At 47.3% G+C, this 72,089-nt stretch overlaps 1 protein-coding gene and 1 pseudogene across 2 annotated transcripts; both read left to right on the forward strand.

Moving 5' to 3' along the window:
* Nucleotides 1-4,642: 4,642 nt before the first annotated feature.
* Nucleotides 4,643-32,845, forward strand: LOC149359341 (aurora kinase C-like; annotated as a pseudogene). Its single transcript, XR_016288193.1, has 8 exons — nucleotides 4,643-4,741; nucleotides 6,603-6,698; nucleotides 8,505-8,631; nucleotides 16,791-16,870; nucleotides 22,741-22,879; nucleotides 25,851-25,999; nucleotides 31,706-32,000; nucleotides 32,741-32,845. The product of XR_016288193.1 is annotated as an aurora kinase C-like (transcript).
* A 17,814-nt stretch (nucleotides 32,846-50,659) lies between these two features.
* Nucleotides 50,660-52,280, forward strand: LOC149359342 (uncharacterized). Its single transcript, XM_089571597.1, has 3 exons — nucleotides 50,660-50,726; nucleotides 50,835-51,453; nucleotides 52,163-52,280. The coding sequence occupies exon 2, from the start codon at nucleotides 50,843-50,845 to the stop codon at nucleotides 51,437-51,439; it is 597 nt and encodes a 198-aa protein (XP_089427723.1). The 5' UTR covers nucleotides 50,660-50,726; nucleotides 50,835-50,842; the 3' UTR covers nucleotides 51,440-51,453; nucleotides 52,163-52,280.
* Nucleotides 52,281-72,089: the final 19,809 nt, after the last annotated feature.

Below are 72,089 nucleotides of genomic sequence, written 5' to 3' on the forward strand. Positions count from 1 at the left end.
TCGATCCAGTTTTTGGGACACTGATTGTGGAGAAGTTTCTTCCAAGCAGCCTTTCAGCGCCTATAATCTCGAGCGCACTCTGCGTTCCACCAAAGGCACGGAGATGTTCCCTTATGTGCCTGAACCAAGAACTCCGATTTTTTACGAGCTCCATCCAAAATTGAACAAATGCGGATGGCATTATCTCCACTGTTGGAATGAGATAATTCCTGAAGGTCTTTTTTGGGGGCATTTTTAAAACTTCCGTAATTTATGAATGTGCGCCGTGTGCTGTTAGGAGAGGTCAACCGGCACATAACTTGGAAGCTGATCGGAAGGTGATCACTATTGGAGGCACAGTCAACTGGCGCCCCAGAGGACACAGTTATTCCGGGGGAAGAAAATGACAAGTCGAACGCTGAGCGAGACTGACCACGGACAAATGTGGGGAGACCCGAATTAAAACAGATGAGGTTATTTACACAAGCCCAGTCCCATAAGAGCGTACCGCAGCGATCTGTTCGAAACTCCCACGAAACATGATGCGAGTTGAAGTCTCCAACAATTAAAACCTGTTTCCTGCAACTAGATAAAAACGAGTCAAGAGGCCGAATGTCATGCACACCTGTTGGAAAATATACATTAGCCAGAGTGAGTCGCTGATATCCAGGAATATTGAGATCAAGAGTCTGAATTTCGCACTTCCTGTCCATATAATCAAATGACACAGTTGCCCAGTGGCAAAATTTTGTGGATACGAACAATAGCAACCCACCACCTCTTGAGGGCCGGTCAAGCCTGAAAGAACGATAATTTTGTAAATTGTACCTAGAATCTTTAGCGATCCACGTTTCCTGAAGAGATTTAATCTGGACTTAATTTACTGATTAAACAAATTAAATCTGTTGAAGAAGAAAGAATAGACCGGCAGTTCCACTGCAACACCTTCAACGACCCTATGTCGCCGAAAGGGCCGCAGCGGAGACCGCCTGATCCAAAATGCTGCCTTTGGGTGTAGATCTAGGTTGATTCTTTTTGTCTTCGACTGAGAGCAAGACCTTGTGCTTTGTTCTTTGTCTTCGTCAAATACAGCCCTCTCGTGATTTCGCCTCGTGCACGCGCGCCAGTGCTCGCGCCGAACGACGCGGTGCTCGCGGTGAACCGAACCTCGCTCGACGGCTCGGTCCAGGCGCACTGGCGGCAACTGGCTGGAAGTGACACGTAAGTCGGCGGCAGTGCGCAATGGCTGGCAGTAGCGGCAGCCCGTAGCTTAGATGCCCGTAAGGCTAAAGCTGCAGGCACGCTTTTGCCTCTTTCGTGGTGCAGGACTCGTTCCTCAGCCTTTGGTTTTGGGGTTTACGAGGGGTTTTCAGCAGCCTGAACTGTGCTGCGTCATGTCGTAACGCCAGGGGCTGGGCTCGAGGCTCTGAGGAATATAAGATCTGATGACACGGTCAAGGCAACCGCGTAGGTTAGCCGGGAATCTTTTAGAGCGCTACTTCTTCCCGACTTGAGCTGCGTCGGCGTAAGCGGCAGCGCGTACGAGTAGCACAGCAGCGGATGAAAGTACGGCGGTAGCGAAGAGAGCGCGAGGAGGAAAGAGGAGGAGGATCGAGTTACGGCGAGAGCGCTGGTTGAGGCACACACACGCAGGCCTCCCGGGAAACGAGGTGGTCCACTCCCTCGCCCGAGGTCTCCCTTTGCGGGCCGGAGTTGGATGCCGTCCGCCATCCCAGGAGCGTCGGCTTACCTTCAGAGATATCTTTAGCCACTCTCGAGATACCCTGCGCGTTTACGCACCGCAGGGATCCCTCCGTAACCCTAACCCAGGCCTCCCATTGGTGCCGACTCTATACCCGTTCTGCTCCCTACCCTATTCTCCCTCATTCCCGCTGTCCCGATCAGTTCCTTTCCTCCTGTAGCTTCTGCGGGAAACCGGGAGACTTTCTTCACAACGTGCATTACGTTCCCACACCTTTCATACCCAACCACGGCGGAATCATACTGAGAGACCCTCCTGGCCAACTACGTTGCTGCTGATCAGCGCCAGCGGAGAGAGGCCGGGGTTTTCCCCTTCTGCATTGTCAATTTTTTCCGAGGCCAAACGCCGCCGGCACCGCTTGGCATTTCATGTTCCTTATGCTATCGCGTATCGTTCAAATACCTCGACAAATGCACTCACATTTCGCAGTAACTTTTATCGCAATCATTCAGCGATTTTCCACTTTTGACTGCAGCTCTTTTCCTTAAATCCGCCCTTGGGGCCTTGTGCATTACATCGCGTGCATTACATCGTTTCATTATTTTCTCTCCTTATTCCTCACCCTACAACGTTACATTTCGCAGCGCTCTTGGCACGAAGGAACCCGTGAGCGCGACTCGCAGCAACATGGACAAGCAGCAGGCTTCCACGAGCAGGTCGGAAGGAGTCGTCGAAGAATCGTAAGCGCTCGGGCTACATTTAACCTGTGTTCTCGTTGCTTGCGTGTTGTGTGTGCCGATGGAGGCGAAATTCTAGAGGCTCGTGTACTGTGCGATGTCAGTACAAAGAAGTGGCTATGTTGCCAGTAGCTGGCATAATAGCCGAAGAGGATGCCGGCCACGTCGTCTTATTGGATTGCTGGTGTCACGAGACGTGCGCAGCAAAGGTAAGGAGATGAACACAGTGCTACGTTCCATCGGTTCTGTGACAGTGGATCAGCACGGCTTTTGGGGACGCAGAAGACAGAAATTCGCAGCCGCTGTCAAGAGGAAATTTTTCGCTAAACCACGCTTAACCGAGGTAAACCACAACCATTCTTCAGGAAAGGGAAATGCGTACTGCCCCACTTCTTGGCGGATACATCAACCGCGCCGTGAGGGGAAGGGTGAGAAGAAGGTGAACGAACAAAGGAGATGGTGCCTTCGTTAAGGGCTCCATGCACATTGACGATCTAAAGTGCGCGAGGCGGAAGCCTTTCCACGCAACTTTGGCTGCTACTGTTTATGCATCTGATGACTAAATAGTCATGCCCGGTTAATGACTAACTAATAATGACTGGTTAATGACTAGTTAGTCATGACTAATTAGTCGATGACTGGTTAATGACTAGATAGTCATGACTTGGACTAGTAACGACTAGCTATGACTTTCACTTCAATATGTAACGGACGGACGGACAGTCATGGCCGCGAGTATGAGCTGTTAAAGTCTTTGGCCTTAAGGAACGTAACACTGTATTCGTGCTCCTTACATTTGCTGCGCAACCAGCGAGCCCATAAGACGACGCGGCCGGCATCCTCTTTTTCGGGTATTCTGCCGGCTGCTGGCAACATAGCCACTTCAAGGATATTTATACCATGCGTATCAACTACTGGGCTGGATTGGCACACAGACCGATTCACTGGACAGGATGTCAATTTCTGATCGCCGATGACAGCCTGCGCAGGATCTTTATAGCGTTAAGGGAATTAATAAAAAGGCGATAGCCCGACGTTAATTCGGTTTAAATTAGAGAAATCGGCCGCCAGGGCAATAATTCGAAGTTTCCAAGAACGCTCGGAACGTGTAGATCCAGTTCCAGCGGCAGAAATACGAGTTCAGATTCCTCTTCTGTGCACGTCTAATTTGTACCTATAGTTTCGATCCGTTATATATGTGCCAGTATAGCGACCAATTGCATAAAGTTTGGGGGCCGCGCGTTTGAAGCAGAATGTTTCAAGCGGTGGCAAATGACTTGGCGCGTTCCTGAGGATAATATCAGTAATTGAGATGAAGCTCGAAATATGTGCGGGATTGGCAACTACAACCTTTCCCGCACCCAAGCTTTTCATTCCGAGGACCTTCAGACGGCCGTTACGGCTGAATCAGTTGTCACAGGGGGTTCCGGATGGTGTCAAACGATTTGTCGTGTTGTGATGCACATGTCTTTGAAATTAATTATCTGATATTACAAGGAAATATACCGGACATAATGAAGGCGGCTGCAAATCGCAATAAAAAATCCATGAGGAAGATGGCATTGCTTGTGTCTTAGAAGAGATGTTTCCGGAAAGGAAACATCCGCGGACGTTTCGTTTTGGTGTTCTTCTGGCTGAGCACACCGATGTAAACACTTGAAGCTCCCGTAACTAACGCTTTTAAGTCGAACACTGAGGCAGTGTCGGCGCAGTATTTTTTCTTCTTTCACTCCCACCTTCCTCCCTTCCTTATGGCGCTGTTGAGGTGCCCACAGAGAAGTGAGATAGCTACTACGCCATTTACTTTTCTTGAAGATGAATTTTCATTTGTGGGCAACTCTTGGGGGGGGGGGGGGGGGGGGGGGGGGGGGGGGGGGGGGGGGGGGCGTTTATTGGCACATTTCATCACTTGACTTATCTTCGAAGAAAAGAAAATTGGGGGGGGGGGGGGGGCATGCGTATTAACGCAGTGTGCATCGTGGACTCCGCCAAAGATAAATAGCGAAGAAAAGTCCTCCCTGAGAGATGCCCCCCCCCCCCCCCCCCCTACCCCTATGGCCGCCAGTGGGCCAATGGTTAAACTAAATTACTTGTTTGAGAGTGGAAAGGGAGGACTGCGCCTCTTTTCCTTAATTCCGCCCGTGATGCCTTGTGCGATAGCGCGTGCATTACATCTTTTCATTATTTTGTCTCCTTATTCCTCACCCTGCAACGTTACGATTCGCAGCGCTCTTGGCTCGAAGGAACCCGTGAGCGCAGCTGGCAACTGCATGGACGAGCAGCAAGCTTCCATGAGCAGCTTGGAAGAATCCTTCGAAGAATCGTAAGCGCTCGGGCTACTTTTAGCCAGTGTTTCTGTTGCTTTTATGTTGTGTGCGCCGTTGGAGGCGAAACTGGAGGCCCTACTGTGCGGTGTCAGTGCAGTGGCCGCATTTTTATGGAGACAGAGTGCAAAAGTCTCATGTTCTGTGTACGATGTCACTGCATATCAGTTACCGGACGTTAGGTTGTTGATGTTAATCCGGAGTCATATTCTACGGCACCCCTTTCTCTCTTTCCTCGTTTACTACGTACGTTCCCCGACTGCGTGGTTGAGCGGTCCGACGAGAGGGAGCCAGTTGCTGCATCTTTTCTTTCCATTCTTTTCCTAATACTTGTTTTCTGTATTCTACGGCTTAAAATGAGCATTTTCGCCCTTTACTGCTCCTGACACCACACCGAATGCATTCATGCGCTGAAATCACGGTGACTGAAACCTTTGGGATCGTAGCACGAACATTGGAATTGGTTTTTGAGGAAAGCAAATGGCTCAGTAACTGTCTCACGTATCTCGGTGGACACCGGAACCGCGCCCGTAAGGGAAGGGATAACGGAGGGAGTGAAAGAAGAAAGAAAGAGGTGCCGTAGTGGAGGGCTCCGGATAATTTCGACCACCAGGGGATCTTTAACGTGCACTGACATCGCACAGCACACGGGCGCCTTTTGCGTTTCGCCCCCATTCAAATGTTGCCGCCGTGGTCGGGATTGAACCCGGGCACTCCGGCTCAGTAACCGAGCGCCCTAACTACTAAGCCACCGTGGCAGGTATCGGAGCATTAAAGTCCTTGCATGGTTTCAAGCAGGTCACACAGTTTGGTAAACAGGTTTCCGAGGAAAGGAAATGGCGCAGTATCTGTCTCACATATCTCGGTGAACACCTGAACCATCACGCAGGTTGCTTTCCAACGTATGAAATAGAACCTCGTTGGTTATTTCGGATATGTATTGTCCTTGGCGGGAAACATTATTCTAACGCATCCACTCCGGCGAACAGCAAATAAAATAGGCGGGGTTTCGTCCTTCCCACAGTCCTCGTTGTCGAATGCTTAGCCCCCTTCCGCATCTGTGCTGCGATGAAACCGCCGCGGCCTCCTATTGCCACTGCACTTTGCGCTTGGCGTCGCCTGCCTCGAGGCCCTCAGGCTCCGCATGGTTCATCGGGGAAGAAAAGCTTGGGAGCGGCCCTTGCCAGGGGAAGGAAAGCGCGAGCAACTTCCTTCCCGGCTATTTGGAAAAACCTCCTCTGAAGCCGCAACTGCTCCGCCATTCGCTATGAACGTAACTGAACAAAGAAATGGCGCTAGCGTTTGTAATAAAGAGCGAGATCTAACCGCAAGAAGTTTCTGAAGAGACTACGGCACCTCTTTCTTTCTTTCTTTGTTTCTTTCTTCTTTCACTCCCACCTTCCTCCCTTCCATTACGGCGTTGTTCAGGTGTTCAGGGGTGGTTTAGATGGTTCGTGGGGGGGGGGGGGGGGGGGGAGGGCTGCCTATTAAAGCGGTGTACTTCGTAGACTTCGCCAAGGAAAATAGATTTTTTCTTAAACACTCCACAGAAAAGTCCTTGCTGAGAGATGCGCCCTCCCCCCCGCCCCCTCCGCCTTAAGTCCTAACTTTCTTCCTTGAGGGTGGAAATGGGTGACTGCAGCTCTTTTCCTTAAATTCGCTTATGGTACATAGTGCGATAGCGCGTGCATGTTGTAGTTGTTGTTAGTGGCTAGCCGCGGCATCTACCATCGAAACCTGAAGCACCTGAGCTGCGGCTAGCGGGAATAACAGGGCAGGAAGGCTAGAAGAAGGGCGGCAATACGCATTTGACAGCTTTTCATTTATGCCAGCTTATTCCTGCAACGTTACAATTCGCAGCGGTCTTGACATCAAGGAACCTGTGAGCACGACTAGCAGTGCCATCGACGAGCAGCAGGCTTCCACTAGCAGCTCGCAAGAATCCATGGAAGAATCGTAAGCGCTCGGGCTACTTTTAGCCAGTGTTTTCTTGCTTTCGTGTTGTGTGCGCCATTGCCTTTTTGATTCTGAGACGCTCCTGATATGTTAAAAATAATGATCACTCAGAGCACACAGCGTGTTAAGACATTAGCAGAGTCGCGTCTGTTCCCGTTTCATAGAACTGCTTATACAGCATGCGCCTTTGCCTGGAGAGCCGCGGTCAACAAAACAACAACAAAACAAAAAACAACCTTCAACCGAATATCGACGGCCAGGGACTTGTCTATACGTCCAGCGATTACAGTTGTTCGGCTGATGACCTGAAAGACGCGGGTTCGATCCGGCCACGGCGGTCGAATTACGATGGCGGCGAAATTCTAGAGGCCCGTGTACTGCGCGATATCAGTGCACGTTAAAAAAACCCCAGGTGGTCGAAATTTCCGGAGCCCTCCACAACGGCGTCTCTCATAGCCTGAGTAGGTTTGCGACGTTAAACCCCTATAAATCAAACCAAACCAAACTTTTCATGCTCGTGAGGACAGACTTTCTAATTGAGATGAAGCCTAAATTATTTCTGGGATTCGCAAGGACGACCTTTCCGCCCCAAACCGCGCATTCCGAGGACTTTCAGAGGGCCATTACGGCTGAACTGTTTGTCGCAGGGGGTTCCGAATGGTGTCAAACAAATCGTCTGGTTGTGATGCACATTTTAAATTTATTAACTGATATAACGAGAAAATATACCGGATGTAGCGAAGGTGGCTGTATATCGCAAAAGTATATAGTGCAAAATATGAGGTAGATGGCGCAGCTTGTATCTTAGAAGGGATATTTCCGGAAAGGAAGCATACGCGGCTGTTTGGATTTCGTCTTTTCCACGTTTGCCGAGCACATCGATGTAAACATTTGAAGCTCCCGTAGTTAACGCTCAGAAATCGAACACTGAAACAGTGCTGGCGGAGAAATTTTTTTTATTGTTTCCGCACGTGCATTACTGCATTGGGGAGAATCCACCTTGGCTGCTGACTGCCTCTGCCTTTCTGCTCTTCGCATACCCTACCTCCAAGCACTTAGGCTCCGCGTGCTTGTAGACAAACATTGCCATGTTTTCATGGCTCCCCACGTGCACTTATGCATTGCGGAGAACGCACCCTAACAGCTGACAGCCTCACCTCTCCTGCTCTTCTCGTCCCCTCCGCCGCTAGTCTCTGAGGCTTCGCGTGCAGCGATAAAAGCAGTGACATTACTTATGCCCCTCTGCCTCTGGGTCCTGGAGGCTGCGCGTGCAGCGATAAGAGCAGTGACATCATCTATGCTTGCCCAGTTGCACTTATGCATTGCGGAGAACTTCCTCTGCGCTTGTGGCCATGCTCGACCCGCTTGTACACTAGCGCGCCTTTTATCAGTGCCTAAACTAACCGCACGATAAAAATTTGGCAGAGTTACGGATGCATTTACCTGGAAGCCGTATTGTGGAACGTATAGAAATGTATCCATATAATGCAACTTTAAGGAACATAGCGTAGGATTTTGGCGCCTATTATCTGGGAGCCAACGAAGCTTCCCTGTAATGCCGTTTTTTTCTTTTACTGGGGAATCTTTTAAAAAACAGGTCAGAACGACACATGTGCATTAAGCCATCAGCCAGGATGGCGTCATTTTTTTCCTGGCCATGTGGTTCATTTTAAGCAAACCTGAGAGGAGACGTAGCACTCATGCTGTCATAGTGCTTGAGACTATGTGGCCTTCCACTCGTTCATTAGGTGAAATTACTACTTGCGCTGCGTCGTCCATGTTATAAAAATTTGTATTTGATTGCAGCCCCGAGGAAGGAGTCAAAATCTGGTGCCTCAGCGACTTCGAGATCGGCCGGCCGCTGGGGAAGGGCAGGTTCGGCAAAGTCTTCCTTGCCCGAGAAAAAACGAGGCAGTATCTTGTTGCTCTCAAGGTGGGTAGCCAGTACGCATTGAGATCATTTAATGCAATGCAGAGTTGGTGTCACAGCACTGCATTCGTTGAGCGAGAAATCGTTTCTTACAGCACGTGATTGCTCCCGCATGACCTCCATTTTGCTGTCCGATAGCAGTTTACATGTGCTATCAGCGGCGGCTCGATTTCCTCCTTTATACACCGGGTGATGCGCATAAGGTGTTCTGTAATTAAAAAAAAATAGGCTTTTTGAGTTAGGACATGTAACACGGTTTGTGGTATAGCGCATCAGAGTACACCTAAGGCGTTTTAACTAGTGGACTGTTTGACTAATACGGAATATAACTTTTTAACTATTACTTTTTGTCTCCTTACTTCGAGGGGTGTAGCTTCGCCTTAAGTAATATCCATATCAGTAATTAGAACTTCGAAAACGAAGTTGTCCTCGGCGCTGTGGCCTAACACTAGCAGCTTAATACAGCAAGGCGTGGGTTTTTTAAAACACACGCCTAATGGCGCACCAGTAAGCCCAAAACGGAGGCTGTGCCACCCGCCTGTCCTCTTTTCCACGCAAATGCTTAATGCATGGCGCAGTTTAAACACGAACGTTTTTTTAGCCACCGTTACGGCACACGTGTGAGATCGCAGAGGCCTATCATATCATCGAAGCTTCGCCAATGTGTGTGAGTCAGTTACAGTCACCTTGTCCGATAAAGAAATCTTAATTGCACAGTTAGATATCAGTTATCTGTCTGTATAAAGCGCACCGAACTCAGCGCTAATCCTAACCCAGTCCACAGACACACACACACACACAAAAAAAAGGCCGAACCATGCCAGAAATGCGATATTCTGCTGTTTTGTCGTAACCACAGATTTTTATTTTGTTTTGTAGCTTTTTTCTGTACTACTGTAGTCTTTTTTTATAGTGCTGATCTCTAGTCTGTGGTTCTGCAGTACTTTACTGCCGTAATGATATAAAATTCTGTCGTTGCTGCAAAAAATTCTGTTCTTACAACAAGATAATGAGCAGGAACATTGCAGAAAATCTCGGCGAAGACAGAAAATTTTATATTGTATTTCTAGATAGGGATTTGTTGCTTTCCTTCGTATTTCTTTTTCGTTGCATTCTTGGCCAGGTGTTAATCTGTAATAATGCACCAAACTGTACGACGTCTCTGAAATTTGATTTTCGGCAACTGTCTAGCCTTGCTGCTCCGCTATTCTGAAGCGTTTTATATAAAACGGCAACATTGTGATTGTGTGCATACTTCATTCATGCACAGACGCCCACGGCTTATCAAAATTTAACAAAGCTAAGCACCTATTCCGACACCTGCTGTTGCTTTGTGCCAAGACATCTTTTAAGAGCTCTGAAAACTATTTTTGTGTGCATAAACAAACTCCTTGAAGTGAAAACTGAGAAAATGCAAAGAACTATTGCGTCTACAGGCTTAAGGCGCTGCGGTATCATCGCGAAACTTTGTAATGTTTGTGAATGCTCGAATGCAACGGGATGTGGTCGTACCACTGTGACGCAAGAGGCGACCCGATATTTATGGAAGTATTGTAGCCGTTCGCAATGGCTTCTACGATGTTGGAGGCTGTAGTAGTTGCATTTCGTGCCTTATCTCTAAACTTCCTCGTCACCATTAAACTGAGCGCTGTGTGAGGGCGACGGTGATCCTGTTCTTCGTCGACCAGCTGGTACACCTGCTGATATGGCCGTCGCTGAGTTGTACTCATTTCCGGGAACAATATCGCGCAATAAACAGCGTTCAAGTTTCAGGCAGTTCTGCCAGTCTTCCTTGTCGACCGCCTGCCGATACCATATACTTGACTGCCTCCGGATGCCATACGTGACCATACTTTGACAGCTTAGGCTGATTGGAAGATTCTCATATCGTTGCGCTATATTGTTTGTAAATTCATTGTAAGGCTGCACATACGGCAGCCAGCGATAAAAGTTCTGGGGGCACTTTGCTCATACTAAAGTGCGATGAGGCGAAAGCCACTTCCGCCTCTGTTGCTGCGCAGTTACTGTGGTGATGGCGCCATAGGTGACGTCACCCGTATGCGCTGGCAGCTGCCGCGGAGGAGTCGGATTGGCGGTCGGCGCTTCACCTATAGAAAGTGGGGATGACGTCATAGGTGACATCACGCGTATGCGCAGTGCATTTCCGGTTACGACATACTGCGCTATTTTGATGACGTTATTTGTATTAATTTTGTCGTGATATTTTGTTTTATTTGGTTATTTTTTTATTATTTTTCATTTTAGGTTTAATTTTGTTTCTCTTTTATTTGTATTATTTTTATTTTTATAAAAAGAAAAATAATAATTGTAATTATTACAATTGCTACAAATATAATTACAATAAAGTAATAATTTCAGATTTATTTCTAACTCGCTTTACTTACACGTTTATTTATTACTCCTTTTGTTATTCTTCTTACTTTAATTTTAGTTACCTCATTTTGTTAATTTTATTTTACGATGATTTCAATGATTTTTGTTTATGGCATATTACACCACTGATGACGTCATCAGGATGACTGATAGCTGTAATGTGAAAGTTTTCGGGGACGGACGGACAACAATGAGCCATTGAAGGCTTTCGCCTTAATGTTTCTGTATTCACAACCAAAGTGTCACAACTATCGCCCGCCAACCGGCTGCCTGGTGCAAGCCGCTGAGGCACAGGGGCCGCTTTACGCTCTCCTGTGGCCAAAAACCGAGCGTTGTACAACATTTATTTTTTTGAGGTCGGTCAGCCCGTGCGTGGTGCACGTGTGTCGGTGCGTCAGTACTCCAAAGGAACTCAAGGGGTTGCGGGTTTAAAACAAATATTTAATCGCATGCAGGAAAACACAAAAACAGGTAAAAACAAACAGAGGAGTAGCCGAAAAACTATACAAAACACGAAACGCGACAAGTAAGAAGAGAGACAATACAAAGAACACACAAATCCAATTACAGAGAACAAGAAAGCGTACAGGGCATGAAAAGAAGTAATATACAAAAAGTTAAAATAGGAAAAAGAACAGAAAGTCCGACGGACAATTCACATACGGGGGCTGCGGCGATGACTCTGGTTCGGGTGGTTGTGGATGCGACGATGGCTCGACGGCGGCGGGCCTTGTGCGATGGAACGCGTGCCTCGGCGCGGTAACTCGGCCCTCCACGCCCGCAAACACACCACCCAACCTCTTCAACTGCCTATTTCCTCCCGACTGTCCCAACCGCTCTCTGCAACCTGGACGGGCCGGCAGCTAGCATACCTCTTCCCTCTCCCTCATCATTGTGGCGCTTTTGTCAACGCGGTGACGACGGGGCAGAGGGGACGCATGAACCCGCTCAGCTCCCTCAGAGCGCCGCGCGGGAGAGCAGGAGGGAACGCAAAAGGTCAGTCTTCCGTGACAGGCGTCGTCGAGTCGGCTATGCCTGCATTCTCCACTTAAAAAAAAAAAAACAGCGCACCCGTACCACCGCTCTAGAACATACCACTCCTGGAATTCCAGTGTCGGCTTCGTTCGCCGATGGCTGAGCCCCGAGAGAATTTCTGACCAGAAACATTCCACTGGTCTGTGACACAGCCCCCCACTAAAGAATATTATACCATAATATTTTGCTAGGCACAGACCAACGCCAAATCGCTATCAACAACGAGAACACGGAAAAAAGGTTTTAACCGTTCCGCGTCACAAGCACACACAAAAAGCAATGAGCACTCAAAAGTGGCGTACATGTTACAACCTACAGCCATACAAGCGGCTATTCAATCATTTGACTACCGCACAGTCATGACAGTCTCTTCACACACGCAAGAGTATCTGCACTCGATCTCGCGGACGCTTGTCAGTTCACGCGCACCGCACTGCACTCACTGTCGACGTCCTCATGAAGTCCAATTCGGGCATCACATGACACGTGTCGCATCGTAACAGCATACAGCTTACATTTATATTTAGACACCACAGTGGACACAGTCAAGGGTATACAAAAGATCACTGCATGTAATCAAGACAGCGGACACACACACACACACACACACACACACACACACACACACACACACACACACACACACACACACACACACACACACACACACACACACACACACACACACACACACACACACACACACACACACACACACACACACACAAAACTGACACTAGAAAGATGTGACAGCAATATAAACAACCCGCCTGGGCCAATTAGCCTACCTGACTCATGTAGTCTGCCCCGACGTTATCACTCTCTGAAAGGGGCGTCTCAATGACTGGAACATTCGCACGGGGTGCCTTTCATGTGTGGCCTCTGGGAGTAGTCCGCTGGCAAAAGCCGCAGGACATGACAAAACGTTTCGCGTCGGCCTGCAGTACCGGCCAGAAAAATTCACTTCGAACTTTGCGCACTGTTTTTCTGGGGCCCTGATGTTCTCCCATTACACCGCCGTGAGCGTGTTCGAGCACTGATGTCCGAAATTTCTTGGGAATGACCACTTGAATGTTTTCCCCTCCAAATTTAGACGTGAATTTGCGTTGGAGAACTCCGCCTTGGAGGAAGAACTGGTAGCTATCCCCCTTTCTGCTGTGTACCATCCGATCCATTCGGTCAAAGCATGCCCGCAGCGTGGGGTCACGCTTCTGCTCTTGGCATAGGACTTCGCTGCTTACGTTTTCAGAGTTGACCGACACTCTCAGTCCTCGTAGTTTTCCATTCTCCCGGGCCTGCCCCCTCGTCAGCACGGCGTTTGCCCGGTCATCATCTCTGTCTGCGGAAGCTGCTTTCCCATTTTCCCCGGTGGCGTCCACCTCCGCAGCGCTACCACTCCCTGGTGGCTCTGACCCTTTTGACAACGGCATCTTCGCAGCCATCGTTTCTAATTTCCAACTGGGATCTGGGTCGGTGGCATGTCTGGCTCCTTCAACGTTGCCTAATACGAGGTCGTAAAGGGGATCTTCCACACACTTCGCACGGAGCCGTCCCTTGATGTATGGGGTGTCAACGTCGACCCAAGCCTCCGGAAGCATGAGAACCGACCGATCGAGGAGGTAAACGGGAGATTTGAATCCTGTGAGATCGGCATCTTTGACCAGGCTCCTCCTCACTATCACCGTGTTGCACCCGGTGTCTCTAAGTACGCGAACTCTTTGGTTGCCAACCAAACCGGTGACTACAGGAAGCTTCTCACTCATAGTTAAAGCCTTATCAGTCAAAGCGGCGCCAACAACGGGAACCTTTGTCCCATTTTTCAATTCAATGTATCCATCCTCGATACATACTGATGATGATTCTTCAGCGCCGTCTTTTGGCTTCGTCGAGCCCTTCTGCCAACACTTCCAGCTAGTGTGGCCTGTTCGCCCGCACTTGAAGCATTTTGGAGGTGGTCTGTTGCCCTCCATTCTGCCAACGCGGCAATTTTCGGGTCGGTGGCCGAGGCGTGAGCAAATGAAACATTTCTGGATTTTCAAATCATTCGGCTTCGCAGCCGACTTGCTCTCGTATTTCATTTCGCCCCTTTTATCAGAGCTGGCTCTAACTGACGGCTCTTTCTTTGGCGCTTCAAGTTTTGAAAAATTTTCCCATGCGTGAGCGTCCACGTACTGCTCCGCTCTTTCCACCAGTTCGTCGAGGGGGTCCTTTTTCTCTTTAAGAAAGAGCTCCAGCGGTGTCGCACAGCTTGAAAGGAACTGGTCCTTCACCATCAGCTCAAACAAAGCCGTATACTCCTTCTTGGTGCTGGAAAGCTCTACCCACCGCTCGAGGAAGTTCCTCAGCCGAGTCACAAACTGGGAGCACGTTTCTCCATTCATGGGCGATGCCCCCTTAAACTTCTCTCGGAATCCTTCCTCCGTCAGCCGAAATCGCAGCATCAGAGCTTGCTTCAGCTTGTCGTAGCTCGTACAATCGGGCGCGGACATTCGGCTAAAAACGTTTAGAGCCTCGCCGCTCAAACACAGGCTCAAATAAGTGGCCCATTGATCCGGTGGCCAACCTTGGCTCTCTGCCACGCGCTCAAAACGCCTCAAATAGGCATCGAGGTCATCGCGCTGCTCATCGAAAACAGGCATAACTTTGTGCGGGTTCACTTTGTTCCCCTGCATCGTCCCTCTCTCTTCCGAGCCGGACCTGGAGTCCGTTTCAGAGGCACTTGCGGGTTCCCGCCTCAACAGTAACACCTCCTTTTCCTTTTCTAGCAAAGCCATTCTTATATTGGATTCTTCTCGTTGCCTCTCCAACTCCTCATCTCTCATACGTGCTTCGCGTTCGGTTTCCTCCTTGCGCCAAGTGCGTTCTGCATTTCTCTCCTCTCGGCGCCTAGCACGCTCCTGTTCAATCCACGAGAACAGTTCTTTCCCGTCGAAGCCGAAGCTTCTTCCCTGCTCGACCAATTTGTCAAACTCGACCTCTGCCATCGTGCTCAGGAAACAGTGGATATCTAACCACTAGCACGACCCTCTCCTTAGTCCCTCCGGAGCCTCAGCCCCGACACGCGGCTGACCGGTCCTGTGTCGCGGACGCCAATTATTGTCACAACTATCGCCCGCCACCGGCTGCCTGGTGCAAGCCGCTGAGGCACAGGGGCCGCTTTACGCTCTCCTGTGGCCAAAAACCGAGCGTTGTACAACATTTATTTTTTTGAGGTCGGTCAGCCCGTGCGTGGTGCACGTGTGTCGGTGCGTCAGTACTCCAAAGGAACTCAAGGGGTTGCGGGTTTAAAACAAATATTTAATCGCATGCAGGAAAACGCAAAAACATGTAAAAAACAGAGGAGTAGCCGAAAAACTATACAAAACACGAAACGCGACAAGTAAGAACAGAGACAATACAAAGAACACACAAATCCAATTACAGAGAACAAGAAAGCGTACAGGGCATGAAAAGAAGTAATATACAAAAAGTTAAAATAGGAAAAAGAACAGAAAGTCCGACGGACAATTCACATACGGGGGCTGCGGCGATGACTCTGGTTCGGGTGGTTGTGGATGCGACGATGGCTCGACGGCGGCGGGCCTTGTGCGATGGAACGCGTGCCTCGGCGCGGTAACTCGGCCCTCCACGCCCGCAAACACACCACCCAACCTCTTCAACTGCCTATTTCCTCCCGACTGTCCCAACCGCTCTCTGCAACCTGGACGGGCCGGCAGCTAGCATACCTCTTCCCTCTCCCTCATCATTGTGGCGCTTTTGTCAACGCGGTGACGACGGGGCAGAGGGGACGCATGAACCCGCTCAGCTCCCTCAGAGCGCCGCGCGGGAGAGCAGGAGGGAACGCAAAAAGTCAGTCTTCCGTGACAGGCGTCGTCGAGTCGGCTATGCCTGCATTCTCCACTTTAAAAAAAAAAACAGCGCACCCGTACCACCGCTCTAGAACATACCACTCCTGGAATTCCAGTGTCGGCTTCGTTCGCCGATGGCTGAGCCCCGAGAGAATTTCTGACCAGAAACATTCCACTGGTCTGTGACACAAAGGGAGCAGTGCTCGAGGGCTGTAATAACACTGCCAACCGAAATACTTGAAATTTATTGAGCCCAGTCAGAACTCGCGGTTCGATCCCGGCCGCGGCGGTCGAATTTCGATAGAGGCGAAATTCTAGAGGCCCGTGTATTGTGCGATGTCAGTGCACGTTAAAAGAACCCTAGGTGGTGGAAATTTCCGGAGCCCTTCACTACGGCGTCTCTCATAGCCTCAGTCGCTTTAAGACGTTAAACCCCATAAACCAAACCAAACCAAACTGTCAGAACTGCTCATCATCTAAGTTGGGAGGTTTCTGGCATTTTTTGCTACTATGGTATTCTCGCGCCTTCTGTTAAAAAGACCTTCAAATAAGGTGTTTAGCAAGACACGCCCTAATCACACAAAGAAATGGTGTGTAAACGTTGTGCGTGATACAGCAGCAGTGGCCTAGCGGTGTGGGCATCCGCCCCGTAAGGGGGACGTGCGGTATTCAGTCCCTAGTGCCGACAGGTAGGTATCACCATCAGTTTCCAGTTGGTGCAAGCTTCCCCTTTCCTGGTGTCGACTTCTCTGGGATGAAATTCTTGGAAAACGGGTCTTTGACCCCACCTTGAGCAGATGAGAATAGCGTTTACCATGGCGCTTTTTGGCCAAAGCTTCCCGTAAAAGCTGCCAACAAACTTCATCGTCAACGTTGTGCGTGCAGGTTCTGTTCAAGTCCGAGCTGCAGCGCTGAAATATGGAGCGTCAGTTGCAAAGAGAAATTGAGATCCAGTCGCACCTAAGGTGAGCTTGCTTGCTTTGAGATCTGCGTTGTCACGGGTCCACCTTGGAGAACACTGCGTTGTGCTACATTCTTGCTTGAAGGTTATCCCGCTTTGTTTTTTTTGTGTAGATGTAGTTATGGCCTGAGCGCGCTCATTAACTGCAGTTGTGTACTCATCTTTTAAAGTTTTTTCACTGCGAGAGCTTTATATGGCTCTGTCGCGGCAGCAAAAAGTGTCCGCAATTTTGCCCGCACGATTGCGTCGTCCTCTGAAGATAAATGTGTGAAAGTGGGATTTATTTATTTATTTATTTATTTATTTAAATACCCTAAAGGCCCAAGTGGGCATTACATAGGGGGGGGGGGGGGGAGGGCATGAAAACAACACAACACAGATTATTGGCACACAGTAGTTAACAAATACAAAGAATAACTATATACAAATTGCAAGTACACATCACTGCAGTCGCTGAAAGATACATAGGTTGAGCGTATAAGACTTAATGCTTCGAAAATACTGAAAATATCACGGTGAATTTTTTAGGCCAAGGTGCGATGAAAGTTTTGTTTGGAAATGTGATAACTCAGTTTCAGAAACTATGTCAGCCGGTAACGAGTTCCACTCTGCCATGGATAATAGTAAGGGTGATGTTTGATATTTCAGTGTTCGTGCGAAGATGGGTTGCACTTTGTGGGAATGATCAGACCGGGATGAAACATGATGGGCAGGGGCGATGCGATCAGCTGTGAACGGGGAGCCATCGTAGTACAAGGAATGAAAAAACGATAAACGAGAGAACTTGCGTCGAGTGATAAGGTCGGGAATACTGATAGTTTGCTTCAATAATGACACACTTTCATACGGTGAGTATGAAGAAAGGATGAACCTTACAGCTTTATTTTGCACAGACTCAAGACGGTTAATTAATGAAACGCTACTTGGACTCCATATTAAAGATACGTATTCTAAAGCTGACCTTATGAGTGTAGTATACGCGCGAAGCTTTGTCTCGGGGTTGGCAAGATATAGACGACGTTTGATGAGTCCCAGTTTCTTAAATGCTTTGTTTGTGATGTGATTTATGTGGGTGTTCCAGCTTAAATCAGCACTGAGATAAACACCTAGGTACTTAAAACAATCCGTTCTTTCAACTGTATTCTCATTAATTGTGTACACATTAGAAGGTATATTAGTGCGCGTGGAAAAGGTCATCAACTTTGTTTTTTTGATATTAATTTCCATCTGCCATAGCTGGCACCATTCATTTAGGCGCACTAAGTCGGTCTGTAGAATAACTGCATCAAGGGGGGTGACTATCCTTCTATAGATCACGCAGTCGTCAGCGAACAGTCGCACGTTAGATGATAAGTTAGATGCTATATCATTAATGTAAATTAAAAATAGTAATGGCCCTAGAACGGATCCCTGTGGGACTCCCGATATGATTCGTGAACTGCTAGATGAATGCTCTTTAATTTTGACGCTTTGGGAGCGATTACTTAGGAATTCTCCGATCCAACGGATGATATCGCGATGCAGTTGTAGGTTGTTTATTTTCTTCATTAGTCTTATGTGGGGAACGCGATCGAAAGCTTTTGAAAAATCTATAAATATGGCATCAGTATATATTAATTCGTGTACCGAATCATGAAGATCTGTTAAGAGCTCAAATAGCTGTGTTTGACAGGACTTTTTTTGCCTAAAGCCATGCTGGTTAGCAATAAGCAAGTTATTAGCGTTTAGGTGGGTCATTATGTTTGAATAGAGGATATGTTCAAGCAACTTGCAACAAATCGATGTTAGTGATATGGGGCGATAATTTTCCGGTGACGTGCTATCACCGGATTTAAAAACTGGGCTGACGTTTGCGGTTTTCCAGTCATCGGGAATGCATCCTGTATCTAAAGACTGCTGAAATATTAAAGTTAGTAAGGCAGCCGACACGTGCGCGGTAAGTTTAAGAAGTTTGGTATTGATACCGTCTGGACCAGGGCTACAATTAAGTGGAAGTCGCTCAATAGCTCGGGCAACACCAGCTGCGCTAATGATGATTGGTTCTGATGGATGAAGCACTAACGGTTGTTGAGGTTCACGGTAATTAAAAGGCACTGATTCGGTTGTAAAGGTGTCTGTAAAATGCTTGTTGAATAGGTCAGGCATTGCCTCTGGAGGTGCCACACGTCCGTCCGCATCTTTCAATACTGGTATCTCATGGCTGCCCTTAGGGTTTATCACTTGCCAGAATTTTGCAGGGTTGGTTTTTAACAAGTCGGGTAAAGTGTAGTTAAAAAATTTGTTTATAGCCTTCTTTATGGCGATTTCGGTCGTAGCAGATACGTCTTTGTACTGTTGCCAGGCGCTGTCAGAGTTAACTTCCTTAGCTCTGCGGTACACTCTTTTCTTTTTGTTTAGACACTTCTTAACATCTTTTGTGAACCAGGGGGAGTCAGTTCTTGTTTTGACGTGTAATTTTGGGATGCAGGCATGCTCGATTTCCTTCAACGTATCGCGAAATAACAACCAATTTTCGTTTGCCGTGCGAGTTACAAAGGTGGTTTGAAAAATATGTGCAAAGTCTCTTAGCATGCGGTTCATTTTTTCATGATCGCATTTCGGGTAGTTTAGGATGCATTTGGTCGTAATATGCTTGGCAGGAACGTACATGGGTACTAAACTGTGGACGAATCTGTGATCGCTTATCTCTTCGAGTACGTAGGTGCGGGAATGAGTAGGAAGGTTTGTAAATAACAGATCTAGAACGTGATCACCTCGGGTGGGCTCCTGTACCAGCTGAGTTAAATGAAACGCTGTCATTGTATCAAGCAGGCGGGAACATTCATGGCGATTCGATCCGGAACTGACAGATGACGTTTTCCAGTTAATAGCGGAATAATTGAAGTCGCCTCCTAACAGTACAATGCTTTGGGGGTATGTAGCGAAAATGTATTCTAAGTGCATCGTGCAGGTGATCGACAAAATCGGGAAGACTGTTTGGAGGCCGGTAGCATGCACCTATGACATATGTGACACCTTTGAGCCGAACCATGACCCACAGCAGCTCAAGACACGTTTCAAAGGCGACGGGACATGGCTGATAATCGCTCCGTATGGCGATCATTACGCCTCCTCCCCTACCCTCTTTCCTGTCTTTTCGAAAAACAGTTAGGTCCACAGGAAGTGATAGTTCGCTGTTGGAAACGTCGGGCGTTAGCCATGTCTCGTTGCCAAGAATGATGTCTGGAGAGCACGTAAAAATTATGCCTTTCACGGTGTCAAGTTTGGGAACAATACTGCGGAAGTTTGCAAGAAGCACGGAAATTTCTCCAAGCTTGCCGGATGACCACTTGCTTTGAGTTTCCGGTCATTTAGGACTGCGCGCTTCTTGTTCGAATACCTTCACAACTTGTTCCAAAGCGGGGTCATATTTGTAGGTTGCACCACGCAACTGCAGCTTATTAAACCGAATAGTGAATCGCTCATTTTCCTCCCGAATACTTTTTGCATAATCCCTCAGTTTTTTTCGTTGTAGTTGGATTTTGGGTGAATAGTCTTCTTCCAACCACATTTTGGGCACGACATCTTTTAGGTTGAATGCATTCCGTAGGACTTCTTCCTTTACCTTGAAATTTAGGAACTTGATGATGATTGGACGCTTGTAATCATCGCGACGCCGGCCGATGCGGTGGGCTCGTTCAATGTCGTTTGCATCCAGTTTAACTTTTAGGTGGGTGGAAATGAAATCCAGTATTTTGCTTTCAGTATTTTCATACTCTTCGCCTTCTGTTTCAGGCATGCCCTTTACTAACAGGTTGTTTCGCCTCATTCTATTGTTAAGATCGTCAACTACATTACCAAGGTCATTGCTTATGCTTGCAACCACAGATTTGACTTCAGTAATCGCCCCATGAACAGAACAGACATTTTCCTTAATGCCGGACACGCCACACATATTCTGCTCAATGACATCAATCCGTGATTTAAGGTCAATAACATCGCGCTTGATTTCTTCCAACGTGGCTGTCGTAGCCTTGAAATTTTGGTCGTTTTCAGCAATGAAGTCTTTCAGCAAGTTAAGAACGTCCTCTACCTTTCCAGGTCCAGGATTGGATTCTGACACATTGTGAGTGATAAAATGTTGCCGTGGGAATAATTTGGTTGATGAGGTGTAATTAGTTATTTATACGTGAAAAACCGCAAAAAATACACTTAAACATCAAAACAGCCATGGACGTCGACATAGTGCATGGACGTCATAGTGATGTGATGTGTACGCCAGAGTGGTGGGTCACGTCAACTTCTGATGGGCTGTGGGCTGCTTTAATTCTGCATTTGTGACAACGGGCGTGATCTACTGTAGGTTTCCTAGCGATAAGAACCTTCTCGACAACTGGGTGAGAGCTGTCCGCGGTGTCAACTGGTCTCGGAGGAATCATTCCCGATTGTGCTCGGAACATTTCGCGCCAGATTACTATGAAGACAGCGTGTACCTCAGAGGGAGCTTTGGACTCGCTAAGGCTTCGTTCAACCGGCGCTTGAAGGCAGATTCTGTGCCAACGTTATTAAAGTACAACCGCCCATCGCAGCGGCCAGCTGAACGAAGCGCGGCCGTCAAGAGGCCACAGTGAGCGTGCTCAAAGTATGTTGGACTGTATAACTGTAGCTGGCGTGAATTCACTTCCAAAAGCTTGCCATAGCGACAAAGCTTCGCAAAGAGAGGACTGTTGGTGATGTATTCCCCTGTAAGGACGTTGTGCAGCGCGGCAACGTTCCGGCAGCAGATTCTTTCATCAGGCTGGGTCGGCCGGCACTCGCCACACGAGCATCACATTAACTTTTGTTCTGACGACTGTGTCACAAATGCATGTACGAGAAATGACTCAAATACTTACTTCTTCGAGTTCAGACCGTCTCTATGCTGCAGGTGACGCGGCTTGAGGTGTGACTCGGCTAGCTAGCGCGGTGATGGATCATACCTGAAAGGCGACTCGTTCAGTCCGAAATCGTCGAATGAGTCGTCTTCAAAAGACTCGCCGGTCTCGGAAAAGCTGTTCTCCGTGCTTCAGTCACGTCGACAGCGCGGCTCCGAATTTCGCAGCGCGGCGAACACGCTAGTGACGTCACAGTCAATACCGCACGGAGGCACCTCCCCGGTTTCGGTTTCGCGGTTTCGGTTTCGAGTTTTGCGTTCTTTGCTGTTTAAAATTATTTTAGGGTTGCTTTTGAAAACCTTGTATCGTACACATTACAGGAGATTCTTAGGAACACAAAACAGCCATCAACTTAAAATGGCTGAAAAATCGCCGGAGTTGCCCTTTAAGGTAACCACGGTATGGTGCTGTTGTTCACACGGCAGTTACGCTAACTGTTAACCTTGGTTAAGGTCGCCACACTTAACGAAAAAAGTGGTTATCTTAACTGAGCTTAAGTGTGCCCTTGTGACAAGGATATTATTAGGCGGGCAAAATAAGTGCATTGGAGTTCCTTTTTTTTGCGTGTGAAAGTAGAGGATATGCATGCATAAAACAATCTTGAAATTTATCAAGGCCTTTTCATGCGTAATGGTTTTTAAGCCACCATCTGTTCTTCGTTTTCTGTGTCTGCTCTGTTGGGAGTGGTAGTTTGTTGATATTTAACTCGGACGCCCTTCAACATTACTCGAAATTGTTGAACAGGTTGATAATAGTGTAAACATGAAACGGGGCTGTTCAAACCTATGTTCAGAATACTTCCCTTTTCTTTCCTTCCTTTCCCTTCCCTTCCCTTCACTTGCGTTTGCCTTGCCTTACTTTATCTTTCAGTGCGCGCTAAACACAGCATTTGCTTTGCGAGTCACCACCGTTGCCAGACTGGTTCATTTCCCCAACGGCCACTTTGGGCCTTCCCTCGCAGGCACCCGAACATCCTGTGCCTGTACAACTGGTTCCATGATGATACCCGTGTCTACCTCATCCTGGAGTATGCTCCTCAGGGGGAGCTCTTTCGCCGTCTTCGTGACGCAGAGCGATTCACCGACCAGCGAGCAGCCACGGTGAGGGCTCTCTCCTCTTCTTACCCGTGTCTCTCTTCCCTGACTGCCGTCACCAGAGCTTTCAGTCATGCCACAGGCCCTGCTCTGATGCTGTGACAAAAGCGCTGTGCCTCTGGGCACAAGCCAGTAGTATGATCTCCAGGGCTGGTTTCTGATGGCGGATGATTAATGATGGCCGATGATTCCAATGGAGAAATTAGTTGTACGTTGAAGAAGAGGTGAAGGAAGTGGTATTGAAGAATGAATATGAAAACTGTTTTTTTATTAAAGGAAATAACGCTGAAACTGTCTCAGTTATCTCGGTGGACATTCGAACAGCGCTGTAAGGGAAGGGATAAAGGGGGGAGTGAAAGAAAAAAGGGAGAAAGAGATGGCATAGTGAAGGTCTCCGGAATAAGTTCGACCACCTGGGGATCTTTATCGTGCACTGGCATCGCACAGCACGCGGGCGCCTTTGCGCCTTGCCACCATCGAAACGCGGCCGCCGCGGTCGGGTTCGAACCGGGATACTCTGGCTCGGTAGACGAGAGTCTTAACCACTTAGCCACCGCGGCGGGTAGGGTATTGAACAATGCGGGTTTTCGGGAGCCACAATGTTAAAGGTTATGAAATGTTTAAAGGTTGACCAGGACGAGCGCGTAAATAGGCCAAGTTAAACGGTCAGGATAAGGAAGGGTGAGGACATTCAGCTTCCCGTTTAAGCAGCTAATTCTTACAACCCCTTTGTTCTGGAGTGGAGCGGACCTTCAGAGAAAGTAATGATTACAGGGGTGCGCCTTTGGTATTTTCTCACGCCCTAACCGAATTCGAATCGAAAAACAATTATTACTAATATTCTGTGCTGATGTCAACATCCTTACAGGACCGATAACCCTGCGAAACAGCGAACAGCTAGCGGCGGTGCTGCGAAACGTCGCTACAAATAGAGTTTCAGCTGTAGCTGTCAAGAGACGCAAGGTTGATCTCCAAAAGGAGGACGCAGCACGAAGTCAGTGTAATAACTCTATGACCACCATGTTATACTTACAGGAAAATTGCTGCCTCTGTGGCGGTCATGTTATAGTTATAAGAAAGTTACTGTTCTGCTGATGAAGAAAGCGATTAAATTATCGCCGCATCTCAATAGAGGAGAGAGGTGAAAGCTATATGAGACAGGGCCTTCTGGATCGGGCATCAAGGCATGGTCTGCTAAAACTGCCTGTGTCCTGCCGCATTTTCCAGTCTTGTTGGCCATGTATGAGGAATGTGATGCAGCTGTTGTACGCTTTTCTCTTGAGGGATATTGGCAAACACAACAGCTGTTTCTTACCGGTACTCACCTATGGGGGAGAAACGCGGAGGCTAACGAATAGGGTTCAGCTTTAGTTGAGGAGAACGCAGTGTGCTATGGAAAGAGAAAGGACAGGTATACCGTTAACAGACTGGAAGCGCGCAAAGTGGGTGAGGGAACAAACGCGGGTTAATGATATCCGAGTTGAAATCAAGAGGGAGAAATGGGCTTAGGCAGGGCATGTAATGCGAAGGCAAGATAACCGCGAGTTCTTAATGGTAACGGAATGGTTTCCAAGAGAAGGCAAGAGTAGCAGGAGGCGGCAGAAAGTTAGGTGGGCGGATGAGATTAAGAAGTCTAGGGGGGTACGATGACCTGAGCGGGCAAAGGTCATGATTAATTGGGGGGACGTGGGAGGGTCCTTTGCACTGTAGTGGACGCAGTCAGGCTAATGATGATGTTGACGAGCAATATGAACGCAGCCACACGTACTGACCACGTCGCGGCTCTGAAGCCTCCATCCCGCGCTGTCCATCAGCGACAGCATGCTGCAGGGGGGGGGGGGGGGGGTTCACAGCAACAGTCGTCGACCGTGAGGTTCTGTGTAGACACTGAAAATTGCTAATTTGGACCAAAAATATTCGTACTTTCGGCTCTTATTCCTTGCAGTGATTTGGAAAACCTGAATTTTACGCTGCATTTTTGGTGTTTTCGTTAATCATTGCCGTTTCAGTAGAGATTAGCAAAGGTCAAAGAGCTGGAATTTCTCTTCCGCTACTCGCTACGCTCGTATTTCAGGCAGAAATTACTACTCTGAAGAGATGGGCGCCATCACCGTCTAGAAGTTACGTGATAAAAAAAAGCTAACAATCCAGTTTGGAGTTTTATTCAATGATAATGCATTTCTTAATAGAAGCTCGAAGAAAGTAAGCATGTAAATGACTAGAATAACTCCTACTTCGTACTTATACAACTCATGACCGTATCTACTGCCGAATTGGTCGATCGGTTGTATATTAAGGCGAAAGCCTTTAATGCCTCATCATTGTCGACAGAAGGCTGTTAGCAGAAGCTTGTCAGCAGATGTGTCACGCTTTTGACGGGTGTCTATCGAGATATATGAGACAGTTGCTGCGTAATTTCCTTTCCTCAAATACAATTTTCTTTTCCTTCATTATGGCCCCTCTTTCTCTTTCTTCTTTCACTCCCACTTCCTTCCTGTACGGCGCGGTCCGGGTGTCCACCGAGGTGACAGAGAATTACTGCGCCATTTCTTTTCCTCAAAAAGCGTTGCGTTCGAAGGGCAAGGCATAGCGGGGAACGGGTGGTGGCGTACCATGGACTCCCTGGCAGCGCTAGAACACGCTGTAGGGTTCCACTCCTAAAGGCGAAGCTTAAGCGACATTAATTAGCAGTTAATTAGTATTTATTCATCAATGAGCAATTAGACATTAATCAGTAGCTGTCATTACTTAGTAATTAGTCATTAATTATGTGTTACGCCATTCAGTGGTGACGTCGCCAGTGTCACAGGGGCAATTAAAATGGTGCGGAAAACGCTTTCGCTTCTACGCACTTTATACAGTCAAACTGCGTTCTAAATTTCTTTTTACTTTTTACAACTTTCTTTTTCTTTTTCTTTTTACAACTGGTCGATGTCGTTGCTTTTTTCACAAAGCGCGCTCACCTTCCCCCGTGCAGTACACCTACCAGCTGTGCCAGGCGCTCAAGTTCTGCCACAGCAACAAGGTGATCCACCGGGACATCAAGCCGGAGAACCTACTCCTTGGCGTCAACGGCGAGATCAAGATCGCCGACTTCGGCTGGTCCGTGCACGCGCCCTCTTCGAGGTGGGTGCACTGGCTAGTTTTCACTTGGCATGCTCGATTATCAGCAGACGCTATATTCGTTGACAGTTCTGTGGTGCTTCTTTCGTTATGTCTGCCTAGTATGCTGTGCACAGGGTGTACCGTATTTATCTGTCCGGATTGCAAAAAATTATCCTGCACAAACTACTGGACTATTTGGGCTCAAGCACAGGCCACAAGGTAGCTCATGATAGTCTGCGCTTTCCGATCAATAATTTAACACCGGAACTTACCTGGATTGGCTGGATTAGGCGAAAAACTGCAGTCGTCTGCGCAGAGAAGTTTCGTGATGGTGAGCGGAGTAGCCGATTTGAGAGGCTGCACCATCTGGGGTACTGTGAGACCTGCCCCAGCTCCAAGCAGTGCCACTGGTTTTTTTCTTAGTTCGCTAGATGGCGCGGCCTCTCAAATTGGCTACTCCGCTCGACTCGACGAAAATTCTCTGCGCAGACGACTTCAGTTCTTCGCCGACTCCTCTCAATACATGTAAGCTGAGATGTTAAATTATTTATTGAAAAACGCAGACCATCTTAAGCTGCCCTGTGGTATGTGCCTGAGACCAGGTAAGCCAGTAGTTTGAGAAGAAATTTTTTACAACCGGGACTGATAAATACGGAGTACCCTGTATACAGCTGCTTTGTATGAAGAAACTACCAAAACAGACGTTTAGGGCAAAAATCGGAAGCTATGCTGTTTCCTTCAGAAAACAAATAAGTTAGCTTGGTGTGGCCTGTGCTTGGGCAGCTCTTCACTCGATACAGAGGAAGGGCACGAAGCTTTTGGGGTGGTACTGTGGCACCGTTGAGTTGGGATGCGCATATTCAGTAACTGTTCAAAAAGCTATCTTTCGTTGTTGGCTTAGTACATCGATCTTTAGATATTATTTCAACATCAAACTTCATTTTTCACTCCCTCTTTCGGTCCCACATTAACTATTTCGCTTAATTTGAGCCACGAATAAAAAAAATACCAGTAATACATAGGCTCGAAAAAAAGAACCCATCTACTGCGTCGCTGTTGTTCCATACTGCCACCACACTCACGAGATGTTTGCTGAATTCAGGGTAGTGCCGCCACGGTGGCTCAGTGGTTATGGCTCTCGGCTGCTGACCCGAAAGACGCGGGTGCTATCCCGTCCGCGGCGGTTGAATTTCGATGGAGCCGAAATTCTAGCGGCCTCTATACTATGTGCGATGTCAGTGCACGTTGAAGAATCCCAGGTGGCCGAGGCGTCGCTCATAGCCTGAGTCACTTTGGGACGTCAAACCCCCATAAACCATAAATCATACAGCAAATTTACAATTGCTGCCTACTATACCTGCTGCCCTTTTCAAGCGCATGGTAACAAGAATTCCTGAAGAAATTGTGTACTCTTACATTGCAAACTCACGCATATCGAACAAGGTCATCTGAGTAATGGTTTGTGGAGCGGCCGTGCTCAAATTATCTTCTGCCAACATTAAAGCACAATCTAACATTTCTTCTAAATGGGCTGTAAACACATTTTAATGGCTCCAGTGACGAAACTAGCGGAGCATTGCATGGCATATTTGTTACTGGACCATTTTATTAGTACTTTGCATTGGTTTTGCCGCGGAAAATCAGTCAATGATTATGCGAAGTGCCTGCCGTTTCACCTGGATGGCCGCCATGTACGTCACTATACACATAGAATGCCGCTTGTTTGCAGAGCAGTTTTATTGTTATGTACTTTATTTTGTTTTGCCTTTGTTGCATCATTATGTTGATTAATGAAGCGTATCATATTGTAATTTTTTTTTCGCATTTGAACCATTGCAATGCTTATGTAAAGTCCCTATGGCTCTCTGGCATAGTCAACCTGTGTTCAAAGCTCTTTGCCAGGGAAGCCATCAACACTGCACTATTGTTGACAATGAACTTGATTTCATTCGAAATCACTGAAAGTTTGGTGAACAAAGGGTTCGGCAAGTGTAAATTTTCTTTTTATAGTAGTTGAGTAGACAAGGGAAGACAAAAAGCTCGTTATGACTTTCATGACGGTTAACAATGCAAAAGCACGGGCTAGTTGGTGCTTCATACTGATCCAATCGCGCTAACAGGCGCAGAAAGGCACAGAAAAGGCACAGAACGCGCTTCGTCCGTCTGTGTTTTCGTCCTTCTGTGCCTTTTAGCGCGATTTGATCAGTTTGCATGACGGAAGACAAGTCACTCAAACCAAGAACCAGAGGGGATCATTTTTTAACTCGTGGTATTCGTCAATTTGAGATTAATACGAGGGGGTACCCAAAAGAAACCGGACTAATTTTTTGAATCGGCACAGCTTCTGTTGTACCGCGTTTTGCCGCCAGGAGCGCATAGAACGAACATTCCAGAGTCAGTAAGCCGAGTCCCGTCGCTGAAGGAGGTCAGACTAGTTTAGGCAGAGTTTTAGAGTGACGTCTGTTTTGTGTGAATGTCGTTTTTGCAATGGCTGATTTTCGTGAACAGCGTGCGCCGGTGAAATTCTGATTTTTTCTCGGAAAAAGTGGAACGGAAACTCTTGAAATATTCAGAAAGACGTTCAAGGACGATGCTATGGGGACAACTCAAGTGTTCCTGAATTAAATCCTGAATCAAGCAACAGTCATGCCAATGGAAAACTTCAAATTCACCTCGCCTCAAGAAAGCTCGTCAGGTGAAACCAAACCTCAAAACAATGCTGATTTGTTTTTTCGACTTGAGAAGAGTCGTCCATTCAGAATTTGTTCCGCAGGGTCAGACAGTTAACCAGGCTTTCTGTTTGGATGTTTTTAAAAGATTGGGCAACAGTCTTTGGTGGAAGCGGCCTGATTTGTGGCAGACGGGTGACTGTTTTTCCACCATGGCAATGCCCCTGCTCACACAGCCCTGTCTCTACGAGAAATTTGGACCAAAAATGGCATGACCCCTGTTCCTCAACCCTCATACTCACCCGACCTTGCCACGTGCTACTTCCTTTGTTTCGTAGAATGAAAAGCCAGGTGAATGAAAAGAGTTTCGCTGATGTTGCTGAGGTGCAGAAAAAAACGACGGAGGGACTGTCAAGCATCACAAAAGATGAATTTAAACAATGTTTTGAAAAATGGAATGCAAGATTCGACAAACGTATCATTGTAAGTGGAGAGTACTTTGAAGGATATTGAAGGTCTGTGCTGAAAATGTGAACAAATAAGTTCAAACAAAAATAAGTCCGGTTTCTTTTGGGTACCCCCTCGTATGGTATATTTTAAAGAGAATTGATTAGAAAGCAGAAGAAAACCTACATACTGCTAATAGGATCCGTACCCACAACCTGTGAATTTCGCGTTCCGTGCTCTGCCTACTAAGCAAAGGCGATGGTGGCCCAATCTTCTACTTTCGGAGTATTTATTTTCAGTGTAATCGAACCTTGAGAGTGTTCACCATGCCACCCTCGTCCATAGCGGCGGACGCAGTACCTCTCGTATTACCGCGAGTGCCATGTAGGAACGTGATCGAACGGCGAGGGTGGAAGCTGTGCGAGAACCTTCTTATGCTACCTATGGTATCAAGACTGCCAAAATCGAGGCCTTCGTTAGCTATAGAGCAGACAAAGAAAGGCAAAAGAGAATTCGCTGTGACATAAATGATGGAAGCCGATAGTCACTGAAACCAAGGAGCATCATCAGCCTGACTACGCCCACCGCAGGGCAAAGGCCTCTCCCATGTCTCTCCTATTAACCCTGTCCTTCACCAGTTGAGGCCACCGTTTCCCCGCAAACTTCTTAATCTCATCCGCCCACCTAACTTTCTGCGGCCACCTGCTACGCTTGCTTTCTCTTGGAATCCACTCCGTTATCCTTAAGGACCAGCAGTTATCTTGCCTTCGCATTACCTGCCCTGCCCAAGCCCACTTCTTCCTCTTAATTTCGACTACGATGTCATTAATCCGCGTTTGTTCCCTCACCCACTCCACCCACTTCCGATCTCTTAACATTACACCTATCATTTTTCTTTCCATAGATCGCTGCGTTGTCCTTAACTTAAGCTGAACCCTCTTCTGCCTTTCCCTCTCTCTCTCTCTCTCTTTGTTAGCCTCCACGTTTCTGCCCAATAGGTGAATACCGGTAAGCTACAGCTGTTGAATACTTTTCTCTTGATGGTAAACTGCCACTCATGTCGCGTTGGCTCAGTGGTTATGGTGCTCGGCTACTGACCCGAAAGACGCGGGTTCGATCCCGGCCGCGGCGGCTAGAATTTCTTTGGAGGAGAAATTCTAGAGGCCCGTGTACTGTGCGATGTCAGTGCACGTTAAAGAACCCCAGGTGGTCGAAATTTCCGGAGCCCTTCGCTACGGCGTCTCTCATAGTCTTAGTCGCTTTGGGATGTTAAACCCCATAACCCAAACCAAACCATGATTTTAGAGAACCTACCATATACATATGGTAGGTTCTCTAAGGTCATGGTTGTATGCTGTTACTACTTCTAGCACCACGCCATCAATTGCGAACTGCTGTTGTCTTGCTATACTGTTGAATATTACTTTGGTTTTCTGCATCTTAGTTTTTAGCCCCACAGTTGTGGTCTGCCTGTCTAACTTAGTGCTCGTGCTTTGCAGTTCATGTCCTGAGTGCCTTAGCATGGAAGACAGTTGGGCTAGTTGGTGTGAATTCGTTAGTGACTGCGGCATTGCAACTAGCGTGGAAAGCACAAGGACAGCGACAAAAGGAACCGACGGGACAGCACGCTAGACTTCAACTGACGTTTTAATGCACACAACATATTTTTACACTTTTATTCGGCGCATGCTCAGGAGATTGAAGGGGGCGGGGGTACAGTCTCCTGAGCATGCGCCGAATAAAAGTGTAAAAATATGTTATGTGTGCATTAAAACGTCAGTTGAAGTCTAGCGTGCTGTCCCGTCGGTTCCTTTTGTCGCTGTCCTTGTGCTTTCCACGCTAGTTGCAATGCCGCAGTCACTAACGAGTGCCTTAGCATGGCAATGTCATCAGCGTATCGCAGATTACTTAGGTATTCACCATTAAATCTTATCCAAAACTCTTCCCATATCAGGCCCCGGAATACCTCCAGTAAACAGGCAGTGAATAGCATAAGGGAGATCGTGTCTCACTGCCTGACACCTCTCCTTATTGGAATTTTATTGCTGACTTAATGGAGAACTATGGTAGCTATGAAATCGTTATATCTTCCAATATTTTCATATAACACTTTTCTACACCCTGATTCCGGATTGCTGGCATGACTGCTGAGGTTTTTACAGAGTCGAATGCTTTTTCAAATCATTGAAGGCTATATACAAGTGATGGTTATATTCTGCGCATTTCTCTATAACCTAATTGATAGCGTTGATATGATATATTGTCGAGTAAACCAAGGAGCATAATGGATGTGTTCATCATAGGAATATCATCGTAAATTAACTGTTTCTGCTGTGCAGCTTCGCCCTTCGGTCAGCCTCCGTGCAACTATTTCACGGCTTAGACACACCTTCTATCGCGTCACGACTCACGACGCGGAAACTAGAAACCAAAAGTTGCTTGAACTACCTTCGAGCGATGGTCAGTGACTGCAAAAAACAGCAAAACCGCTGTTCGTTAACTGTTCGCAGATGAGGTAGGCACATGACTAACAGTGGCGAGCGGTTGATTGCCGCTTAGTGCAAGCTGCAAATATATGCACGCATGTTGAATCTTTCAATGTTGCCTGCAGGCGACGCACAATGTGCGGCACTGTGGAGTACCTCCCTCCGGAAATGTTGATGCACCTCGAATACGACGAGAAGGTGGACCACTGGTGTCTGGGCATCCTCATCTACGAGATGGTGGTGGGCAGCACACCCTTTGCCTCGGACTCATTTCCCAAAACCCGTGAGCTCATATAGGCGGCCAAGCTTGTGTTCCCGCACCATGTCGGCGCCGATGCTCGAGACATCATCGGAAAGGTTAGCAGCACGCATTGCGTGAAGATAGTGTACCGCCTGTGGCTACATGTTGCATCCGTTTTTGTCAGTGATGCATACGTGCTGCGTTTGTTGTGCTTGTCCGCACTTCAGATATACTCTGCCGCTACAGTCCAGTTCTGTTATCTTCGTATTTGTGACGCACCTTTTGTCTAGCAATGCTGGCATACTGCACTGAAAGAGACCTGTGCCTATATGTTTTTCTTCTTCGGAAGCAGCGAATCTGGCAGTCGGTTTTGTTTGTCTTAAGCGCGCTTGTTTTATAGAAATTATTCAGTTCTTGATAGATGCAGATAGATAAACTGACCGGTAGGTAGGTTGAGGTAAGCTAGGGTAGGTAGGGAGTGTAGTGTCCGACAGGGTTGGTAAGCTACATAGGTTACAGGTTATGGTGCTGTAGTGTAGGGAGGTTAGATAAACTGACAGGTAGGTAGGTTGAGATAGCGTAGGTAGGGACTCTAGGGTACGGTAGTCTTGGTAAGGTACGTAGGTTAACAGTTTATGGTGCCGTAGTGTACGCAGGTTAAACTGAGAGGTAGGTAGGTTGAGATAGGGTAGGTAGGGCCCGTAATGTACGGTAGGGTTGGTAAGGTACGTAGTTTAATAGGTTAGGGTGAGGTAGTGTAGGCAGGTTAGTTAGGTTGGGTAGATAATATACGTAAGGCTATTTAGGTTAGGGTACGATGCGTACGGGTTGGTAAGGGAAAGCAGGTGTGTTAGGTAGGGAGATGGACATGCTGCTTTGTTTTAAATATGTGAACTACTGCAACATATTATTTTCGCAGCTGGTCCGGTTACGTGCAGCGGACCGCATTTCCCTGGATGTAGTGCTGGCTCACCCTTGGGTCACGAAGAATGCCGACACCACAGTGGTGTGCACGACTTTCTGAAAAGAACCCTGCTGGCATCGCTGATTGCTTTCTCTGGGCACGCTAATTTTGTCGCGCACAATTTTAGAGGCGTCTCAAATTTCTTGTATCGGTTTAGGTGTTTGGGTTTCGTAGTTTTTTTTGCGCATTCATAGTGTCAGTACTTTTTGTACAGCATTTATAGGGCGTATATTGTGCAAATTATTACTGAATTTCGTGCAGCACGTTTTTAGAATACTTGTTATCTTTTTTCACAGAGTTACCAGCATTCATTTGCATCTTTTACCGTGAAGCCTGGAGACATTGTGTTCTGAGAATGCTAGTTATATTTTAAGTTCTATGGTGCAACTATTTTATCTTATCACATCAGGTGATAAGGTAAAAGAGACTCAGGAGAAATTTATGTTGTATCGATAGAGTACCCCCTCCTAACCAAATAAAGGTCTTGTAAGGTAGAAAAGAGCGAGGACTAAAATACTGGTATCGCTGTCATTGGCCAATCTCGCAGGCACAAACGCGATGACGAAAAATAGCTGAAAAGAAGGAATGAGCTCTGAGGCTGACCAGCGTGCACGAAGGTTACGCGTTTGTGTATTGGATCTTCAGTCAGTGACGCACGCATGCGCACTAACCACCGGCCAAGCTCTGGGGAGCACGCCGTTATCTAATGCGCGATAACCCGCTCGCCCTCTTACGCACCGAGTGGGCTATAAAAACACTCCCTGAATAAAGTAGTTCGTTCACTGTTCTGTGGCTGCGTCTACGTTTTACTTCGGCCAGTCGTGAAACGATACATGGCGTCTTCGAGCCTGCTGTTCGCGGATTCCACTCGTGCTCACCTGCAGACGGACGACCCGCAGCAGTTTTGCAGACATGGAAAGCATCAAGCCTCCAGAACCACTGATCCTGGCCGGACAAGCCCGAAGAGGCTGACAGCTGTCACCTGAAAAACCAAGGACTGAAACAGCGAAAATGGCGGTCTTAATCAGCGTAGCAGGCGAAGATTCGATAGATATTTACAAGTTCTCGTTCTGGGAGACAGAAGGCAAACAGGACTGCAAAGTGGTTGTTGCCAAGTTCCAGGAATACTTCGCCGAACAGGAGAACGAAGTGCTCGAAATGTATGCGTTTCGTACACGCGTGCAGTAGCCATCAGAGCCTTTCGAACAATTTTTGCGAGAGGTCTGTAATTTCGGGGCCCTAACTGACGACATCGTTCGTGACCATTTGGTTTTCGGCTTAAACTCTCCCAAGGTACGAGAGCAAATGCTTAGAGAAAAGTATTTAACGCTCGAAAGAGCTATGATCTTATGCAAAGCAGCTGAAACCACCCCTCGCCAAAATGAGATGGTCCAAGACAAAGACCGAAGTCTACGCAGTAACTTCAAGATTAGAGGATCAGCCTGCAACGTGCACCAGTTGCGGCCGGACACATCCGCCAAGGCGCTGCCCGGCATACGGAAAAATTCAGGGGGCGCTTTGACTGTCTAAAGTGCGTAGAGGCGAAAGCGTTTTCCGCACCACTTTGACTGCTTCTGTGGCACTGGTGGCGTCACATGTAATTGAGTACTAATTGCTAAGTGACGAGAAATCACTAATTAATGGTTAATTACTGATTTGTGTCTGAATGTTAATTAACTGCTAATTAATGACGCTTAAGCTTCGCCTTTAGGAGTGGAACGCGACAGCGTGTTGTAGCGCTGCCAGGCAGTCCACGGAACGCCACCACCCGTTCGGCGCGATGCCTTGCCCTTTGAACGCTTTTTGAGGAAAGGAAATGGCGCAGTAAATCATCTCGGTGGACACCTAGCTGAACCGCACCGTAGAGGAAGGGAGGAAGTGGGAGTGGAAGAAGAAAGACGAAGATGGCCCGTAATGAAGAAAATGAAAATTGTATTTGAGGAAAGGAAATTACGCAGTAACTGTCTCACATATCTGGGTGGACACCCGTCAAGGAAGGAAGGAAGGAAAAACTTTATTTTACTCTAGTCCTTTTTCCTGCGGTTTGGGAGCATCTTCAGAGACGTTTTCTCCTTGATTTTACCCCCAGGAGTCTTCTCTGTCGAAGTCGTCCGCCTCTAATCAGTGGTCGGTTGCCCTCAGTCCAGGGCTCCGCTGGCCACTGCCGCCCGTTGAGCTCGCTGTACCAGACCTTCTTGGTCTTCATAGCGGTCGCTGGACAGCAGAGTCTCCCACTGCTCCGCACTCGGGTTTTGTATTTTGGGGACCACGTCTATCTTTTGGCAGGCCCATGTGATGTGATAGAGAGTAGGTTTTCCGTCGCACCAGGGACATTTGTCCGCGTATATGGTAGGGTGCATTTTGTTTAGTATATGTAGGTTTAGGAAAGAGCCTGTTTGTAATTGTCTCCAAGTGACAGCTTCCTCTCTGCTGAGAGATTTGTGCGGTGGGGGATACCGCAATCTTCTGCCTCTGTAGTTTTGTAGTATGGCCGAGTAATCCCTGGGTGCTGGCGCGAGTTCCGCGGGCTCATCGGATGCTCGGAAAGTAATGTATCCTCGAGCTATCCTGTCGGCCTCTTGGTTCCCTGCCACCCCCGTGTGCCCCGGTACCCACGCAATTTTGTGTGGGATCTTGTCGCTTTGTTCTTCCTGGTTTTTAATTCTGTCGCTCGCTGCGAGGAGTATACGGAGCGCGTGACGACCTATCCTGCCATTCATGTAATTTCGGCAGGCTGTTTGAGAGTCGGTGAGTATTGTTAGCGACCGCCCGGTTCTATAGCCCTCCGCCACCGCTAGAGCAACGGCTACTTCCTCGGACTCTGCAGCTGTGCAGCCTCGGAGAGACGCGCTGGTCATTTCGCGTAAAGACGAATCGACCACCGCCGCCACAGCGATTTTGGTGTCTCCTCCTCTCCAAGACGCGTCTGCATACACGGTCGTGGCTTGAGGAGCGTATGTTCTTTCGATGAAGTCGACACCCGTCAAAATTCAGGGGGCACTTTTTTGACCTAAACGCGGTCACTGATGTGTGGTTAAGATGTCAAGCTTCGCCTCTAAGAGTGGAACGCGACAGCGTCTTGCAACGCTTCCAGGAGTCCATAGAACGCCATCGCCCATTCGGTTCTATGCCTCGCTCGTCGGTAAATTGGTTTTTGAGGAAAGGAAATGTAACTGTCTCTCATATCTCGGTGGACACCTAAACCTCACCGGAAGGGAACGGAGGAGGATGGGAGTGAGCGAAGACACCGTATTCACTATACGCACCTTTGTTCTTCCCAAACCATCGAGCTGGCATGGCGGAGTGGATAGCATGCTCGTCTCACACTCCGAAGACCGGGGTTCGATTCCCGAGCTCGACCAATTTCTTACTCAGTTTTATTTATTTATATGGCCTGGCTAGAAAAGTTAATTAGGCTAATTGAGTAATTAAGCAATTAACTAAGCTCTGTCCCACTTACTTGGAGCATTACTATACGATCCCTTCAATTGGTTGCCTGGTTACTAGCCAAAGTACAATTTGCTCCGTTTGAAATTCGCGCACTGTGACGTCATGACCGTTTGGACCAACTTAAAAGCGTGACATTTCTGTCGACAACTGCTGCTTACAACGATGAGACAGTAAAGGCTTTCGCCTTAAAACGTCGTTCGTGCAACAGGCCAAACCATTTTGCCTCGAGTTGCAGAGGGACAACTAATGTTGGTGAGGTACAGCAAGACGGTGACGACGACTTGAAAGTTTTGGATGTGGCAGTCGATAGCATTTCGATTGGCCGCGACTAGCTTGTGGAAGCCAGTATTGGAGCGACGAACGTCACATTCAAAGTTGATACCGGATCACGAGCGAACCTCGTCCCGTTATCAGCCTATCGAAAGTTTAATGTCGCTGCGCTTCGGTCAAACGGAGCAGCCCTGCGCTTGTACAACGTTGGCATTGTCAAGCACTGCGGTACCTTTTCGACGCCCGTCGTCATTGGCAATCGAAAGGAAAGTGCCGAGCTCTTCGTGGTAAAGAAAAAAAAAAAACACCAAGCTATTCTTGAACTGGAGGCCAGCGAGCGTTTTGGTCTAGTTAAGCGGAATATCGACGCTGTAGCCACAACCACTTGTGAGAAAAGTGCCCGGCAGTTCCCGCACTTGTTTCATGGAACTGGACGCCTCTCGCGGGAATGCACGATTGTGCTTCGCGAGGATGCTACGCCCATCGTCCAGCCGGCTCGAAGAGTGCCTCTGTCTTCAGCAGCCACTGCGTGCCGAGCTGGGCCGAATGGAACCAGAGGGAATCATTCTCAAAATGAGCGACCCGACGGACTGGGTAAGTCCACTCGTCATTGTGCGTGAAAAAGACGGCAAGCTAAAAGTATACCTTGACCGGAGAAAAATTAATGACATTCTGAAACGGGAACACTACCAGATGCCAAGGCGAGAGGATATTGAGGCAGAGCTTGGAGGCGCTAAATTTTTCTCGCGTTTGGACGCCAATGCCAGTCGTCGTCAAGTTCCTTTCAATGAGACTTTATCTAAAATATGCACATTTCCACAGATTTGGGCGTTACTGTTTTTTGCGTCTCCCTTTCGGCATTGCCTAAGTCAGTGAAGTGTTTCAGAAAGCACTAAACGAGGTATTTGACGGTCTTCCTGGGGTTCGCGTGTATGTTGATGATGTGTTGATTTGGGGCCCAACCCGAGAAGAACATAACAAGCGCCTACGAAGTGTAGTAAAAGCAGCTGAATCCGAAAGGCTTACCTTTAACGCTGCAAAGTGGGAGTCTGGCGAACCAAAGATCGCATTTCTGGGTGACAATTTCCAGCAAAGGCATCGCGCCGGATACAGGATTAATTTCCAGCATTCACGAGATGCCAAGGCCAAAAGACAAGCAAGCAGTACAGAGACTGCAGGGGACAACTATTTTAGCAGATATGTGCCATGCTTGGCACAGCACATTTCATTGATAAGGTCTCCTCTCAAGCAAGATGAGCGGCTTGAGTGGACTGCCAGTTAACCATGAAACAGAATGGCGAGGAATTTCTGAGGTGCTGAGCGCAGCTCGGCTGTCAGCAGTTTTCGGCCCAAACCTGGACGTAAAAGTTACATCAGATGCCTCGCAGTGTGGCGTTGGGTCGGCTTTGCTGTAAGGGCATGATGGCGAATGGAAAACCAGTAGCATACGCATCAAAATCATTAGCTGAGACAGCACAGCGCTATTCTCGAATTGAAAGAGAAGCTCTGGCGCTTGTTTTCGGCTGTGAACGATTTCATTACTTCGTTTACGGGTGATCACCGGCCCGTTATCAATCAATCAATCAATCAATTTTATTTCCTTAAAGACCCCTTTTCAGGGGCATTACATAAGGGGTGGGTACAACGTTTGGTGCGACAAGGTAATCATGCGTTATGATGATGACAAAAAGGTGTTAGCTCTGCGTGCGAAGTTCGCGGGACAGCTTATTGTTGCAATGTCAGCGGGAAGGCCATTCCAGTCCGCGGCGGTGCGTGAAAAAAATGAAGCTGCGAAGGTGACTGTGCGTGCACGTGGACGGCTGATCTGGAGTTGATGGAGAGTGCGGTGAGATATGCGTGCCGGAGGTACCATGTAGGGTGCAGTTCGTAGATGGCTGTAAAAGAACTTGTGAAATAATAAAAGACTGGCTGTGCGGCGGCGCAGCTCGAGTGGCTGTATGCCTGAAAGCGATTTCAGATATGAAACACTCGTGCTGTAATGATATGAAGAATGAATAAATCTGACTGCGCGGTTTTGCAAAATTTCTAATGCGTTGGTTAGATAAGCTTGATGTGGATGCCAAATGGGTGATGCGTATTCTAATTTCGATTTCACAAGTGTTTCGTAAGCTAATAACCTAACATGCATTGGCGCATCGTGTAGATGACGTTTTAGAAAACCAAGGGATTTGTTAGCTGAAGAAATGATGTTAGTTATATGCGTTTTCCAGGAGAGGTCAGCGCACAAGGTTACGCCTAAATATTTGTATGATTCTACTGGCAGCACGGGAACGGAGTCTATGTGATAGAAGGGCACGAGTGGGTTACGGCGGCGATGAAAAGAGAGTACGTTGCATTTGTGAGGGTTAAGCTCCATTAGCCAAATTTTACACCAATCCCGAATATTGTTAAGGTTGTTTTGGAGAGATAATTGATCAGAATTGTTATTAACTGCTTCATAAATAACACAATCGTCAGCAAACATGCGAATTTTACAAGACACATGCGAGGGCAAATCATTTATGTATATTAAAAACAAAAGGGGACCTAGTACGGAACCTTGAGGGACGCCAGATGTTACAGGAAGGAAGCTGGAAGTGTGTTCATTTACAAAGACGGACTGAGTGCGGTTAGTTAGGAATTCTTTAATCCATGCAACAACATTAGGATCGATATTAAGGTTAGATAACTTGTACAACAGGCGTTTGTGGGAAACTTTATCGAAGGCTTTTTTAAAATCAAGAAATATAGCGTCAGTTTGCAGGTTAAGATCTAGGTTGGCATGCAAGTCATGAATAAAAAGGGCTAGTTGAGTGTCGCAAGAAAAGCCTTTCCGGAACCCGTGCTGCGCAGGATGAAAAAAATTGTTCGAATCCAAGAAGGCAATGACATGGGAGAATATGACGTGTTCCATTAGCTTGCAAGGCACGCTTGTTAAAGAAATGGGGCGATAATTTAATGGAGAATTTGTGTTACCGGATTTGAAGACTGGAATGACCTTCCCATTTTTCCAGTCACGAGGAAGTTGGCCAGAAGAGAGTGACTGCTGGAATAGCAAACATAAGTAACTGGCACTGGTGAGTTTCGTATTCTTAAGAAATTTGGCGTTGACATTATCGAAACCGGCCGAAGATGAAAGTTTCATTTTATCGATTAGTGACAGAATTCCCGATGCGTTAAATTCAACAGGTGACATAACATTATAAATAAAAGTGTTTGGCACAGAAAAGGGGGCATCATATTAATTAGTGAACACTGATTGAAATGCAACATTGAACATGTGAGCACACTCTGCATGACTAAGCACGTCTCCTGCTTCATTTGTGACACTGATATCGCCTTTGTGTTTTGGGTTGATGGTGTCCCAGAATTTTCGAGGATTAGTGTGTAGTATTCGGGGCAAGTCTTTGTTAAACATCGACATAGCAAAGACGGCGATAGCTGATATGCCACCACGAGTGCAGCACTTCTTTCTGAGGCTTTTAAAGTATGATTACACAATCGTATTTCGTCCTGGAAAGCAGATGGTTCTGACAGACATGCAATAAAGATCACCCGTTCCGTGAGACAGCACCGCCGTGGATACCACCGACGTCGAGGTCCATGCCGTCAGCGTGGTGTCAACGCTCGTCAGCGACACAACAGCCCAACGCCTTGCACGTGAGACCGGTGCGACCCGTATCTTAAACTCAAAGTGGACGTCAAAGAGACGTACACTGCAATCTCAGACCAGGGTTAGTGGTCCACTTCAGACACGCAAGGAGAAGCGCAAAACTTCAGTTGTAATGGAAAAAGAAAGATAAAAAGGTGGATTAAGATTCAGTAAGAAAAGAAATGTAAAAAGGGGGATTAAGATTCAGTAAGAACAGGCAACCAAACATGCAACTTCACATTATAATCCGCTGTGTGAGCATACAATTTCCCCGTGGCACAAGAACCTCAGGTCTCAAATAGATTAACCCACATAAAACATGTTTCTGCCGAGAGTATTTCTAAGCTCCCGCGCTAAGGATAAAAGGTTTGTAACAACTACCTTGCATGAAGCGTACCTAACAAAATTATTTAATAGCAGCACGTGCCAATAGCCGAGTCATCGAAACGGAATATGTGCAAACATTAAATATGCTGCTCAACTACAGTGCAGTTACCATTTGATTGCCAATCAATCCGAGGGTTACCAGCTCTGGTCGCTGCTTCCCATGATTTCAGAGGTGAGATGCTACATCGCAGAGGTGCCTTAGAGCTCCAGCGCTCGTACGATCCGATCGCGTTACAAACGGAAGAGCTGCCGTTCACGGCAAACCGCACACGCAGTACCGTTGACAGCGATCCGTTGGAACACCACAGGCAGCTGGTCGCAGTCGTCATCCAGGTTCTCCAGGGAACAAGACGACAACTTGCTGCTTGACTGTCGCATCTCATTTGCAAAAAGAGCGCCTTTTGCAGTATCGGCGCATAAAACTAATCTTTCATGGTCATCGCAGTAGGTGAATTGTATCCTCCGACGGCAGTGAGACACAGATTCTGCAGCAGGGCTTGCCTTTGGCCGTGACAGCGGAGATAGAACGGAACCAGACGCGGAGCTGCTGACTGAGGCGTCGTAAGAGTGCGTGGAAAGAACTGCGGAAGACCTCCACGAACTGGGCGAATCTGACAGCCCCTTGGAATCATGACGGCTTTGCGGCAGCGGCGTAGACGCCCGAGGTGTGTCTTGGAGCATCAGGTCGCTGGTTGCCCATTCGCTGTACTGCCCGGGGTCCTGCAGGATTCATTCCTGGCGGCAGTCGACTCGATCCTCCATGATGCCACCTGCGAATGAAGGAACAAAAATTCCGACTTGGTTTTTGAGACGTGCGCACGGAAAATCTTTCTGTGCTACTTCATTTAAGCGACGAATATGCACCGATCATACTTACTGAAGCACACGCCAAAAGCCTCTTAGTGAGGAGCGCAGTCCAACGACGACGTAAGATAAATGCGCAGGTGGTCGGCACTCCCACTCGTTCGCAGACAACTGGGACTTGCCTCCAGTGCAGCCAACATCGAAAGCCGCTTCTCCTCCAATTTTTCACTCAAAATATCCTAGATTTCCCTAGATGCGAAAAATAATACTCAGGCATGGAAAAAAGGTGCGTAGTTGAATTGCAAGCTTTTCTATTTCGCAGAGACCCTTTTACCACACTTTGGTAACAACTTTGAATACAATAACACATTAATTTCCCATAAAAACTCGCGTACCACGATCATGAGTAGGAAAAACATGCGAGTTATCAGAAGCTAACAAATCGAGGGCTAAGCCGAAAAATGAATGAAAACCTCGCAGTGAACACTTACGCTCACCGACTGCAGTCAAAGAGCGAGACAAATACACTTTATGCACAAATGTGGGCGTGAACCAACAAACGCTAAAACAGAGGACAATTCATTTGGGTGGCATTCAGGCTGTGTTTTACTCATGCATATACAAGTCCTTTTTCCATGAGGACATTTATGCGTTCATTCCCTGCAAAGTAATAACAGTTGGCTCCTCCTAGAACCCGCTCGGCGTAAATAGTAGCTGCCAGGGTTTGCGTCACCAAGCTTTTCCTTAGCTTTGTTCATTTTCGTACTGCAGAGAGGTCTCTATTCTGCGTCATTTTTTTTCATTTCCCTTTCTGGCACCGAAGAGAATGGCGTGGCAAGTGGGGCTATTGAAGAAGTCCGTTTTTCGATGACAACTTGCGGGTGGATTGCCTCCAGTCTCATCATCTGGGTGTTGTCAAATTCTAGTCTGGTTAATATCTGGGTTGCCGCTTCAATATAACATTCCAAGCATCTGAGGCGGAAGTTATGAGTAATGGTTCGGTCTATGCCGTGAGGCCCCGAAAGTGCCGACATCACTTTTCCGCCGAGGTATATCTCCCCAAGAGGTATGAAGTTCGTTGGGTGTCTGTACGGTACACGCTCCAACAAACAGTTTGGATTTATGTACGCTTCGAGAATGGTCTTCAATACCGCTGATATGAGAATCATGAAGCTTGATCAATCTTGTCTCTGCGGCTTGCATTTCCTTGTTTAGTATGGTGAAGAGCGGAAGAGCATAGTCAAGAAATTGGAAATACAGCTTTGTTGAGGGGTCCTCCAGCTTGTTCAAGATGCAGTCAGCATCTAGAAGTCGGCCCTCGCTGTTGCGGCTCTAAAAAAAAAATGCAACAAGGGCAGGGTATTTTTCGAGAAGCCGTTTCACTACAGCTTGGAAGGACAGCCAACGTGTCTGAGAGGGATGTAAAAGCAGGGCTGTGGCATGTTGCAAGTTGCGCGTCCGCGCTGAGGGTGGCGCCACGGTGAAATGATTGCAGCGATCCTGGTATCGGCGGTAAACGCGGCTGCAGTTAAGCCTAATAAAAGTGAAATTTTTCGACCACTATCAATAATAAAAACATCCTTATGAACTAAATTTTAACCAGCCATAAGTATTAAAAATAAGATAACAAAGAAATTAGTTGCGAAGATGACGCGTGTAACGCGGCAGCAGACGACAAGCAGACAACGGCCGGTCAGCCGCGCAAGCGAAAACGGCGACGTCGGCAGTAAAAGCTTGTGAGGCTGCGCAGCTCGGAACTCCTCCAGGACATGCTGATCGGCCACCATTTGCTTATAAGACAGGAAATAGTTACAAATGTCTCTGGACAAGTCTTCTATGCCCCTGTGGAGCGTCTGACATGCATAGGATGCACACAGGTGAAAGGAATGGCACACGCACTTCATTCTAAACAGACCGGGAATGTCAGGCTTGAGGAGGGAAGCCAGTGAGTTCCTAGCCCGCATCATAACGTTAGCGCCGTCGGCTGCAAACCCAATCATGTTCTTCCTGTAGTCAATCATTGCTGCTGCAAAGAAATCACCCACTAACCTTTGAGATTTTCGCTACCGTCTTTTCCGAGCACTCCCTTGATTATTGGAGGGCACTTCGGTCTGCTACAAGACATTTTTTTCGTGATGTCGGAATCTGAGCACACCGCTTTTATTAGCGGTACGAGGGGGTCCATCATGGCAAGGGGATGGTTGCGCTGAACAGCGAACACAGCCAACTTTATTCCCCTTCCTTGACTTTCTTTCCCACTTTTGAGTGTGCGCTCAAACAGGGGATGCCAAAAAGCGTTCACGTCTTTACCATGCTAGCGAAGCTTGCCTGATGCTACTTGCTTGCTGCGTGCTTGACCAATTCAGATTTTCCACCTTTATAATCAACACCACACGACTTGGAGTAGAAATGCGGCGGTCAATTTCTTGCTCTTCGTCAGCCAGCCACTGTACTTGCTATCCTTTTCCCCTTTTGTCCCCAGAAAAAACGTCCGGGCAAGATTTGTCCCCGGAAAAAAACGTCCCGATTCATGAACTAGGAAAAAATGTCCCCAAACATCAAACGTATCGTAAGCCGCCGTAATTTGAGCATCCGGCCGCCTCGCATGTGTACATGCATGCAACTCGCATGCACGTACGGCCCACATGAGGCGGATGCAAGTTGTTTGCCGGAAGAACCAGTCACGGACCGGTAAACGCAACGGCATGGTCAGAGCAACGCAAGTGTGGCAGTGGTTTATCGCTCAACGCTTGGCATGTTTGCAACAAAACACATGATGAGAAGCACATCTCGATACGCAAGCTGAATACAAACAAATATCGTGGATTGCAGAAAGCAAATCTAAAAAAAAATATATATCTGTCATCAGATCATAACGAAGGAACTTGACATCATGACCGAACCTTTCTTGCTGGGCATCGGGCACAAGTACTGAACGTGTCCTCGACCCTATCATCGAGCTATCACATGACGCCGACGCAGTATTTAGGGGGTGCTAGTTAAGCGCCTACGCATTGCACCTGGAGAACCAAGCATCGCGCTTGCACCAGCTCTTGCAAGGTGAGCGTAAGACTTAGCAGACGTGATGTAACGGTATGCCGAGCGCTAAAAGTTGGATTCTTGTCCCAGTATTGATTTAATGCTGTATTTAATTTCAGGATGGAGACTATCAAGTCGAACAAAGGAGGCGTAAAGCTATGCCTTGACGGGTTTATGTATACGAGACAAAAAGATATTGCCTCTGGCACCCGATGGTGCTGTGTTAAACGCAGGAGTTGCAGAGGTGCTCTAATTGTGAAGAATTCCTCAGAGTACCACCTAAGTGTTCCCCACAATCACCCCTTAGATGATGCTGCGGTAAATATCGCAAAAAAAAAGCAGAAAATGAAAGAAACTGCTCTTGCCTCGAAAGAAGAGCCTGCTGTCATTCTTGCAGACGCAGTCCGATACCTTAGTGCAGAAGAAAAAAGTCGCATAAGCAGAGGGTAGAGCCTGAAGCGCTGCGTTCGCCAACAGCGGAGCAAAATCTACCCGCCGAATCCTGGCCTCGGGGACTTTGTTGTTCAGCCACCGTGCACTATGACTTCCGGTAGCAAGCCAGAACCCTTCCTCTGCTACGATAATGGTACAGAGTCTGAAAACCGACTACTTGTATTTGCCAGCACAACTTGCTTAAAGTTGCTATAGCCGAGAGCAGCACATGGTTCATGGATGGGAACTTCGATCTCGCACCCAAGGGATTCCTGCAGCTATATTGTATTCGTGTACCACACTGCGAAGGCGTTGTATCGGTTGCTTACGCCTTCATAACAAGGAAAAATCAGGAAGCCTACGAAGAGCTGTACAGGTCACTTCGTGACCGGTGCGAACTCCTTGAATTGGTTCTGTAGCCGGAACTCGTTATGTGCGACTTTGAAATGGCGACCATGAATGCTGTCAAGGCCGTGTTTGGAGAAGGCACTACCATAAAGGCGTGCTTCTTCCATCTGGGCCAAAACACCTGGCGCCGCCGCGGTGGCTCAGTGGTTAAGGTGCTCGGCTGCTGACCCAAAAGACGCGGGTTCGATCCCGGCCGCGGTTGCTGGAATTTCTTTGGAGGAGAAATTCTAGAGGCCCGTGTACTGTGCGATGTCAGTGCACGTTAAAGAACCCCAGGTGGTCGAAATTTCCGGAGCCCTCCACTACGGCGTCTCTCATAGCCTTAGTCGCTTTGGGACGTTAAACCCCAATAAACAAACTAACTAAAGCACCCGGCGGAAAATTCTACAGCTTTTTTTGGCGAACCTTTCCAGGCAAGACAAAGAATTCCGTGCATTCATGGAAACGCTGGACGTCCTTGCTTTCTTGCTGCTTAACAACATAGAAGAAGGAATGCCAGTATTGAAAGGCCCAATGCCAGAATCTGCCCAAGAAATAGTAGACTACTTTGATACCACATATGTTTCCGGTACGTACAAGAGGATAAACAGAGCTAACAACATCGTAACCTTACGGCGAACATCTCCCACCTATCCCAACTCCCACCGCAGCAACTCTTGATGGAGGACACAGGACGAACAACCATGCAGAAGCTTAGGATAGAAGGCTGGAAAGCCTGCTGGGCCACAGCCACCCAACCGTGTGGAAAACGATTCACGCCTTGCGTTCGGTGCGCCGCCAAAGAAAAGAAACAGAACCGCGCTCGTGGCCATGCAGCAGCGTATTCCGAACTTATGTGCAAACTACGCTGCCGGGACGACCAGAATTGAAGATTTTTTGCGTGCTGTTGGCCAAACTATCTGACTTTAACTCTATTATTTTTCTGTTTTTTTTTTACTTCAGTTTACTCACGTTTCTTCACCCTCTAGCCGTGTTTTTGTTGGCTTGCATGACCATTTCTTTTCATATCTTCAGATTTTTATTTTGTGACTCGGTCTTCTACCACCCAGTCTCTAATTCACTTTTACTCTTGTCATATTTTACTGATTTTAGCTTACATTATCTTTTATGGCTTTAGTCTCTATGCTTTATTGTATTGGCTTTCACCCAGCAACTCATTTCCTTTTACTGTCGTCGTATTTCACTGATTTTATGTAGCATCATCTTTTGTATTTCATGTATTTTTGTCTTTGATGTATTTCTTTGCTACCAGCTGCGTTTCTTCATCGTGATATGAAGGCTTGGACTGCGTTTCTTCCTGGCAAGCTGTAGCATTGTAAGCTACAACGATTACAGATGTCGGCACGGAAGCGACTAAACAACGAACAGGTACGGGGCGTCCATGAATTACAATGATGGCGGCGAAAGGGAAGTGGTCAGAGCAAGTGCTTCTCTGGATCGTTCGGCGCTTCTGCGAAGTCACCTGCACAAGTGCTTTTCCTTTGCATGACCTGGACTGCATGACCATGGCGCAGTCTGATACTACAAAATACCTTATGCTTACATCTATTCTCAAATCCAAAGAAGCCTAAAAGAGGTCAATTTTCTGTCAAGTGGGTTTCGGTAGAAATTTTTTTCTTCACACGGGGACATTTTTTCCTAGACGGTGCTTCCTCAGGGGACCTTTTTTGCGGGGACGTTTCTTCCTACACCCCTTTTGCGCGTATACTTTGGCTTTGTTTGGTGGTTGCGGGCATTGCAGGCCACAGTCGGACGACGACGACATGCTGGCGGTGACAGTCGCTAGCATGCCTGCGAGGCTTTATACGAAATCGTCTACGCTGTTGTGAACGAGCGTGGACCTGCAATCCCAGCAACAACCAGTGGACTCTTTCTGCTTGCATCCGGGTCCAGTTGGGGCTGAAAAAGACGAATTGACCTCTTCACCGTCAACTGGTGAGTCACAAGGACTGGCTCTAAGAAAACACGTCACGAATTTTTTACTTCTACGGAACTTCACCAGAACCCAGACAAAAGAGCCCAACCTAGACCAGCCCTTCCAAGAAGCAGCCCACGTGGTGAAGGAGAATGGGCGGTGCTGAGTCACACCCAACTTCCTTCAGTCGAGGCTTCGCGGAACCGTGCTTCTTGGCCAGCGTGCTTCTGGCACTCCTGAAGCTAGACTGTTCCAGGAACCGACCGGATAATTCCAAGCAAAGGAAGCTTCTCAACTTTTGTCTGGGCAAATGCGTCATCGACCCTGTCCAAGGGCCGCACCCACAAGCTTGCCTCTTGGCGGGAAAAAAAGGTGGGAACCGGATGCATAGGTCTATAGGCACCCTGCGCATCTAACTCCAGCGCGACGCGCGCGTCCCTGTCAGGAAGGCGGGGCAGGCTGACAGCTTCCGCTGTGTTCCGCGTGCTGTCGCGAAGCAGTTGTGCGCCTCCTGCCCAAGCACAAAACGGCACATGACAACAGCAGGACACATTGCTCTGTTGTAGGATGCAATAATACATATATAAATTCGCCTCATACAAGGTTTTATGGATTTACAACGCGCACTGCTCCGCTTCTTGAGAACTTCTGGCCTGCACGATAGGCTGTGACTTTAACGAACAGTGACGTTTTATAGTGACTTCAATTTTCTGTTACTCTCCTTTCTCTTTCTTTTTTTTATCCCCTCACCCCCTTCCCCCCGTGTAGGGTAGCAAACCGATTATTATTTCGGTTAACCTCCCTGCCTTTCCTCTTCTATATCCTCCTCCTCCTCCTACAACGCGACATTGGGAGACGGCCCACCCTTCGCGACGGGCAACACGCGCGCGCGGTTTCTGGCCAAACAATGGTCAAACCCGTGCGGAAGACGCTTGCTTGACTCATGCATTACCGCCTAGACAGGTTTTTGACTCATGGCAAATTCAGCAGACTCGGAGGAATGCCGATGGCTCTCTGGGAACCCTTCCCTCTTCTTGCACCCACGTTTTCCGGTCAATAGAGAGTTTTAGAATAGCGTCGTGGCGAATAGGGTGACCCTATCCGCATGCGCTTAGCGTTAGGGGAACGGGTTCACGTTTTCTGTCTATAGAATAGGGTCGCGGATGGTCTCTTTGCGTTGCTTGAAGGCAGCGCCATGACGGCGGGAAAGAGAAGCTTTCAGAACAAATAAGTTGATATATATGCTGCACTTTTTTTACTGCGTAAATAAAATGACGCGCAAACTGTTTCAGTTACCAATTACTAATTAGGAAAAGCGAAAAATGATGCAAATATTTTTTTATAATGCGGACATGTTCAATCCGAGCTAAGGCTATTCACACAGGAAGAGTAGTAGTAGTAATGGTTTTTTTAATATTTTGCATTGAATATGGAAGGTAGAAGAATTTTTTCTACCCCTGCATCTGCTATCGCTGCTGGAAGCACCTGAGCTGGGGCGGCTGAAATAAATGATAGCAGGCAGTGCGTAGAAGTGAAAAGAAAGAGGGGAGGGGATAGTAGAAAGGACAGGGGGAGGAGTACACTGACAATAAATATATTTACATATATACATGATAAATATAAATATATACAGGTCGCACGCGCGTGAAGGTCTGGTAAAAAATTGCAAACCTGTTTGTGGAGATCAGTAGTTCAAACCTCCCGCGCTTTCTGACGTCAGTCGACGAGTACTCGCTAAGCCTAGCAGCTCTGTAAACACGGAAGCAATCTGAAAATTAGGTGTGTTTTATCGCTAAAATTTTGTTGTTCAGGCAACTTCAGCCAAAGCGAAAGCCTCGTGCGCCTTTAGTTTGATGTGAGCGTGAGCCACAGAGCAGCGGCAACGACGAATCGGTGATGAAGCGAGAGGGCCCGCTTCGGCGGGCGCCGCCATGTTGTCCCAACGTAAAGCAGCTTAGGGGCGCACGCTATTTCGCCGATTTAGCGTTAGCGTCGCCCGCTCACCCAAACACCCAAGGGCCGATAGCGTTCTGCGCATGCGCAGTAGCATCCCGCTATTCCCCTATGACCCAAAGCGATAGGGTGACGCTATACTAAAACTCTCTATTGACTTGGCTGTCAACGATATGTGGGCTTAAAAAGCCACGCCGAAACTCGCCCGTAGTCACACCTTAGGAAGGAGCCCAAATTTTGCGCTGCAAATAATCGTTTACCTCAGTTCCAGCTATGTGCAGAATCCTTGCTCGCTTCCACTGCGCCTTGACGTCCAGCGTCTTTATCGACAGTAAAGGCACGTTTTCAGGGGCAACGGCAACACGCTCCTGATAAATCTTTGCCTCCACGTCTGAACGACTAGGTGATAATTTAGTACAATAATCATACATCCTAATGTCGAAGAGTCAGGGCACTTGTACTAAATTCGTAGAAATTAAACAAACCTTGCAATGAAATTCCACTTTTTGAGCACAAGCTATCTGCAAGAATCCTGCATAAAATAGCCGGGATACTCCTTTTTTCCAGAATCCCGGTCAAGAAGTTTTATGTTTTCGGCAGGAGTTTCAGTGCGCACAGGCGCTTCGCCGCAGCTTGCATTCTCTTCTGCTTGCAAAAGCTCATTCACTGGACATCTCATATCACCAAAATACTGACGCACGTGTTGTAGCGATAATGGCCTGGCAGTTGCCGAAAAAAAGAGAAAATATGAGTGGCAGATTACGCAATGGGCACATCATTTCAAGGCGTAGTTTTAACAGGGTATTCCACATCGAACACCGAAGGTGCGGCAAACGAGAATGTTATGAAGTCAAGTTTTTGCCGTTCGCTCAGAAACTGGAGTTTTCTAATTACCTTCAATGTTAAACCGCCTGGCCGTTTTTGAAAGTTCAGGGTAAGCCTTTCTAAAGGCAGGAACACCCTAGGCTTGCGGGTGGCTCGTTTTGGAGAGCGTTTCACACCGCTCCAAAAACACGTTAACGGCAGCAGCGTGTTTACATTTGCCTGCCTTGCAACTGCAGCTTGCGGCTACAAGCTGTCTACTGGAAGATAGCTACATAAAAAAAATGAGTGAGAGTGCAGCGGTGAAAGGCATAAGATAGAAATATTTTTTAGCGTTAATTTGATCGTTTTCGGTGGCGCAGTGATGCTTGTCTGCGCAATGCACCGGGCTGCTACTTCGCTCCGTCGCACGACACCGCCACTTTCGCATTGTGTACATGGCCTGCTTCAAAAAGCTTCGTTCCTTTCCTGACGTTCGCTCCTCGAAATAGTTTTTCAGCCTCATGAATGAATAGGTCGAAATCCCGCCTCGACGAACAGCGGCAGCCGCTAGCAGACGCCATCCCTTCGAAGTGGCGGGGCGAGCCTTCCTGACAGGGACGAGAAACTGGCCGCACGGGGGAGCTGAACGCAGCCTCGGCGGTGGAGAGGAGAGAGAGGGTAAGCAGCAAAGGGGAGAAGAGGAAGAGGTATAAAAGGGCTCGCCTTGGAGAGAAGTCCCCAGTCTTGGGAGTGCCTTCCCTCTGAGTGCCATCGTAGATCGCTGTTGGACTGCGCTCCCCACGGAGAGGCATTTGACTTGCACTTCAGTAAGTACAACAGTTCTATATTCGTTGCTGATACGGAGTAGCTGTGAACGATTTCCCGGGTGCACGTATGAAAAACTGTGAGCCTCAATTCTTGTTCTTGATTCGCAGGTGACAGCATGGAGGACCCAGGTGAATACAGCAAATGGGAGAGCGGCGTCGACGACCTGATGCTCCAGGACACACCACGGGTGTCTACGCCGCTGCCGAAAAGCCACCACGGTTCCAAGGAGGAGTCAGGTTCGTCCAGTTCGTGGGCGTCTTCGGCTCTTCCTTCCAATTACTCTTGCGACGCCTCAGTGAGCAGCTCCGGTTCCGGATCCCTTCTCTCTCCGCCGTCGGGGCCAAAGGAAATCTCCGTTGAGCAATGTGTTTCCCGCTGCCGTCGGGAAACACAGGATGATTCCGAAGAGTTCCCGTCAAGCGCTGGTGATGCGGAAGGCGTTCATTCTGCCTATGAGTTGCTGCAGTCAAGCAGGGAGACGTCTCCGAGTTTTCGGGATAGCCTCGAGGACCACTCCGACGACCTGCCTGCGCTCTTCCAGCGCCTCGCTGTCGGCGCTACTGCCTGTGCAGTTTGCCGTGAAAGGCAGCTCAGCCGCTTGCGGCGTAATAGGATCATACGAGCGCTGGAGCTCCCAGACACGTCTGCCGAGCTACACCGCACTTCTGGGGTCTTCGGAAGCAGCGACCAGAGCTGGGAATCCTCGGATTGACTGGCATTGGCATGGTAGGTGCACCGCAGTTGCGCAGCGTATTTAATGTAGAAGAAGGCAGAACACCGACCAAAACAAAAACGGACACTTAAACGACGCTTCGGCTCCCACGGGAGCCTTGTTCACAGACAGGTACGGACGTTAACAGGATGCCTATTTAAATTTGAAAATGGGCCCTAGGCAGCGGGCTATGCACTAGGCACCCTATGCATCGTAGTGCATCGCCCGCTGCCTAAGGCACATTTTCAGGCTTAAATAGCCAGTCTTTTCACGTCCGTACTTGTTTGTGAACAAGGCGCCCGTGTGCGAGCCCAAACGTCGTTTAAGTGTTCATTTTTATTGTGGTCGGTGTTCTGCCTTCTTCGTGTTCACTGCCGACAACAGGTTTCCGTCCAAACCTCGACTTCAGCGTATTTAATGCTTGCCCCTATTCTCTGTCGATGCATTGGCTATGGGCATGTGGTCCTTTGTTATTAATTTCCTTTGTGATGTCGGCTTCATGCAAGACAGTTGTAGCGAACTTCGGTTTATCCTTAGCCTGAGAGCATAAGAATACCCTCGGTGAAAGCATGCTCTATGTGCGTTCATCTATTTCAGTAGTGAGGAATTTGTGGTGAGGGAAACGCATGCTCACACTGCGGTATATCCTGTAAAGTTGCAAGTTCGGTTACCTGCGCTTCTCATTTAGTCCTAATTCGCCTTTTTTATCATCTTCTATTACAGCGGACATTTTCTGTCTCTCCCTGCGTTACTGAAGCGAGCGACGAGGCCTGGACGTCTTCTCGCCTGGTGGGCAGTCCAAGTCTTGGTGCAGAAGTCGCCTTAATGTTGCTTAGTCGTAGCAATCTTAATAAACTGATATTTTTCAATTCGTATCTCTGTGCGTTTTGTGTCATGCTCGCTCTATGCCGCTTCCGCCTGAATCCGGCATAAGGTCTTGTCGTCGGGACGAAAGGAGAGTGAAATAGGGGGTGGTGATACGAAGGACTTCGGAGTCTCCCAAATTCGGGTGATGCTTTACGCTTATACATGCTACCTATTGATTTCTGGCCATTGTTTCTCGCACGTACCAGGAGAGTCATGAAGGTGACCATACTAAGGGGACGCTTTAACTACCTTAGACTTTTAAACTGGCATGCTGCTACACTAGGTAAGTTCTTTTTTTTTTTTTGCTAGGGAGAGCTGGCTGGGCGTTATTCTGCAAGTAATATCTATGTGCAACATTCGTGTGCGGTATAGCGGAAGAAAGAATTATGATCTCATAACGCACAACTGTACAAACAATGTTGATTCTTGTGGGTAATATATAAGAGCTGAAATTGCAGAGGTGGCAAGGTCTCACACAGGAAAGCTTACATGGATTTGGCAGCACAGTGGCGTGTCTATCATAGATACTGTGCTCAAAAGTGATCTGCCTCCCCAACCCGTGGCTGTTCCGAGATGTGCCTGATGTTGCCCCGGAGCAAAAATTCCTTACGTACTAAGGAATAAGTATAGTGTTCTGCTTTACTTAACTCATACTTTTTGTTTGTAATCAAACTATATACTATTCTCTTTAGCTCCCTTGATCGGAAAGTAGTAATTTGGGTATGAAAGAGGAATTCGATAGCATGGTATTTCATATTTTGCCCCTGTTTCTTTGGAATTGTCGGTCCGTCAGCCGTCACGTAGGTTGTTAACAAACCCACCAGGGAGGGCGTCAGAGGGTAACGTGACCCCTCTTGACCAATCAGGTTTGCCCATCATGACATGTATGATGACGTAGCATGATCACTCGACCTCCTTCGAGCAATCACACTATTTCGTCTCGGATATCGGCGGGGTTTTTATGTGACGCATTAACAGGGAACCTGAACAAGCGGCTTTTGTGGCGTAGCTACTCGCGAGAGAGAAAAACGTTTAAAGCATAAAATGGTTCGATGGGCTTTCATTCCAGAAGCCCATCGGCCTTTGCCGCTGTTCGTCACCAGGTTCAACAGCGGACGCTGGTCTTCCGAATGAGCTGGACAGCGCCGCCTCTCAACACTAAGTTGTTGGGTTATTGATGTTTTGTGTAGTTGGGTTTTTGTGTCATACCACACGGTATAAGTCAGCCGCTTGACTGCAAGAAAGCGCAATGCGGATGGATGTATTGAAGATAAGAGCGTCCCCTTTGATACGGAGTGTTGGCATTTACCGCGGTGCCCATATTTTTTTCTTTATTTTTGTAGAAATTTATTAATATCCGCCATTTTCTTGGAATATGGTTGCTCTACATACTAACCTTATGTCGCTTCTCTGCTTTTCAGCCACCAATCCTCAAATCGCTTTTTGCTAACTTCAACTGCAGATTTACTTACATGACCATTGTTATCTTTAAACCCTAGAGCCTCAGGAAGAGTGGCTGTGCCTTCATCGACATCCGGATGGATACCATCACATTTGAATATGAGGCGTTCAATTGTTTTCACAGATCTACCACACACTGCAGACGTGTTGTCATCTTCGTTGAATTTTTTTTTGTAGTTGCGCGTCCTAAGACACCCAGACATAACTGCAGGGTTAGGATGCAATCGCAGCGCGATTGCATCCTAATGCGCCTGCTCTGGTATCAACGTATTTCTATAGTATGCGCCTTTTCTAATGAATTCATCCAATTTTCACCTTCGTCGTTTTTGCCTGTCGTTTAATGGTGTTGCTTTCTCCGTAATCGTGTCCGGCATACTTACTAGTTATTTTGCTAGTTCTTTTCTGCCATCGTCTGTCAACGGTATTTCTCTTTAAGTCTCTAAATACCTTGTCTGCCCATCTGTTATCATCCGATTTCCTCAGGCATTCTTCACATAGTACTTCATTTTTGTTGTACCCCCATAGTGCCCTATATGTTTCATTGTCCCGGCATCTCTTCGCCCGTTCGCCCTCAGAGACTCTTCGTGCTTTCATTAGCTGCCCTTCGTTTACCCATACCCCGATATATTTGTATTCGGCCGCTCTGGGTATTTCGTGGCCTTGTATTGTAAGCACCTTATGAATTGCATCGTTGAAAATCCTCATACCTCACTTAGTTGCGCTGAAACTGAAGCCTAGAGCGTCTGCTTCGTCTGCACAACAATTAACCAGAATTTGCAAATCTTCCTGGCTACCTTCTAGCCCTACAATATCTACCATGTACATTAAACCCAGGAGCCGTTGCTCAGCGGCCTTTCCGTCTAAAATGTACGACAGATTATAACGTGGATTACATCTTTGTAGGCTTTTTTCCATAATTACTATAGAAAGCATGAACAGCAGCGGTGATAGATTACAAGCTTGCTTTAATCCTTCGTGTACCTCGACAGTTGTCGTACTTTTTCCTCTTCCCATGTGATTTCAACTGCGTTATCTCCGTATATTTCTTGTTGAAAATCAGTTATCTGATGACTGATACCTTCATTTTTTATTATGTTCCCCAATAGCGCCCTGTTCACATTGTCGTATGCTCCGCTTAAGCTGTTTCTGTGCATTTTGTAAGCACGAACAGGCTAGCATCTAAGCGCATACCCCTTCCGAAGTACTCCGAGTTTCCTATTATTTTTTGCCCGTGGCCGCATTCTTAATTTCATCCTCTGCATTTTTTTCGAGCACTAAATTTCGCGAAGTAAATGTGGCAGTCACCAAGCTACCTGGTGTAGCCAGTCCGATACGTGACTCACTATACATGGGGACACACCCATGCTGCACCCATCTTAGCATGAACTCAGCAGTACACAAAAAAAAAAGAAAGTATAGTGACGGTTGGCGCCCTTTTTAAGACGATAATTTTGGAATCCACATATTTCTGGGAAATGAGGGCACATTTCTTTGGTAAACTGCCCTAGCCCACAGGTCCAGAACAGAGCATTATACCCATAAAAGCAGACAATAGCTCAGAAGCCCTTTTGAGCTCCTCGTTCGTTTCTAAAAAAAATTACGGAAAGTAAAGGGAAACGATTTTGAAGCTGCAGAAAAACACAGAAGAATTACACAGAATCTACCACATGCATTCCAGGAACGAACCATGAGAAGCGTGGGGAGTTTTTCTAGAAAAGACGTTGCATTTTCTCCTGAAATATACTGACGCAAACTAAGCCCCGCACAAACGATAACTCGTGAACGATGCAGCAGATGCCCCACTGAGTACGTCAGGCCGATCGCATCTACCGGTTCTCATCATTTTGTAATTAATACCCATGTGCATACAGCATGACATTCCAGGGAGTGGGAGTTGATGGGGGATTAACCACGGCTCAATTGGATTAACTACGATTTTATGAAGCTCGGTCGGCGCCGTTTTCTGGGGCACTCTTTTGTCGGCAACCTTTTGTTTCCTTCTTTCCGACTGTAGGTACCATCTTTTTGCATTTTGTGCCTAATTCCTTAATGCACACGCACATTCGGTAAGCGGCATTTTAAAATAATTTTATCTTGTTTGTGGTGTTATTACATGCTGCCGGGCACCACTCTTGCGAAGAGCCGGACTTGTAAATTGAAAATAACCAGTCAGAAAAGACAAGAGAAGGGCTGTTCATGCCACAACGACTGGAGTTGGTACATTGTATTTTCAATTATTTTCAATTTACAATGTACCAAGTGGCCCGCATTTCAACCCTTGAGCTGGACTTGTACTGTGCTGTTGTAGGTTGTCATCAAGGACGAAAGAACGTCCCTGCGATAAGTTCTCCTGTCAGCGCATCCACGTAGCAATGTAAACTGCGTTTCTACCATGCCCTCCACGGACTTCTCTAGACTGCCCGGAAACCGCTGCGTGCCGTACGTGCTGCAAATCTGATGGTCCAAAAAACCCCGAAATTTTTCACCATGAACTGGCGTCTACCGGACACTTTCAGAATTTGTGGCTGCGCAAAATTTCGCGGCAAGGCAGATGCAAGGCCAGCTAATGGCTGCAACGCTCCACTGGTGTTATATTCCGATACGTTTCGAACAGGAAGACTACAGGAAATGAATAAAGGCCGCCACGGTGGCTCAGTGGTTATGGTGCTCGGATGCTGACCCGAAAGACGCGGGTTCGATCCCGGCCGCGGCGGTCGAATTTCTTTGGAGGCGAAATTCTAGAGGCCCGCGTACTGTGCGATTTCAGTGCACGTTGAAGAACCCCAGGTGGTCGATATTTCCGGAGCCCTCCACTACGGCGTCTCTCATAGCCTTAGTCGCTTTGGGACGTTAAACTTCATAAACCAAACCAAAGGAATAAAGCACAAGGGGCTGATACCAATGGCGTTCCCAACATACAAAGAAGCGCTGCTTTCCAAGAATCAGACAACGCTGATCTGATGCCCTCACATCTCACGGGAGTGGCGCATCAGAACGAGGTGTATCGAATGCACTGAATGCTAAGGAGTAACGTAGACATACAGTTGTGACTGTGAAAAGCGGGGAAGGCAAACATTATCGCAGAATGCTGCCGGATGAAGCGGAAAGCCATGCTGCGGACGACTGTTTCGGTATCGAAGTATGGCGGCTAAAACAATGAAAAAAAAAAAGAAAAAACATAAAAAGAGGACTCCTGCTTTATTGAAGAACCTGATCCACTTGGTCCCGAGCAACGGTGCTTATCTGGCTGAAATTATTTCCTGAAAGCTAAATTAGTACTCGCCATCTTGTACAAACGCCGGTAATATTGGACAATTTTACGTCGGGTTATTTCATAAGCCGCTTTTGCCCCCGAAAAAAAAAACGAATAAGTATGTACTGTGCAAAAGTAAACAAAACACAGAAATTTGACGAGCCTACCCTAAACACAGTCAATAAATAGATGAATGCGTCGAATTACATCTCCCGTAAAACTTCGAGTGCTGTAAAAATTAGCTGCCGAAGCGAATATCAACCGTGAGCTTAATCGTGTTCATTTTTTTTTGTTCCACTTACAAGAGTATGACATGATCGGCTTCCTTTTTGTTCAAAATCGTCACAAAATGCTTTTTATTTGCAAAATCGCAGGGAACACGGCGACCCACGCAAGCCGACAGGTTTCGCGTAGAAATGTATTTGTATTGTATTACGCCAACTGTGGTAATCACTGGAATCAATTTGGCAGGGCTTCAGAAGACTTTTCGTGTACTAGAACAAGCCATGTTGGGAATCGCAGTGTATGCTGCGAAATTACAGCCGTTAATTCGTTTATATATGCGGGCGCTACCCCGATAAGCGCTTCGATTTCTTCATCGATAGCCAGCGCCACGGCCGCACAAACTGGACCTTTCGCCATCACCGGTGGCGCGGCCCATTCGGTGGGCCGCTGCTACACGAGACCGAGCGGCCGTGCTATTGTGGACACTGAATCCGACCAGGAAGAAATTAGCGATGTTTTGGCAGCGAATTTTTATACCTCTTACCAAATCTAAATTAAAAACAGAAACGCGGAAACAGCTTCGGTATCGCTGAAAATCCGAGCGGCTGGTTCTAATAATCTGACCGCTAGAGCAATAATCTGGATTCTGCAAACAAGTCTCCAGATAAGAAATCAAAAAATGAAGTAAACAAGCTATCAATTTCGCGCTGCTAGTTCATTCTGCTCTTGTCAGAAAGCTTGCTGTCTTCATGGGCCGGCGCTAGTGGTGCCTCCTCGTGTGGAGCCCCCTTGCGTTCCAGAAGTCTGAGCACAAAAGGAGAGAGAGGGTAAGCAGGAAAGGGGAGAAGAGGAAGAGGTATAAAAGGCCCCGCCTTGGAGAGAAGCATTCAGCCGTCTGTGAACAGGTCGCAGTGTCTACCGTCGGCGCATTTAGCTTGAGTCTTCGTTGGACTACGCTCCTGACGAAGAGGCATTTGTCCTGTGCTTCAGTAAGTATAATCGTTACATATTCATAGCTGACTCACAGCAGCAGTGAAAGATTTTCCGCGGTGTACGTCTCAAAGGATTTGAGCCTGAATTCTTGTTCCTTGATTCGCAGGTGACAGCATGGAGGACCCAGGTGAATACAGCAAATCGGAGAGCGGCGTCGACGACGTGATGCTGCAGGCAGGGTGTCGAACCGGCATTTTTTCGGGTTCGGTTCGGGTTCACGCCTTTCGGGTTCAGTTCCGGTTCGAACCGGTTCGGACCGTCTCGAACCGGTTCAAACGGGTTCAGGACAAAAAAAAGTTAGAACGAAGATGGGTTGCAGTCAACCTTGCTATGCGCTTGCTTTTTGCTGGCACATCGGTATACAAAATAAAAAAAATGCAAAGATATGTTTACGAGGACATAAAACTGGGCTAGTTGCTAATGGTTCATGCTTAAGCAGCGCAGTAAACAGGACAACAGGAAGACTGGAGACGACACAAACGCTGACTAACAACTGGTTGTTACATTCTCGGAAAAGTATATGAAGGCGCAGGCCACAGTGAACAATCCAAGAAACATAAGAACAAAGATTAAAACTAAAAAACCATGCTGCGCATGCACATCATAGACGAGTCATGACATCTTTTTCAACCAAATTCGAAGACTATATTCCATAGTAGACGGCACTCCCCTATCTCCTGGACTTCACATTGTTGCCACGAAAGCCTGACTCCTTATCTACAAAATTGATGGATGGTGAAGCAACACGTTCATCTGCTTCCTTTCTGAGCAAAAAGGCCTCCCCCATCTCCCTTCAAATTCGATCAGGGTGATTAAACAGGAGACTTGTCTTTCTAAGTGAGGAAGCAGTGGGCATTTGTTCGAACATCACAGATAGGTGGAAAAAGTAGCGGTGTCGTACAACTTGGCTCTGCATTGCCGCGAGTGCCACGATTGCTTCCCTCAGTAGAGAAGACAAGTGTAGTGTTTAATAACCCTGTTTGCATTTGTAGGGAGTTGGTCGAGGCCTTTATGATGAGGAATTAAGCAGATGAGTGCGTTGCTTCATCATCTGTCAATTTTGTAGATAAGGAGTCAGGCTTTCTTGGCAATTGTGTGAGGTCCAGGAGATAGGAGAGTGCCGTCTGCTATGGAAGATAGTCTTCGAATTTCGTTGAAAGAGACATCATGACTCGACTGTGATATGCATGCTCTGTATGGTTTTTAAGTTTTAACCTTTGTTCTTCAGTTTTTTGGTCTTGTTCACTGTGTCCTGCGCCTGTATATACCTTTCCCAGAAAAAAATGACCAGTTGTTAGCGCTCCTGTCGTGTCCCGTCTTCTTTTTGTCGTGTTTACTGCGTTACTTAAGCATGAATACATTTTTTAATGCGAGATGTTCTCACTTTACCCGTTTTATTTTATTGTCCGCAGCAAAAAGATGATTTTACGGCAAGAACCGCAAAATGATATGAAAAGCGTCCCCGAAGAAGAACAGGAGGGTTTTGCCGAATCTGAGCGTATTGTGAAGAATTTCTTCTCCACTCACCTCGATTTAAACGTCACTGACATCGAACGTGATCATCGTATAGGACAGCGCCGCTCAGGAGTTAATAGGCCAAAAATTGTGAAATTTCTCAACGTTTCCGCATACGCTTCAACAAAGTGCATTTGTTTAGTGTGGTGTAGAGCGGAAGAGCATAGTCGAGAAATTGGAGATACAGCTTTGTCGAGGGGCCCTTCAGCTTGTTCATGATGGAGTCAGCAGCTAGATGTCTGTCCTCACTGTTGCGGCTCTAAAAAACGCGACACGAGCAGGGTATTGCTCGAGAAGCCGTTTCACAACACCGTGGAGGGAGAGCCACGTGTCTGAGAGCTAGGGGTGCAAAAGCGCTTGTGAGGCTGCACAGCTAGGATCACCTCCTGGAAATGCTGATAAGCCATCATTTGCTTATACGACAGGAAATAGGTATAAACGTCTCTGGCCAAGTCTTCGATGCCACTGAGGAGCGTCTGACATGCATAAGATGCACACAGGTGAAAGGAACGGCACACGCACTTCTTTATAAACAGTCCATGGATGTCACACTGGAAGTGGGAAGGCAGGGAGTTCCTAGCCCACATCATAGGTAATTATTACATAATTACACAGAATAATTACCGGTTAAATAATAGTGGAATTGATTACGTGTCGTGTATAAAATATCTGGGAGTGTTTTTCAGTCAGAACTCTACCTGGGATGCTCACATTGAATACAAAACTAATGAAGCCTTTAAAAAAATTGGTCTCTTGAAACGACGTTTACCCCTTGCGAACGCTGAAACACGGCACAGGGCTTATACCACGCCTATCAGGTCATCTGTTGAATACGCTTCTGCTATATGGAACCCCTCCCACGCGATTCTTACAAATGCTCTAGAAGCAGTGCAAAATAAAGCCGTCAGATTCATACTGTCAACTTACTCACGTCATCAAAGCGTATCAGCACTGAAGCAAGCCATGAATCTTCAACCTCTAGCTACACGTAGAAAGTTCGCCCGGTTGTCATTATTTCACATCTTATACTATAACGAAACGCCATTTTCCCGAAATCTTATCTTTCCTGCACCTCATTGTTCAGCTCGCCTGGATCATGCGCATAAGGTACGTCCGATTTTCGCTCGCACACTAAAATACCAGCAGACACCGCTGGTTTTGTCAATAAGTGAATGGAACTCATTGCCATCCAACATTGTCAGCCATACTGAATTATCATCTTTTCAAACAGCTTTACTAACATTTCTGAACACGGAAAATGCGTCATAGAGTGCTAGATGACATACCGTGTTATGACGACCGCAACTTTTTGGCGGTCCTTTTTTTGCTTTGCCACTTCTTGTCTACTGAACAGCTGCGGAGCCTCTTTTGTGCGCCATTGTATTTGTAGTTGCTTATTTTGCCCTAATTATTACTCACTTGTCTGAACGTGCTGAATTTTGCTGTTTATATGTTATACTGCACTTAACCAAATGTTACCCAAACTCTGCCTTCTGTATATTGACTATCATTTCTTATGAGTTGATTTGTTATGTGTGCTTTCTTTTAATCATCCCCCCCCCCCCCCTATGTAACGACCTCTTCTGGGTCTTTAGGGTAAATAAATAAATAACGTTAGCGCCGTCGGTTGCAAACCAAATCACGTTCTTGCCGTAGTCAATCATTGCTAATGTGAAGAAATCGCACACTAACCTGTGCTGACCAAAACCAGTACCGTCCTGGACAGGAAGCAAGGCTAGAAGGCGTCAGTCGCGGCCTTTCTTCCTTAGCAACTCTTGTAACGAGAGAAAGTTGCTTCACACCGGCCCTGTCCGTAGACTAGTCTGCGATAACTGAAAATGATGATGTTCTGAGCAAAGCGATGAGATTTTCGCTGCCGTCTGTTCCGAGCACTCCCTTGATTGTCGGAGGGCACTTGGTTTTGCCACAATACTTTTTTCGCGATGTCGGAATCTGAGCACACCGCTTTTATTAGCGGTACGAGGGGTCCTTCATGGCACGCGGAAAGGTGTGCTGAACAGCGAAAGCAGCCAACCTTATTTCCCTTCCTTGACTTTGTTTCCCACTTTTGAGTTTCCGCTCAAACAGGGCATGCCAAAAAACGTTTACGCCTTTACCATGCCAGCGAAGCTTGCCTGGTGCTACTTGCTTGCTGCGTGCTTGACCAATTCAGATTTTCCACCTTTATAGTCAGCACAACACGACTTGCAGTAGAAATGCGGCGGTCATTTCTTGCTCTTCGTCAGCCAGCCACTGTACTCGTTATCCTTTTCCCACTTTTCAAGGTACTTTTGCGCGTATACCTTGGCTTTCTTTGGTGCTTGCGGGCATTGCAGGTCACAGTAGGACGACGAAAAGATGCTGGCGGTGACATGCACTGTACGAGTGGCTAGCATCATGCGAGACTGTATACGATGCCGTCTACGCTGTTATGAAAGAGCATGGACCTGCAATTACAGCAATTACCAGTGAAGAAGATCAGAAGAGCAAGGTTCCGGGCTAGTTGGTAACGCATTTGAAGGAAGAAACAGCGCGACGAAACACGGACACACGTAGAAAAGACGCACACACGAGCGCTGACTCACAACTGAAAGTTTATTCTGGTGGAAAGACCCTTAAATAGAAAACATGAGGGGGTGGGTAACAGGGATGCTCAGCGATAACCGGTAATCAGTGTGGTCGCGTCACAGGATGACACAAAAACACAACAGGGAACAAAAGAATGTTATAAGCGATAAAAGACGGTGTAAAGGGCCGCGTAACAGTGGTCAGGTAGGTAACATTAACAAAAACTATGAAAAAGTAGCCAAAAGGGCGGGGAAATTAAGGTAAAACCTATGAAGGAAACAGATGAAACCATAAAAAATATAACAAATGTAAAAACGTGAGGAAGGTAAAAGTTTAAAAAAACGTGCCCAAAAAGGGGGTGTGGAACTAAAAGCAAGATAAAAGCGGAGCAACAAGGATTCCGTGAATTAATCAGTTGTGTGTGGCGCACCAGAAACTTGGGCGTGCCCCCTTTTTGGGCACGTTTTTTAAAACTTTTACCTTCCTCACGTTTTTACATTTGTTATATTTTTATGGTAGAGAGAGGGTGTGGTAGATGGTCCTTTGCGATCACAAAATGAACAAGGGAGGGGAAAACCTCAGGTTGCTTGAGCCAACGTTTCGACAAGGGGACTTGTCTTCGTCTGGGCAAAGCGTTCATCATTGGCAGGGATTAAATAGGGCCTTCGCTCCGAGGAGGAAGGCCCCGGGGGTGGGGAAGGAAAGTGGTGTGAGAGGGGATGCGTGTCAGGAAGGGGAGGGAGGTGAACCTTGATTCGTTAAGCTGCAATAGTGGAAAAACTTATATCCGGGGGGTGTGTAATGAACAAAGGCTTTGAAGGGGCTGCGACGGGGGGAGGCGCTGTAGGACCTGAAAAAAACGGCTGAGGCTTAGCTTAGGTTAAGCCTAGTCAGATGCGAAGCATATTTGATGGCTAGGCTTGGCAATGCACGATTTTTTCCTTGGTTAAACTTGGCAATGCTTGGTCATTTGCATGCAACCACTAGAAGTGTAGCAAGGAGTGCTGTAGCAACTATATACGGGATTACACCATGGCAAAGATTGAGAACATCACTGTACATCATCGTTTATTTTTTGCAAACCAATGAACACACTCTTGTGATCCGTAAAGCTATGACTCTTCGTTTGTACATCACTTATTCGATATTTTTTTCCGACATTCCTACACAGAATCAAGTCCAAACTGTTACCCCATTGGGTTGTAGACTTTGGCTGTAGTTCACACAGGTTGAGGTTATATCTTCCTCTCACTGCCTCCACAAATGTTATATCCCTCAATGGGTCCTTATTAAAGTCTCCCGTGCAGACCAACATCCTTTTATCAGTTCGTTGTGGCAGTCCGTCTGCCAAGATGTTGATTGCGTCTTCATTGTTCGTCTGAGGCGCGATATATACACCAGACACAACTAAGTCCAAAGCTGAAATCTCCACACACATAGATTCTCCTCGTTCCATCGGCACTGGTGACGTCACAACTTTAGCTTGTAGAGGCTGTCTGGCTGTCTCTGTAGCACGCCGCAACTTTTGCTTCTCATTCCAACGAGCAGCCCTGTCTCCAGGAGGCATCTCTATCCCGTGTACGCCTAGCAGAGGCAGGCGCACCCTCTTGTATACCGCCGCTCCAGCATCACGTGTTCACTACAGCGCACCTAGCGGCAGAAGCAGGAAACACATTGGTCGCGACGCCTCGCGCGACGGCGCGAGCTGGGGCCCCGTTTCTCCTATGTCGTTACGTCACGCATCACGTGGTCCTCCTTGGTCGCGACGCCTCGCGCGACGGCGCGAGCTGGGCCCCCGTTTCTCATCTGCTGTGACGTCACGCACCACGTGGTATGACATGGAGGTCACGAAAGGTCAATGGTAACGACACCGCCGCGCTCGAGGAGCTGGGTCGGGCTATTTTAGTATGCTTCGCATAAAACTCAGGTAAGAGGTTTAGTCAGCTTTGTACAGGGAAATGAGAAGAAGGCAAACAACATAGGCTGGCTCCGGAAGGAGGGGCATTTCCAAAGAAGGACAAGGCAGGGGGGGGGGGGAATGGCTCGAGTTCAGAGAAAGCCAAAAAGATTGGGCGGAGGGGGTAACAGGAATGTCATGGTTTCCGAGAACTGATAGTAGGGGAGTAGGAGAAAAAAAAAAAGGTGAGTCAAAGGGAGACGGTGAGAAGGCCGGAAATGTGGTGGAAGATATGACGTGGGGAGGGTGCAAGAGCGATAGTATACTCAGAAGTACTTGTATTTGGGCGTGTTGGTTCATAACTTTTCGGGAGGATACAGGGGCGCAACAAAAGACACGGACATAGAAGCAGACAGGGACAAGCCCCTGTCCCTGTCTACCTCCACGCCCGCGCCCCCCATCCCGCCCCAGTGTCCTCCCGAAAAGATAATATACTTATGCGAGGTTCTAGGAAATGGTCTGAGCACGTGCAAGACATTTGTTCATTTAAAATTATGCTAACCCTGGAATGTACCTGAGAGATTCCAGGTTTCCTCTAGACATGTTAATCCCTGTTGGTTGCAGTGTTTTCAATTTGTGGATTAGGAATGCTTCTCTGTATTTTCTGTCCCTAGTCGATTTGAAGCCTGACTGAAGAATGAACAATTTGAGTTAGTCGAATTTGTGATGGCGTTGATTAAAATGGGTCGACACTGCCTTTTGTTCATTCCGTGTTGTGTCAGCCCGGTGCCCGTTTAATCTGGCACTCATTGTTTGCCCGGTTTCTCCGATATATTGTTTCTGGCAGAAGGAGCACTGGAGCATGTAGATAATATTGGACGATGTGCAGTCAAAACTAGTCTTTATATCGAAACTGAAATCGCTTGCCGTACTTTTAACCGTAGTGTCCCTTTGTAAATGTTTGCATGTCTTGCATCTAGGTCGAGAGCATGAAGTTACTGTCGGTGGTGGTTTCTTACCGAGCCTATAGCATGCACCAGGATGTCCTTCAGGTTTGTGTTGCGTCTGTATGTTACCCTTGGTGCGTCGGGAAATATTTTCTTGAGACGGTCGTTACCAGTTAAAATGGGGTGGTATTTCCGGAGGATATTGTTTATGTTTGGAAGCGCGTTTGAGTATTTCGTTATAAGTGCAGGAGGTCGTTGACTGTTAGCTTTTGCTCGTTTTTTAAGAACTACATCTCGTTTCAAAGTGGTTGCTCGTTGGAACGCATTATTGAGGGTTGTCTGTGGATGGTTTCTGGTGATTAGTGTGTTTTTTAGCGAGTGTAGGTGTTTCAGGTAGTCGTCGTCGTCGCTCATATTCTTCTTAGTCTCGTTGCCTGTCCTACGAATATACCTTGTTTGCAGTGTCTTGGATGATGGCTAGTGAAATCTTTGTATTGTTGTCGGTCAGTGGGATTCCTGTAGAGTGTGGTTTTGAGCTTGCTATTTTCTAAACGGACAGTGGTCTCAAGGAAATTGACTTGCGTTTTCGAGGAGTTGAAGGTGAATTTAATGCTGGAGTGGCATGAATTGAAATGTGTGACGAATGTCTTCAGGGTCTCAGCCCCATGCTGCCATATCATGAAAATGTCGTCTATGTAACGAAGGTATATAAGTGGTTTTTTTACAAATGAATTTAGAAGTTTAGATTCTAGTAGCCCCATAAAAATGTTCGCGTAAGTGGGTGCGAAGGGAGTGCCCATGCTTGTTCCAAATACTTGAAGGTAGTAAGAAGAATCGAATTCAAAGTAGTTGAGTGTTAGTACCAATTCAAGTAGCGTGAGGTACACTTCAGTTTCGTGTGCGTCGATACCTTCATTTATGGGAATATTTTTGTACAAAGCGGCGACGTCAAGTGTGCCAAGTATGCTATCTGCTGGGATAATAGAAGCGTCATTCAGAGACTATTATGCGGAGAAAGTGCGGTGTATCCTCGACAAAGGAAAGGAGGTGGGTGGGAATATCTGCAAGATAGTTGTTCAGGAAAATTGATAAGTTCTCTGTGGGCGTGTTATTGTTTGAAACGATAGGTCTGCCGGGGATATCTGCGGTAAACAAGTCTTCTGCGGAAACCTTATGGATTTTGGGAAGTAGGTAAAAGCGTCCTGCCTGTTTGTTTAGCGGATTTAAGAAGTGGTAGTCGGACTGCGTGATTAGTTCCCTTGATAATAAGTTTGCCAGTTTGTTCAGAATCAATTTGCAGAACTCTGAAATGGGATCTGAATCTAATTTCCTATAATGACAAGGGTTGTTGAGTTGCCTAAAAGCTTCTTTTTCTGTATTTTTTATTTTTTGTATTTTTTGTATTTTTATGGTTTCACCTGTATAATTTTCATCTGTTTCCTTCATAGCTTTTACCTTTCCCCGCCCTTTTGGCTACCTTTTCATAGTTTTTGTTAATGTTACCTACCTGACCACTGTTACGCGGCCCTTTACACCGTCTTTTATCGCTTATAACTTTCTTTTGTTCCCTGTTGTGTTTTTGTGGCATCCTGTGACGCGACCACACTGATTACCGGTTATCGCTGAGCAGCCCTGTTACCCACCCCCTCATGTTTTCTATTTAAGGGTCTTTCCACCAGAATAAACTTTCAGTTGTGAGTCAGCGCTCGTGTGTGTCTTTTCTACGTGTTTCCGTGTTTCGTCGCGCTGTTTCTTCCTTCAAATACCAGTGAACTCTTTCTACTTGCATTCGGGTCGCGTTGGTGCTCAAAAAGACTAGTAAACCACTTCATCATCAACTGGCGAGTCACAAGGACTGGTTCTAAGAAAACACGTCACGAATTTCTACTTTTACGGAACTTCACCAGAACCCAGACAAAAGAGCCCAACCTAGACCAGCTCTTCCAAGAAGCAGCGCACGTGGTAATGAACAATGTGCGGCGTGAGTCACACCCAACTTCCTTCAGTCGAGGCTTCGAGGAACCGTGCTTCTTGGCCAGCGTGCTTCTGGCACTCCTGAAGCTAGACTGTTCCAGGAACCGACCGGATAATTCCAAGAAAAGGAAGCTTCTCAACTTTTGTCTGGGCAAATGCGTCATCGACCCTGTCCAAGGGTCGCACCCACCAGACTTGCTTCTTGGCGGGAAAAAAAGGCGGGAACCGGATGCATAGGTCTATATCAGGGCATTGAGTAAAGCAGAAATTTGGGCAAGTTGGTACGTATTCATTTTTAAACAGCGCAACAAAGACTGGACGTGGAAACTGAGGGGTAAAGACAAGCAGGCGCTAACAACTGGGTTTATTGAAAAAAAAACACACAAATATATAGACAGAGTTAGGAAAGATTAATCTCCACTAAAGTCAACTCATGCCATATGGGACGCCAGATACCCAATCTCCCCTTCGGAAAGGGCGACCGATGGGCAACTAATGCACGTTGCGCCCTTCTCACGTATAAGAAAAGTGAAAAGCTTTAATAACTTCTCGCGTCATCTTATCACTATGGCGGAACACGATGTTGGTGTTCTTATAGTCGGCGGAATATGCGAACTTCGCGAAGTGAATGTAGCAATTACCAAGCATCCTAGTGCTTCCAGGCCGATACGTGGCTCATTATGCACGGTGCCACATCCACACTGAACTCATCTTAGCACGAACTCAGCAGTACAAAAAAAAAAAAGTATACTGACGGGCCGCCTAGCCAGAGCTGAACGCACATTTTCTTGGTAAACTTCCCTCGTCCACATGGCCAGAACAGAACATTATACCCGGAAAAGCAGACAATAGCTCAGAAGCCTTTTTCGCTCGACGTTGGTTTCTAAAATTCACGGAAAGGAAAACGAAATGAAGGTACAGAAAAGCACAAAGGAATTGGAAAAAACCTCGCATGCTTTCCAGCCTCGAACCGTGTGAAGACAGCGGAGCTCTTCTAGGAAAGACGTTGCATTTTCTCTGGAAATATCTTCACGAAGACTAAGCCCCGTACAAACACTAACTCGTGAATGGTGCAGCAGAGTACGTCCAGCCGATCCCATCAACCGGTTCTCATCATTGTGTAATTAATTCGCATGTACTTACAGAAAGTAGATTGAGGTTGAAAGTAACCTCGCCCGCTCCACTAAAGTACCGCGGGTAATCCCATGTACTTACAAACTTTAGTGTGGGCAATTAAAAGAAGTAAAAATATTAGTGCCCTGCCCGCACCGCTTAAAGGACAACGGGCTATAAGCATTACATTCCAGGGAATGGGAGTTGATAGGGGATTAAACACCGCTCAATCGGATTAACTGCGATGTCATGAAGATCGGTCAGCGCCGTTTTCCTGGGGACTCTTTCGAGGGGCACATTTCGTTTCCTTCTTCAGTTGCATCCCACTGTAGTTACCATCTTTTTACATCTTGTCTATGCCTAATTCATTAATGGACACGTATATTCGGTAAACGGTATTTTAAAAGAATTTCACCTAATTTGTGGTGCTATTCTATGCTGTCGGGCACCACTCTCGCGAACAGCCGGACTTGTAAATTGAAAATAACCAGTCACAAAAGACGAGGGACAAGAGAAGGAGTGTTCACGCCACAACGACTGCAGTTAATACATTGTATTTTCAATTGTTTTTAATTTACAATGTTCCAACTGGCCCGCATTTCAACCCTTGAGCCGGACTTGTACTGTGCTGTTGTAGGTTGTCATCAAGGACGATAAACGTCCCTGCGATAAGTTCTCCTGTCAGTGTATCCACGTAGCAATGTAAACTGCGTTTCTACCATGCCCTCCACGGATTTTCTAGACTGCCCGGAAACCGTTGCGTGCCGTACAGGCTGCAATTATGATGCTCCAAGAAACCCCAAAATTTTTTACCATGAACTGGCATCCACCAAAAACTTCCAGAATTTGTGGCGGCGCAAAATTTCGCGGCAAGGCAGATACAAGGCCAGGTAATAGCTGCAATGCTCCTGTGGTGTTATGTGCCCGATACGTTTCGACCAGGAAGACCGCAGGAAAGGAATAAAGCACAAGGTGCTGAAGCCAAAGCCGTTTCCGACCGTTTCAGTTTGTACCCAACATACAAACAACCGCTGCATTCAAGGAGCCAGAGAACGCTTATCTGACACCCTCACATCTCACGTGAGCGGTGCATCAGAACAAGGTGTGTCGAATGCACTGACGGCTGAGGAGAAACGTATACATACAGTCCCGACTGTGAAAAACGGGGAACGTCAACATCATCGCATAATGCTGCCGGATGAATCGGAAAGCCATGCTGCGTACAACTGTTTCGTTATCGAAGTGTGCCGGCTTAAAGACAGAAAAGGAATAAAAGATATAGAAAGCACTCCTGCCTTTGTTCGGAACCAAGTGGATCAGGTTGCTCATTAGAACAACCTGATCTTGTTTCCGAATAAAGGCGCTTATCTGGCTGAAATTATTTCCGCAAAGCTGAATTAGTACTCACCACCTTTTACAGACATTGGTAATATTCAACAATTTTACGTCGGATTATTTGGTAAGGCACTTTTGTCCCCGAAAAAAAAAAGAACGAAAGACGAAAATGTGCGTACTATGCAAAAGTAAACAAAAGACTAACCATTGGCGAACGTACTCTAAACAGCGTCAATAAATAATTCAATTCGTCAAATTACATCTCGAGTATAACTTCTTGTGCTGTAAAAATTAGCTCCCCTTGCCAATATCAACCGCGAACGTATTCGTGTTCATTTTTTTTTTGTTTCACTTAGAACAGTATGAAATGATCGGCTTGCATTGTATTCAAAATTGTTACAAAATGCTTTTTATTTGCAAAATCGCAGGGCACAGGTCGACCCACGCAAGCCAGTGGATTCCGCGTAGAAATGTACTTTCATTTTATCACACCAACTATGTTAATCACTTGCATCGATTTGGCAGGGTTGCAGAAGAGATTTCGCGGACTAGAACAAACGATGTTTGGAATGGCTGTGTATACTGCGAAATCAAAGCCGATAATTAGGTTGGATATGCGGTCGCTACTCTGACAAGCGCTTCAAACTTCGTCACCGATAGCCAGCGCCATGACTGCCGCGGCGGCACAAACTGGAACACTGGTGGCGTGGCGCTTTCGGCGGGTAGCTGCTAGTGGATAGCGAGCGGCCGTGCTACAGTAAACGCTTAGTCCGAACAGGAAAGAATTAGCGGTGTTTATGCCTGTGGCCAAATCTATATTAAAAACTGAAAAGCGGAAACGGTTTTCGTATCCCTGAAAGTCCTAGCTGCTGGCTGTAATAATCTGACCGCTAGAGCAATAAACTAAATTCTGCAATGAAGTCTGCGGGAAAGAAATCATAAATAAAATAAACAAGTTATCAATTTGGCGTTGCGAGTTAGTTGTCTTCGTGTGAGAAAGCTTGGTGCCTTCATGCGCCGGCGCTAGTGGTGCCCCCTCGTGTGGAGCCCCCTTGCGTTCCAGAAATCCGAGCACAAAAGGAGAGAGAGGGTAAGCAGAAAAGGGGAGAAGAGGAAGAGGTATAAAAGGGCTCGCCTTGGAGAGAAGTCCCCAGTCTTGGGAGTGCCTTCCCTCTGAGTGCAATCGTAGATCGCTGTTGGACTGTGCTCCCCACGGAGAGGCATTTGACGTGCACTTCAGTAAGTACAACAGTTCTATATTCGTTGCTGATACGGAGTAGCTGTGAACGATTTCCCGGGTGCACGTATGAAAAACTGTGAGCCTCAATTCTTGTTCTTGATTCGCAGGTGACAGCATGGAGGACCCAGGTGAATATAGCAAATGGGAGAGCGGCGTCGACGACCTGATGCTCCAGGACACACCACGGGTGTCTACGCCGCTGCCGAAAAGCCACCACGGTTCCAAGGAGGAGTCAGGTTCTTCCAGTTCGTGGGCGTCTTCGGCTCTTCCTTCCAATTACTCTTGCGACGCCTCAGTGAGCAGCTCCGGTTCCGGATCCCTTCTCTCTCCGCCGTCGGGGCCAAAGGAAATCTCCGTTGAGCAATGTGTTTCCCGCTGCCGTCGGGAAACACAGGATGATTCCGAGGAGTTCCCGTCAAGCGCTGGTGATGCGGAAGGCGTTCATTCTGCCTATGAGTTGCTGCAGTCAATCAGGGAGACGTCTCCAAGTTTTCGGGATAGCCTCGAGGACCACTCCGGCGACCTGCCTGCGCTCTTCCAGCGCCTCGCTGTGGGCGCTACTGCCTGTGCAGTTTGCCGTGAAAGGCAGCTCAGCCGCTTGCGGCGTGATAGGATCATACGAGCACTGGAGCTCCCAGACACGTCTGCCGAGCTACACCTCACTTCTGGGGTCTTCGGAAGCAGCGACCAGAGCTGGGAATCCTCGGATTGACTGGCATTGGCATGGTAGGTGCACCGCAGTTGCGCAGCGTATTTAATGTAGAAGAAGGCAGAACACCGACCAAAACAAAAACGGACACTTAAACGACGCTTCGGCTCCCACACGGGAGCCTTGTTCACAGACAGGTACGGACGTTAACAGGATGCCTATTTAAATTTGAAAATGGGCCCTAGGCAGCGGGCTATGCACTAGGCACCCTGTGCATCGTAGTGCATCGCCCGCTGCCTAAGGCACATTTTCAGGCTTAAATAGCCAGTCTTTTCACGTCCGTACTTGTTTGTGAACAAGGCGCCCGTGTGCGAGCCCAAACGTCGTTTAAGTGTTCATTTTTATTGTGGTCGGTGTTCTGCCTTCTTCGTGTTCACTGCCGACAACAGGTTTCCGTCCAAACCTCGACTTCAGCGTATGTAATGCTTGCGCCTATTCTCTGTCGATGCATTGGCTATGGGAATGTGGTCCTTTGTTATTAATTTCCTTTGTGATGTCGGCTTCATGCAAGACAGTTGTAGCGAACTTCGCTTTATCCTTAGCCTGAGAGCAT

The sequence above is a fragment of the Amblyomma mixtum genome, chromosome 2 (genome assembly GCF_055824585.1).
Source record: "Amblyomma mixtum isolate Tamu chromosome 2, ASM5582458v1, whole genome shotgun sequence".
NCBI lineage: Eukaryota > Metazoa > Arthropoda > Arachnida > Ixodida > Ixodidae > Amblyomma > Amblyomma mixtum.

Coding starts and splice junctions, on each gene's coding strand:
- LOC149359342 (XM_089571597.1), top strand. CDS start 50,843: ATGGAGGACCCAGGTGAATACAGCAAATGGGAGAGCGGCGTCGACGAC.